This window comes from Pelodiscus sinensis, chromosome 3, assembly GCF_052426305.1.
Source record: "Pelodiscus sinensis isolate ZL-2025 chromosome 3, ASM5242630v1, whole genome shotgun sequence".
Classification (NCBI taxonomy): Eukaryota; Metazoa; Chordata; order Testudines; family Trionychidae; genus Pelodiscus; species Pelodiscus sinensis.
Window position 1 is genome coordinate 12,144,867 of NC_143054.1, and position 72,089 is coordinate 12,216,955.

A 72,089-nucleotide genomic window follows, 5' to 3' on the forward strand; every position below is an offset into this window, starting at 1 on the left:
TATATGAATCTTTTAACAGTTTTATGATGTGTTCATCTACGCCTCTTTCTTGCAGAACCCACATAATGTGATCATGGAAAACAGAGTCAAAGGCTTTGGCAATATCAATGAATACAACTCCAATGTGTTTCTTTTCTCTTTTTGCCTCTTTTACAATAGTATGTAAAATTTTAAGATTTTCCAAACATCCTGGTGCAGCTATAAATCCCCTTTGCCTCGGGTTTAGAGGACAGGTTTTTGTTAGCCTGGCTGTAATTATCCTGGAAAAAAGCCTCAATATGATGGGCCCAATGGTCAATGGTCTCCAATTTCCCAGATCTTTCAAGGCCTCAATGTCCATAGACTTAGGTATTAATAGTGAGCGGCCTTCTTTTACTCCATCTGGGATCATAACTTGTGATCAGCCATGTGTTGAAAAGTTTAGCTAATTTGTCCCCTTCTGGATCTACTTTTAATAAATCTTTTAATCTTATTTTGTCAGGGCCGGGAGCAGGGTTCTTATTCATCTCCTTCATGTTCTTCAAAACCTCTTTGTGAGATATTAACATTTTAAACGCCTCATTGTCCATCATTTTATATGAGCTGAACTGGCCCAAGTTTTGGAAGGGAGTTTCAGTCTCCCATTTGGTTTTAAATATCTCCTATACTTCTTTAAGAGGGATTTGACATTGGAGGCACTCGACCCCATCTAGTATTATTGAAGATAATTTGCATCTGTCTGTCCTGAAGAGGTATTGGTATCTTTTATAGGTACCTCTTCGAATTGCCCTTTTTTTCATCCAAGCCTTATCGTTCGTAGTTTTCTTCACTTTTGACAAGACCTTCCTTTTAAAGTTGGGCTTCTGGTGGGACTCAGGATCTTTTATAAGGAAGTGCGATAGAGTATCTGTGGTTGTTTCCTCAATTAGTTTTCTAACGCTCGGATCTCCAGTGACCCAGGCATTTATGATGGGAATTTTATAATGCCTGTGGGACTGTTTGTCTTTTTCCAAGACTTCCTTTTGGTCCTTTATCACTCTGAATATCTGAAGCTTTTAATCCCTTTGTTACAGGTAGTGCCATTATTGGACTTAGCAGATCTGTCAAATCAGAGCCAGTATTTATTTTCATGCTTTTCATGCTTTGAGAATTGATGTGACGCCTTTTATCAGCTATTTGTTTAGCAGTTTTAGTTTTTAGCTCATCAGCGATTAACTTATTAATGTTCTTCCTGCCAGAGAACATTTTCTCAAAGTCTACAAGCAGCTGTTCCTCCTGTGCTGTCCAACAGCTCTTGTGCTTGCCACGTTGCGAATTCGTCTTAGGTTGACTAGCTGTAATACGCTCAGCATTTCTCATTTCAGGGTGTTCAATTCTTTTGTGCTGAGAAAGCCCTCTTTTGGTGGAAAAGCAGGAGTGACAATCTTCACAAATCCAGTCACCTTCAGGTTTAAGTGTTCCAGCCCCTTTGCATTTTGGAACGTGGCATAATATGCTATGCACTTTTTCATTGGTTATTCCACATAGGGAACACTGGAATGCTACTGGATTACCACCGTGGGATGTTCTAAGGTGGGTGCTCAAAGCAGTTGGTTTTCCAACATGTTCTTTACAGAAGGGACATGCAGGTTTGTCATTCGGCAGTTCAACCAGCACTTTATCCAGTTCAGAGTGATGGTTCACTGGATTCTCAGGGTTAGTGGCAGAATGGGTGGCAGTGGTAACAGTGTTTAAAAAATATGACAAATTATCAAAGTCATCATATTCTTTTGAGTCATTAGCATTCAGATCTTGTTTTGTTGAGGGGTCCTCTGACTCCAGCAAGTTCTTAAAACTGCTGTTGATGATAACTCTTGTACAAATTGGTCGTGATTTCTCACGTGTTCTTACAGTCACTGTCGATTCTGTGGTCTGCAAAGTTTTCTGGTTGTTAACTTCATCTCTGATATTTTCAAGGCCTTCGATGTTGTCAAGGCCCTCTGTTTGGGTTGCCATTGATACGACTTGCACCACTGAATGCAAATGAAGGACTCTAAGACCTACAAAAAAAACCTAACAAAAAGAGAAAAAAGCTAGGGAGAGAAATCATATCTTAAGGTACATTTCCAAGGTTTGCGTTCTTCTATTTTGGGGGGGAAGGAGGGTGGCAGAGAAGAAACCGGCACATCTCTCACTTTACTTCCTAAGAGACAGTGGACTTGATTCACGAAAGTGGGATCTCAACCAGTCTTCGCTGAAAATGCTAGAAAGGACTTTAGTGAGATAAGTTTGTTTAGACAGGAGATCAACCTGTTGGTTAAGTATAGTCTCTAGAAAGTGCATTATGATTTGTTTTACATGTAATCATTTGATTCCGATATCATTCCTTCGCATTACGTGAATCTCTAGTCTGATATTAAACTTACTCTTGTTTTCACTGTAACTATATTTCAGCACTGTGGCGATAAGCAAGGTGACGATCTTATGTGAATCACACAAGCTGGTGTTTACTGTTAGTTTCACAACAACAGGCCTAGTAATTCTGAGTGTTCAGAGGATACAGGTATCTGCTGCTTACAAAGAATGAATATAAGCAAACAACACAAGTATGCAGGGGCAAGATTAGAAAGGCAAAAGCACAAAACGAGCTAAATCTAGCTAGAGGCATAAAAGGGGAACAAGAAGATGGTCTACAGGTATATTAGAAGCAAGAGGAAGACCAAAGACTGGGTAGGCCCACTGCTCAGTGAAGATGAAGAAACAATAACAAGTAAACTAGGAAATGGCAGAGATGCTTAATGACTTCTTTGTTTCGGTTTTCATCAATAAGACGGATGGTGACAAGATGCCTACACAGTGAATGCTATTGAAAATGGGGTAGGTTTAGAAGTTAAAACAAAAGAACAAGTTAAAAATTACTTAGTAAAGTTAGATGTCTGCAAGTCACCAGGGCCTGATTAAATGCATCCTAGAATACTCAAAGAGCTGACAGAGGAGATGTCGGAGTCTTTAGCTATCATCTTTCAAAAATCATGGAAGTCAAGAGAGACACCAGAAGACTGGAAAAGGGCAAATATAGTGCTCATCTATAAAAAAGGGGAATAAGAACAATCCACAAAACTATAGACCAGTCAGTTTAACTTCTGTGCCAGGAAAGATAATGGGGCAAGAAATTAAGGAATCCATGTGCAAGCATCTGGAAGATAATAAGGTGATAGGTAACAGCCAGCATGGATTTGTAAAGAACAAATCATGTCAAACCAGTCAGATAACTTACTTTCATAGGATAAGCCTTGTGGATAAGGGAGAAGCAGTGGACATGGTACACCTAAACCTTAGTTAGACATTTGACAAGGTCTCACAACACCTTCTTATCAATAAACAGGAAATACAACCTTGATGGGGCTACTATAAGGTGGGTGCATAACTGGCTGGATAAAACTACTCTCTGAGAACCGTTAACAGTTCACAGTCATGCTGGAAGGGCATAATGAGTGGGGTTCTCCAGAGGTCTATTTTGGGTCCGGTTCTGTTCAATATCTTCATCAATGATTTAGATGATGGCATAGAGAGTATGATTATTAAGTTTGCAGATCACACCAAGATGGGAGGGGTTGCAAGTGCTTTTGAGGATAGGATCAAAATTCAAAATGATCTGGACAAACTAGAGAAATGGTCTGAAGTAAACAGGATGAAGTTTAATAAGGACAAATGCAAAGTACTCCACTTAGGAACTAACAATCATTTGCACACATACAAAATGGGAACTGATTGTCTAGGAAGGAGTGCTGCTGAAAAGGATTTAGGAGTCATAGTGGACCACAAGTTAAACATGAGTCAACAGTGTGACACTGTTGCAAAAAAAAGCAAATATGATTCTGGAATGTATTAACAGGAGTGTTGTGAGCAAGACACAAGAAGTCATTCTTCCGCTCTACTCTGCGCTCATTAGGTCCCAATTGGAGTATTTTGCCCAGTTCCGGGGACCACATTTCAAGAAAGATGTGGAGAAATTGGAGAAGGTCCAGAGAAAGGCAACAAAAATTATTAAAGGTCTAGAAAGCATGACTCAGGGAAGACTGAAAGAACTGGGCTTGTTTAGTTTGGAAAACAGAAGACTTAGAGGCGACATGATAGTGGTTTTCAAGTACAGGCAGTCCCCGGGTTACGTACAAGATAGGGACTGTAGGTTTGTTCTTAAGTTGAATTTGTATGAAAGTCGGAACTGGTACATATTGTAGGGGAAACTCTAGCCAAACATTTCTCCAGAGCTCAGTTTTATTCTCCCACACCTCACTTCCCTCAGTCCTTTATTCTCCAGCTGAGGTGTCTGCTGAGAAAAGCCGCTCTGCATCTCCCTGGTCTGCTTGGGGAGGGGGCGCAGCTAGTGGGGGGTTGCCTCACCCCGTTTGTAAGTAGGGATCCGATGTAAGTCGGATCCATGTAACCCGGGGACTGCCTGTATCTAAAAGCATGTTACAAGGAGGAGGAAGAAAAATTGTTTTCCTTGTCCTATCAGCAGAGGAGAAGCAGCAATGGGCTTAAATTGCAGCAAGGGAGGTTTAGGTTGGATATTAGGAAAAACATCCTAACGGTCAAGGTGGTTAAGCTTTGGAATAAATTGCCTAGCGGGGTTGTGGAATCTCCATCACTGGAGATCTTTAAAAGCAGGTTAGACAGACATCTATCAGGGATGATCTAGACGGTGCTTGGTCCTGCCATGAGAGCAGGGGACTGGACTCGATGGCCTCTCGAGGTCCCTTCCAGTTCTCGAATTCTATGATTCTATGACTTTAGCCCGATATCGAGCTAGGGGCTCATTAGGTCGAAAACTGCACCAACCCCATGGGACAGTCTTCTTTTCCAGCCATGTCGATTCTAGCCCTCGAGACTTCCCTGCAGTGTAGACGTACTATTTCAAAATAAGCTATTTCGGAATAACTATTCTGGAATAGTTTATTTCAAAATAGCCATGCAGTGTACATGTACCCTTAGGGACTTGTGCTTTTGACGCTAAAGACTCCTCTCCCAGCTCTCTTGGTAGGAAGAATACTCTTGTGGTTAAGGCACTGGCATGTAATCTGGGGCACAGATTTCATGCGCAAGTCACAAAGGCCAAGATAATTCCAGAGTGTTACAGGCATAAATACCGTTGAAGATCTGGGCCTTCAATTCTCTGTGCTTTGGTTCCCCATTTGTAAAATGAGGATAACAATGATTCCAGTATCTGTCATTTTCGTCAGACTGTAATCTCTTCAGTGCAAGATCTGGTGCTATGGGGCTAGTGCCATGGAGTAGGCGTCTCTCCTGAAATACAAAATTCTAATGATAGAATCCATGCTGAGGACCATGTTCTCTGTGTATAAATAAGGCCAGTGTAAGTTATACGTAGAATAAAAGTGTATGTTAAAGCCCCTTTGCCTGTGACATCTGAAGCTAAACTAGAGATCTGAAGACTATCCTATAAGAAACACTCTTGTGCTGGCTGGAACAAGGAATAAATTACATAACCAGACTTTTTCAGCTCTAACTTATATGATTCTAAAAATCCAGGGAAGGTTTTTTTTTCCCCATAAGTAGCTGACATTTTCCAAATATATGCAACTCTGAGGTTCTCCATGTAATTTTTTGTTGCTCCCCCATCAATGGTGCATAGTCCACTGTCAAGTTACCCATTTTTCATTTGGAAAGCAAAGTCCTGTCCAATGTACAGCAGAAGTACCAGAAAGGATGTGAAATAGTTAACTTCTTTTGAGGTGTTGGTTGTTGTTTGTATAAAAAAATGGCTGAACAGATCCGAGATTTTCTTTTCTTTCAAATTTGGAGATATATAGATATAGATATAGATACATAGATATTTATTTCTTTTTCTGGCTCAGATCTTTCAACTAGGAGTGAATTTTTATGGTCAAATTATAAAACCGTGAAAATAGGAGTTTATAATGGAAACGCTGATACAACCGTAACTATGGTATTGCAATTGCATCACTATAAGGAAATTGGTTTAGATAATATAACCTTCTGGAATGATTGCAGTTCTAAATGATCCTGCATCTCCATAAATCTAAGTTAACTCAGTAATTCAAAATTACTAAGATTTAAGTTTAGTACCAATAAGCAATAAACTTATGGCTATTGCTATCATAACGGCTGGTCTGCGCTCCCTTATTTCACAGCAGGTGGTCTTCAGGCTAGTTGGCAGGCGGAATGAAAATGCTTCAAAACTAATTCTGAACTAATTCCTAAAGTAGAGTGGAGACAGATTTCCAAACTCCCTCAACAAAAAGGGTTTTTTTTATTTGAACCGATGGCTCCAGAATATCATCCCTTTTTACATTGTTTTATACTAATATGCTACCCAGTGACAGCTGTCACATTGCATTACTGCAATCTGTCAGGAGAAAGCCACTGTGGGATATGTCACGTTACTCTAGACAAACTACATTTCTTTGTATCGACGTAAAACTTTATTTTAGATTCCTTTAACACAGAGAGCAGTAGAAATCTCGATGCCTGATTCTCCTGCCAGTCACATCAGCGTTACTTTGCTGTTACCCCACTGAACTCGGGGGAGTTACTCCTAAGGATTCAGGTCCATTAGGCCTATGATGGCGAGTACAAACTCCACATTGAGTCTGAAAAGGTTAAAGGAAAATTCGGGGCCCAGGTAGCCCCTCTCCTCCAAACTTGCACACAATGTGCTGAGAGCATTTGGGGCTGGTAGATTAGTCCTCTGTTTTGTTTTGTTTTGTTTTGTTACCTTATATTGCACTTGACACGGTGGGGGAAGATGGATGGCAGGAAGGCCTGGGCTCCCCTAATAACAGCCCCTGCTGCAGGAAGGACATAAGCCGCATATTACACACACACACATCCTGTGTAGTTATGAGAGGGAAATAATAGTTCAAACCCTGTGGTGAAGCTAAGTTTCCTTCAAAGGCTGGGAACCAGTCTGAAAAGCCTTCCTGAAGGGAGGCAAGGCTGAGAACAGGACATATTAGTTACCAGGCTGATTGGTCCTGCAGGGTCTCAATTATAAGGCCTAATCCTCATACCACTGGAGCCCTGGGCATTGCCCATCCATAAGGTCGGCCCTGCTTCCCCCAATAAAGAGATGGCAACCTGCAATTGTGATGCTCCCTTCTGCATGGCTGTTAGCAGCAGCTCTGGCTTTAGAGCTGACTTTTTAATGCCTCCATTAGCAGCAGTGCAGAAGTAAGAGTGGCAATCCTGTGTCCCCCTACAATAGTTTTCCAGCCCAGTTTGGCCCCCTTGGGCTATAACATCATGAAATTTCAAATGTAAACCTTGAAACCATGAAACTGGCTATTTTTAAAATCCCAAGATTGTGAAATTTAACAAAATGGGCCATGATTTTATTAAAACTCTTAGGGTGTGTCCAGACTACAGGGATTTTTCGAAAAATGTGGCCTTTTTTTTGAAAAATCTTTACCTCTGTCTAGACTGCTTTTGCATTCTTTTGAAATCCAAATCGAAAGACCGCAGTTGTTTTTTCGACCGTGGAGAACCTCATTTTACCTTTCAAAAAAAGGCGCTATGTAATGTAAACTGTGCTTTTTCGAAAGAGAGCATCCAGACTGCCTGGGTGCTCTCTTTAGAAAAAGTGGCTTGCTTTTTCGAAAATACTGGTTGTAGTCTAGACGCTCTTTTTCGAAAGAGGCTACTACTTCTGGAAAAGACAGTGCTGCTGTGTGGGGTTTCAGAAGGAAAGGGGCTATTCAGCATTAGGTTAGGAACACTGTGACTAAAGAGTCATCTTTTGTGGTTGTTTACTATAGGGGGGCAGGTATCCAAATCATGAACTTAAGTATCACTAATTGTCTGAGACAGATGCAAGCTCATTCCACAAACCCTACTGCTCCAGCCTGGCAGCCACAACCTCTGCGTAGATGCAGAAGACCTCCCACGTGTAAGGAACTGCATCAGGATCAATGTAGTCAACTAGAAAACATACTTAGGATGGCCTTGATTTTGCAAATCCACCATTATCTCAGTGAATTGCCATGCCTCCCTGCCTGGCTGCTCTTTTTGTCTCATACCTACATGGTGAAAAAATAGTAGAAATAGTAGGTAAAATACCGTGTGATTTGGGTGAGCAATTCTACAACCCACATAGCAAATTACAAACAGGAAAAACTCCACACAGTAACTGCAGTGAACGTTGGACAAATCTCTAGGTTGAAATATGTTCACATGCATCATCCATGGAATAACTCTAAGTAGTGAAGACTGTCAACAGTGTATCATTTATGATGAGAAAGGTCTAAATTCTTCCCTGCAAAAGGCTAAATTCTCTGTTGGTATAAATCAATGAAGCTCCTGACTTCTGGTTAAGCAGCCTATTTATACCAAGCAAGAATTTTACCCCAATTATTCACACCACACTGGGCAACATTGCCGCAGACTGGTAGCCAATTAGTCTACATTTAAAATGGTTATCCTTAGCCATAAGTCCCTTCAGTAACACAAAAGAAAGTTTTCAAACTTCCTACAAAAAAGCCATTTTCAGCTGTATATCTTCTCTTGTCGCTTACTCTCCATTTCCCTCTGCCTAAGCAGTTTTAGACTGTATTTAAATGTTGCATTTCCAAGTGTTCGTGATTCTATGCAAAGCTCATCACACATCACTCATGCCTTATTTTGTGGGCTGAGCTGGTAATTAGCATATTTCACAATTAGCCAGTGTATTTGCTCTGCTAATTTCATTCTATGATGAAGGTGCTAAGATGGCGTGAAGCTGTAATGTACTCGTTGATTTATTAAGCCTCCTCTGATTGATGAAAATCACATGCCGTGTCTTTACTGTCGGGGACGTTAACAACATCCATTTGTAAGAGATAGTATTTGAAAAGTGATGTTGGTGTGATTGAATGTGTAATGAAGCCAGCTCATATAGCAGCTTCCCGATGAAATTGTATTAAAGTTTCACTGAAGTTTCTGCTTTAAAGTACACTCTGACTCTAAACTGTAGAGCAAAGCAACTAACACACTTCCTTCTTAACAAAGTAACATAAGATTTATAAAAAACAACAAGGAGACCTGCGGCACCTTAAAGACTAAGGGAATGTCTACACTACCCTCCTATTTCGAAATAGGAGGGTAATGTAGGCATACCGCAATTGCAAATGAAGCCCGGGATTTGAATTTCCCGGGCTTCATTTGCATAAGCGGGGCGCCGCCATTTTTAAATCCCCGCTGGTTCGAACCCCGTGCCGCGTGTAGCCTCATTCCATGAGGAGTAACGGTAGTTCGAACTAGGAAGCCTATGTCGAACTACCTAGTTCGTGCCGCGTGTAGCCGCGCGGCACGGGGTTCGAACCAGTGGGGATTTAAAAATGACGGCGCCTCGCTTATGCAAATGAAGCCTGGGAAATTCAAATCCCGGGCTTCATTTGCAATTGCGGTATGCCTACATTACCCCGCTAGTTCGAACTAGTGGGGTAGTGTAGACATACCCTAACAGATTTATTTGGGCATAAGCTTTCATGGGTAAAAACCACTCTATTAGATGCATGGAGCAGAAATCACAGAGGATGGGATAATGGGGATGGGATGGATGGCACCCTCAACACCTGAATGATGCTGAACCACGGAGTTTGCTGGACCAGGGAAGGTCAAGGCTTCCTACCTGGCTGTAGACTCTACTCAGGCTGGGGCTGCTACTTTTAAATCTGTTACTTTCAAGCATTCAAGTAGGAATAAGGGATCTTCCGGAAACGGGCTTATTTTCTGGAAAATCGCGTCTAGACTGGCGCTTTTCTTCAGCAAAACCCCGAGCCAGAAAAAAGCGGTAGCCATGTAAATGCAAATGCCGTGGGGGATATTTAAATCCCCTGCGGAATTTGCAATTCCGACTGGTCTCATTAGCATCCCTTTTCCGGAAAGGGGTGCCAATGTAGACACAGCCTTCAGGTTTCCCTGATGTGGTGGGGTTATCGCCATACCAAATAACTCCCCCACCTCAGCAAACGGCTATTCCTCAGGGTTGTATTCCAAATCCCTTTGAGACTGTTTGGAGTGCTATAGCTAGTTTCAATTCCTGTCTACAGTTCCAACTGTATTTGTCAATATTTTTCCTTAAAGGTACATTCACACAAGTACGGACTTTCAGACCACATTCATTGTATTCCCCCATGTCTGCTAGAAGATTGTCTGTGGTTTGAAGAAATCTTCTGGGTATGCCAATACATCTTTTTGATGATTGCTCCCTGACAAAAAGTGCAAGATTGAATGAAGCTCTCTCTCTTTAAAGCTACTATACTTGCATGTTTTGTACAGTTGTCCCTTATCAGTATTTTCTACTGTGCATCAAATCTGAATCCTTGACAAGTTAGCACCAATCTGTCAGTGCACCATGTTCTGGTACACAAAGGATCCAACAGTAAGGCACAGATTGTCCTGGATCAAAGTCTGTGTGAAGGATCACGACACCTTGTTTTCTTCCCACATGAGGCAAGCAGAAAAAATTGAGCTCCTGACTGAAGAGAAAGGGCCCAGGAAACAGCTAGCAAAAGAAATAAGAACCCCAGTCTATGTCTACACTGTGGGGTTCTCAGACAAACTTTGGTTTTCCTTCGGTATCCCAGAAAAACTCCACCGCATCCAGGGAACACGTTTGCTCTTTCGCCCTCCCCCCCCTTATTTTTTGCAGAAGAGCAGATGCGCTCTTTCAGAAGCCCTGTCTTGCTCCTCCTGTGAAGAAGAAGGACTCTTCCAAAGAGGGTTTTTTTTTCTGAAATATGGTCAAATGGGCCAAATTTCAGAAAAGCCTCTTTCAAAAAAACTATTGGAAAAAGGTAAGCAAATTGTGGAATGCAATTTGTGTACCTTTTTCTGATAAAGCCCCATAGTATAGACATAGTCCCAGTTTGTTAAAAAAAAGAGCACAACACCATGGTTCAGCTGCAGTCAACATGTAGTTTGCTGTTGGGTCTTTTGAGTTTATTCCAGTTTTCCCTTTTTGTCTCTCTATTATCATCTGCTCAGTCAAATAACTTTGTTTTCCAAGCATCATTCACATCAAATAATATTATTAAATAATAATAATGGCCCTGATTCAGGAAAGCAGATAAGCACAAGCCTAAATCAATCTATGCTCAGGACAGCACTTATATGTATGCACAATAGCTATTGACTTCCAAGCAACTAAAGCACATCTATTGCAGGATGGCTGTCCCCTTTAAGAGTGAGTAGTGTCCAGTGCACCTGTGACTTATTAGCTGCCTTCTGATTGGGTTTAGGAGAAGGCTTCTGGGCCACATCAAGAGGAAGATAGAAAAGGGCAGGTAAGAGCTGAAATTAATAGGCAGCAGGTTTAAAACAAACAAAAGGAAGTTTTTCTTCTCTCAGAGCACAGTCAACCTGTGGAACTCCTTGCCAGAGGATGGAGTGAAGGCTAGGACTTTAACTGGGTTCCAAAAAAGAGCTAGATAGATTCATGGAGGTTAAATCCATCAATGGCTATTAGCCAGGATGGGTAGGAATGGCATCCCTAGCCTCTGTTTCTCTGGAGGTGAGTGACAGGAGAGGGATTATGTAAGGATTACCTGTTGTGTTCCTTCCCTCTGGGGCATCTGGTATTGGCCACTGTCGGCAGACAGGATACTGGGCTGCATGGACCGTTGGTCTGACCCAGTATGGTCATTCTTATGTTCTTATGAAAGCATTAGGAACACAGGGTATGTCTACACTACAATGTTAGTTCAAACTAACGGACGTTAGTTCGAACTAACATTCATAGCTGCTACACTAGCGCTCCGCTAGTTCGAATTTGAATCGAACTAGCGGAGCGCTTAGTTCGAACTAGGAAAACCTCATTTTACGAGGATTAAGCCTAGTTCGAACTTACTAGTTCGAATTAAGGGGTGTGTAGCCCCTTAATTCGAACTAGTGGGAGGCTAGCCCTCCCCAGGTTTCCCTGGTGGCCACTCTGGCCAACACCAGGGAAACTCTATAGCCCCCCTCCCGGCCCCGGACCCCTTAAAGTGGCACGGGCTGGCTACGGTGCCCGTGCCAGGTGCAAGCCTGCCAGCACCCAGCCAGCAGACCCTGCACCTGGCACGGCACAGAACCACCCACCCGATGTCCCCCAGCCCACCCCCTCTTCCCGGGACCAGGCTGGCGGCTCCCGGGAGCTTGCCCTGGACCGCAAGAGGCGGGCACCTTCCTGGGCTAGTGCAGACATCGTGGACCTCATCCACGATCTCCGCACTAGGCACAGGAAAGTGGCCGTCTAGGGCAGGAGAGCTGCCAGCCTGGCCACCCAGGAGCAGGTGTGCATGAAAATCAAGGGGGTCCACTGAGACCCCCGACCAAGAGCCCTGAGCTTACAATGACCGTCCTGGGTCAGACCAAAGGTCCATCTAGCCCAGCAGCCTGTCTGCCGACAGCGGCCAACCCTAGGGACCCTGGAGGGGATGGACCGAAGACAGTGACCAAGCCATTTGTCTCGTGCCATCCCTCTCCAGCCTTCCACGAACTTTGGGCAGGGACACCACTCCTACCCCCTGGCTAAGACTACTCCATGGACCCAACCTCCATGACTTGATCTCACTTCCCTTTAAACTCTGTTCTAGTTGTAGCCTTCACAGCCTCCTGCAGCAAGGAGTTCCACAGGTTGACTCTTTGCTTTGTGAAGAGGAACTGTCTCTTACTAGTTTCAAGCCTGCTACCCATTCCTTTCCTTTGGTGTCCTCTAGTCCTTCTTTAGGGGAACTCAGGAAGAACTTTTATGAATGCACCCTCTCCACCCAACCCCTGCTTTTGGAGACCTCTATCCTGTCCCCGCTCCATCTCCTCTTTTCTAAACTGAACAGTCCCAGTCTCTGTAGCCTCTGTTCATCTGGGACCTGTTTCCAACCCCTGATCATGTTAGTTGCCCTCCCTTCTCCCAGCCTTTCTCTTCCCCTCTCCCACCTCCTTTTCCCAGTCTCCCCCAGTTTTGTTCAATAAAGACAGAGTCAATGTTGGAAGAAACGTTATCTTTATTTTGTACATCAATAAGAAGGGGGGCTAGGGAAGGGTAAGTGGAAGGAGGTGAGGAAGGAATGGGGTACGAGCCCCCGATGGGGAGGACTGGGCTGGCTCTGCGGGCTTCTGGGGGTGGAAGCTCTCCTGCAGCCCCCCATTTGCCCCCTCTTCCCAGATGGCAGCCTGAGGCAAGTGCAGCCGGGCTGATGACCGAGTGGTGTGATGTGCCCAGTGTGGGTACTCCGGGCACTCCAAGCCAGGACTGCTTTGCAAGCGGGGCACCCCTTAGAACTGTCTGTCCGGGGTGGGGATCGGGACCCTTTAAGCGCAGCCCTCAGCTAGCCTGAGACAGCATCTCCACGCTCTAAGTCCTCCTCTGATGCCCTGCCGGCACTGCTTCCGGCCATCCTTAAGCCCTGTTCAGGGTCCACTCAATGTGGACTTGCTAGTTCGAATTAGCGTTTTGCTAATTCGAACTAGTTTTGAGTTCTAGACGCGTTAGTTCGAATTAGCTTAGTTCGAATTAGCGCTGTAGTGTAGACGTACCCTCAGTGACCATGGGTTAGGAGACTGGGGAGCCCTGCCAAGTTGCAGGAACACTTGTGCAGAGGCCTTAGGAGCAAGGGGGAAAACAATCATGATCAGTGTAAGCCTGGTCCAAAAACAAGGGGCTGACCCTCGAGGGAGGTCTCAAGGACCAGGGGCAGGACTTGCTGGTGAGGAAGCCTGAGGTAGTGAAAAGTTGCAAGTAGCCCTCTCATGGGAGATCTGTCATGGGGCTATGGGAGAGAACTAAGCGAGGCCTAGAAACGGGGGTTAAGTAACTAGGGCAGAGTGACTCCTAGGGTTGTGACCTGGGAAAGGTGACCTTTGAATAGAACTGAAGATCTGCTTTCCTGTAACCATGTTATACTTTGGAGATTTAGTAAGAACAGTTTCTCTCATGAGAGCTCTGTGGATTTGTGGCAGTCTGTATTTGAAGGGTTGAGTTGACTGCTTAAGGAGATAATATTCCTTTGTGCATGTGGATGAAAGGGAAGGTGATGCAGGTATTGCACTGTAGGATTTAATGGTATGTTTTATCAAGTATGTTGCTCAGACTAACACTGACCAATAATTTATGAACAACTTGCCAGGAAGGGTGGTGGATTCCCCATCACTTTAAGTCTTTGATTCGAGACTGGATGTCTTGCTAAGAGAGATGCTGCCACTCAAACAAAAGTCATGGGCTTGATGAAGAAATGGCTGAGTAAGTTTATTCATCCTATCTCATGTAGCTGGTCAGACTAGAAGACCATGATGGTCCTTTCTGTCCCTAAATATTAAGAATACCTAAAACTTAGAGCAATTGTACCTTAGTATATGCTAAACAGGTTGCGTTGAAGGTAGGCTACCAGACAGCTTCAACTAAACCAAGCTAGCACATGCCTTGTCTTGCCTTGTCTTGACTAGAGTTTGAGGATATTAGACTTAGCTAGTCAGTATAAATCCTAGTTGGAATTAAGTTGAAAGGGGGGGAGGTTGTATAGAAATATAGATCTAACCTGGGTGTCGGTGAATTGTGGTTTTAAACTGAGTTTGGATGTCAACAAGGGTGATAGGTTTAAGGCACGTTATCAAAAAAATTAATGAGAAAAAGTGTTTGTGTTACACTGCCAGCATTATATAAGGTTTGGACTGAGATAATAGAAATAAAGAAAATATGGTTAGTTGGTCATCAGGTGCAGCGAATCATTGGTTATATATGGTTTGTTTAAAACACTGGTCACCAACCAGTAGATCGGGATCTACTAGTAGATCTTGGAGCCTCTGACAGGTGAGGCCTCTGACAGCCTCTGACTGGTTTGGCCACATAGCTATCAAGTGCCAGCACTTCAGCTGCTCCTCTTCCCACTGCTGCACAGCTCCTGCCCTCTGCCTTGGAGCTGTTCCCCCAGGAGCCTCCTGCTTGATGTGCAGGGCAGGGGAGGGAGAGGAGGGTGCTGATGTCAATGTGCCATCTTCTCCCACCCTGTATCCTATCTCCACAGAGCAAAGAGGGGGCACAACAGGACTTGGGGTGGAGTTTTCTGGCTGCTTTTGGAGTGGTGCAGGGCTGGGGCAGGACTGAGCCTGCCTTATCCCCACTGCACCATCACCCAGAAGCCACCTGAGGTAAGCAGTGCCCAACTGGAGTCCACATCCTGAACCCCTACCCAAGACATGAACCTCCTCCTACACCTCAAGCCCCTGCTCTAGCCCTGAGCTCTCATGCATCCAAACACCCTCCCTACAGCTAGAACCCCCTCCTGCAACCCAACTGCCTGCCCCAAGCTCAGCTCAGAGCCTCTCACACTCTTAACCCAAGACGAGAACCTGCACCCCAACCTTCTGCCCAAGCCTGGTGAAAGTGAATGAGGATGGAGGAGGGAGGGATGACGGAGTGAGCAGGGGCGGGGCCTCAGAGGGAGGCGGGACACGGAGCACCAAGGAGGTGGGGAAAGGATATTTAGGTCTGAGGTAGATCTTGGATTGCACTTAAATTCAAAAAGTGATCTTATGCTTAAAAAGGTTGGCGATCACTGGTTTAAAAGAATGCTTAATCGAGCAGTTAGGGAGAAATATGGCAAAGTGAGGAAAGAAGAAAACCCTGAAGTGGGCACAGGTCAGCCTTTAATTGTTTCATCTCTTTAGCTAAGGTCCAGTAACCAGCAGTGACATCATCTGTTTGTTCTCATGTATAAAAAGTGAGGTTTCTGGAGTCTGCACTATCGAAGCTCTTCCTTACTCCTGTGGAGTCACATCATGATGGAAAGGTGTCTACCAGGCCTGATCTTTTGCAGGTATTTTGGCCAATGCTTATATATGCATTGCTTTGATATAGAATGTATGGCTATATCTATATTATAGAGTTTTTGCAGAAAAACAGCCATTTTTCCACAAAAATTTGCAGAGCATCCACACCTCCAGCGCATTTTGTGCAAAGAAATCGAAAGATCAGAGGGGGTTTTGCATAATTGGTAATCTTCTTGCACAAAAAGGCATGTGTGGATGGAAAAGGGGGGGGAGTTTGCACAAGAAGAGAGAAGAGGAAAAAGCACAGGTGCACTGGTGGCCATTCTGTTCATAGCAATCACTGCTTACTTGCAAGAGAGCATCCAGGCAGTCTGCTCTTTTGCACAAAAGCGCATCACTTTTTCAATGTGCTTTTACAGTGTGGATGCACTCTTGTTCAAGAAGTTTTTGCAGAAGATCTCTTCCGACAAAAGCTTCTTGTACAAAAAGCTTGCAGTCTAGACATAGCCTAAGTGTGTTCATGTTCATATCCATATTTTGGAGATAGCCAATATCAAGTGGCCTTTGGACTAAGAAAGAAAAGCTAGTGTGTGGAAATTGAGTCATGCTAAACCTTAAACTTATTAGAGAAATTACAACATGAGGAGCACAATGAGAAGAGAGGAGAAACAATTTCTAAAGAGCAGGAAAAGTGCAACAATTTTGAGTGTTTGTTTTCAGCTGGCCGGGAGAGAAAACTATGATTATTTTAATATCAAGATAACTGTCCTGATGTAAAATCCTAGTGGAAACAATGCACGTCTTATTTTAAATTCTGGGTAACTGAGGTCAAACCTATATCTCCCATCTCCAGTTCCCTTTTTCTAGCTATGTTGACATAAAAACTATAGTACATTGTCTCCACTAGGCTTTTGTCTTGAGTTAACTGTCTCAATACAAAAACCACACCTTTTTTTGCAGGGATGGCATCGTGTGACAGAAATTTATGAGTGATGTTTTCCATAGAAGTCCCCCCTGAAATTCTACACCTCAAAAACAGATGCTGGGTAGTTTATTTAATCTCACCTGTCACACTGCATGAAGTACTTTTGGAATTATGTGACAATCAAGGACAAAGGGTGTTTTCATTTTAAAACTGTCTTGAGCTCTGGAGAAAGTCTTGATATTTAGCATGGAGTTGGCAGGCAAATAGGATTCCTTCTTCCTGTGTTTTCATACGCAAAAATTGAACTGATTATGTCAATGATTTGGGATTAAGATACCGCCGTTATAATTTCAAATATGATCTATATAAGATGATCCAATGTGGAGACACCACAATCAAAGTTCAGTCTGGTTTTCCTCTGAAAAAAGTATCACAAGTTTCACCATTTCCCTGCAGTCTTGCAGCTAACTGCTGAGCTCAGAATATGAGCCCATCAAGGATTCTAGAAGTAATAGTCGCATAAAGTTCTCCGTACCAGCGATCTCTGTGAGGCCTTTGCCAGCAGCATACTGAGGAAATAAAGCTCATAGGGTATGTCTACACTTGCCCCCTAACTTGAGATAGGAATACAAATGTAGCAGAACGAAATTGCTAATGAAGAGGGGATTTAAATATCCTGCACTTCATTAGCATAATCTCACCCGTGCGCTCCTCAAAAAATGAGGAGTAACGTTAGTTCGAACCAAGGGATTTGGTTCGAACTAATGCATCCCGGAGCACACTTCCTGGTTCGAATCAGCTGGCGAGCGGAGTAGCACGGGGACGAGATTATGCTAATGAAGCGCGGGATATTTAAATCCCCACTTCATTAGCAATTTTGGTCGCCTACATTTGCATCCCTATCTTGAGATAGGGAGCAAATGTAGACATATCATCCATATAAGGGCATGGATCCAATGTGGAGACACCACAATCAGTATGGTTTTCCTCTGAAAAAAGTATCAAGTTTCACCATTTCCCTGCAGTCTTGCAGCTAACTGCAGAGCTCAGAACACGAGCCCATCAAGGATTCTAGAAGTAATAGTCACATAAAGTTCTGGGTACCAGCAATCTCTGTAAGGCCTTTGCCAGCAGCACACTGAGGAAATAAAGCTCATAGGGTATGTCTACACTTGCTCCATAACTTGAGATAGGGATGCAGATGTAGCCGAACGAAATTGCTAATGAAGCAGGGATTTAAATATCCTGCACTTCATTAGCATAATCTTGCCCATGTGCTCCTCAAAAAATGAGGAGTAACATTAGTTCGAACCAAGGGATTTGGTTCGAACTAACGCGTCCCAGAGCACACTTCCTGGTTCGAATCAGCTGGCGAGCAGAGTAGCGCGGGGCGAGATTATGCTAATGAAGCGCGGGATATTTAAATCCCCGCTTTATTAGCAATTTCGGTCACCTACATTTGCATCTCTATCTTGAGATAGGGAGCAAGTGTAAATGTACCCACAGTGCGGAAGGGATGCCAACCCTTATCTGATCTTGTACATGTGCACAGGTGGGAAGGGGCCTAGGCCCACAGTGACAGAGATGACGGTATCCTGGGCAAAGCTTATTTAATTAAGTTTAAGTATTTTAGGAGTTCCCTGTGTTAAAAATGCAAAGGTTGATTTGTTTTTGAGGGATTATATGGACTTCACTGGGGTAGGGAGACAACAGCCCTCAAGGAGCTTGGATAAATGCATTCAGGTTTTAATAATATCTCCAGAGAGCTACCACCACCTGAGCAGAAGCTCACATATGCTGGTTCAGCCTGAATTCTCCAGGGAACAGCAGACAAAGAAAAGACTTTGCTAAATAGATTAATTTAAAAGTCACTCAGAGCCTTCTTTCCTGATCCAGCTAATGCGTAGGGCCCCAAGTCCATAGCATAGGATGGGAAGGACCTGGCCTATTGAGGCTCCATGAGTCTGGGTGCTTTTTGTGAGCAAAGGGTGTGATGAACTTAAACCACAAAAAAAAAAAAAAAACCCTGTGTGCGGTTTGAGGGACTCCTCACCTGACACAGCTCATGTCAGTGTTGAGGTGATCTCTGGTGACTTTATTAGAACACATGCAGATTCTTTTATTGCCTTTTTTACTGTCATCTCTGGAATGATTTCACCTTAAGAATAAAATCTTCTTGCTTAGAGCTGTGTGGTAACTCAACCGTGGCAATTATACTGTTCACCAATTCTGAGAAGAATTAGTAGCCCCATGGCACTATAGAGTACATCTCTACACAACAGAACTAAAGTCAAATTAAACTATGCAACTTCAGTGACATCAATTGCGTAGCTGAAGTCAAAATAGCTTAATTCGGGTTTTGGCTCTGTCTACCCACTAGGAAGTTGAAGGAAGAACACTCTTGACTTGACTTGACTGCTCTTACTTCTCGAGAAACGAGGGTTGCCACGAGCCAGAGTAAGAAGTCCCCCAGCCTGACATTAGGCTTACAGTGTAGACGTGCACTATGTTTTTTCAAAATAATGTCAGTTATTCTGAAATAATGAGTTTTAATTAAACAGCAGAAGAAACCTGTCAATTATAGGACCCATGTTAAAGAGGCTAATGAAGTGGGCTGGATGTGTTCCATACATAGGTTTTGATGTGGAAATGTGGATGTTAAAGGCCTGAGAAATTGGCCAAAAGGAGGAGCCATCTTGAGTGAGTAACTGAGCACACAGAGGGAGGAAGAGACTGCTGTTCTTTAAAGAGCAATGTCAGTCAGTCCACATAGAGAAGAAAGGTGAATGAGGACGGGGCCTTCCCCTTCTTTCCTCATGGAGAATCCCAGTCCAAGGACGCTCCTGGGAGTAAGAGCTGAAAGGCAGTTGAATGAGCTTGACAGATTATCATCTTGGATAGTCTCTTCCTACTTTAGCAGGGGCACGATGGACCAATTCATGAGGGCAGGGGACTGGACTGGATGACCTCTCGAGGCCCAAATCATGCCCAAATCAGTATGGTTGGTGGGTCTTCTTCCTCCTCATTCTCCTCACACCTAAGGGAGAATCATAGAATCATAGAACACTAGGACTGGAAGGGACCTCGAGAGGTCATCGAGTCCAGTCCCCAGCACCATGGCAGGACCAAAATCTGCAACAGCAGCCCTAGTCTCACCTACCCCTAGATTAAGTAGTCTGCTGCCTGTGGGATGGCACCAGCTAGGGGCAGATGACCATTTTGCGGGGCCCAGGGCAGCACAATTTCGCGGGGCCCCCCTTTGCCATGGCGCATGCACGGTGGCGCCACGGTGCATGCGTGGGGCTTCTTGAAGCACGGGACCCAAGGCAGCCGCCCCGCTCGCCCTGCCCTGCCCTGCCCTATATCCGCCCCTGGCACCAGCCATGGCCCATGGAGTCTCTGGGCAGCCAAAAACAGCAAGGATGGTGGATGGAGCATCTAAGCAGCAGGCAATTCATGGCGGAGAGCACCCAGCACCATGGCAAGAGGAAGGAGGGTCCTACCAAAGCAGGGTGAGGAAAAGGGAGGGTGAGAGGCATCTGCTGTTGAAAGATGAAGAAACCAGGAGGCAGGAATGATTCTTTGGTGTCGGAAAAGTCTCCATAGATGAGGAGCCTGCAGCCATGGGAGGTATGTATGGCCCACAGGTCTTTGGGTAAATATGCACAAGCATTTGTTGCTAAGGGCCCATTAGGTGCGGCACTCCCCAGTCCCGTTTATGGGTTGGATGGATGATGACAAGGCAGTCAGACCACCAGTATGGTGGGATGTATACAGCTGAGGGACAAGGGAGCCATTACGGGTGAGGAGCCTGCTTCCATAAAGTAAGGAATCCATGATCAGGGGAGATTTCAGCCACTGCAGGATGGGAAGATAAGTGTGGGAGCAGCAACCCTTCTGAGATGATGTGACTAGGAAGGGTATTTCCTATTATGAGTAGGGGAGACTCCAAGGCAGAGGTGTTATAGTCTGGATTTGTAAGGCCACCAGGTGTGGGAGAAGCAAGCCAATGCAGAGCCTCTAGCTTGGGAGAGGGTATAAACAATCCTTGGCTAACAAGGTAAGTGACTGATTTCTGTCATTGATGGTGCCTTTTTCTGCTAGGCTGAGCACTTCGCCTTCAGGCAATCTGATTTGCTATTTAAACAAGGCAAGGAAGCCCACATCTCCTAATATAAAGGGACACATGATCTTTTTATGGAAGAAGGGACATAATAGCATGTTTCCTTTCCAGGAACATTCTAGATGTCACTTTTGCCATGGTACCTAAGCATCTGCATAATATTAGCAGAGACACAATTGGCATAATAGATGATTTCTGGGGAATCTGAATAAAATGGGTGCAGTTTTCTTTTAAATAAGTGACGTACCTTAAATAAGATGAGCACTACTGTAGGAGAGAGAAACCAGGACACTCAAAGGTTTTGTTCCAAGGTAGCGTACCTATTGCCTTCTGTGCACCGAACGCATTTTGCAGTGAGAGAGGATGCAGAGAAATGCTAAATGACTAAACTCCCATTGACTTCAGTAGATCCAGATTTTTCACCTCGCTGTATGCAAACTCAATCAGGTGCCACTAGATGGTGCCACATCACTGCTGTTAAAACATCCATTGCTCAGAATGATATGATCCCAGGTTTTTCTAGTGGTAATTTCAACTTCTAGTGGTAATTTCATGGAGTCACTTCAAAGGGCTTTAAAACATATCCAAGAACATGTTGGGATGCAGAGTGCCTGTGAGAAGACTAACAATAGGCCCTGGGCAGATTCGGTAGGCCTTTTGCATGTGAGAACCCCGGGGCATCCGGTGGGAGTTCTGCATTATTTATTTTTTGTCTTACAGTAGAGATTGGGGTTCTTTTGACACCGTACATACTTATTCTGGGAGATAGCTCCTAGCACAAGGAGTTTGTAATCTAGATAAAGAACGCTGAGAGAGGGTGGAAGAAAGGTATTACTGCCCTCACTTTGTAGGAAAGGAGGTGAAAGATTTAAGTTTTCCAAAATTGCATAAGAAGTTTGTAATGGCAGCAGGACATGGTCCCAATAGGCCTAAGAATAAAATGAGTGGGTGCCCACTTCTTGGCACATTTTGTCAGTTCTCTATAGGCTTTCTGGTGGCTATCGGACTTCTCAGGCCTGCCGACACAGGGGCAAAAGGGGAAATTGTATAGAGGCCTGGTGGAATGAAGGGTGTTCAGGGTTGCCATGTGGCAGCGGCTGTCCTGACCCAGTCATTTTTGATAGCACTGCTCTAGCAGTGTTGCAGCAGCTGTGAGGAGCCCCAGAGCTTGGCTCCATGAGGCAGCAAGGTGAGAGCGGGGTAGGGTGCCCTGTGCTCAAATTGGCAGAGCGGCGGCAGTGGCAGCACAGGGGAGGGAGGAATGCAGAGTGACCAGAGAGGGAAGAGCCAGGTAGGATTGGAGGGGAGAGCCAGGCTGGAAAGAGTGAGCTGAGATCTGGGCGCAGAGCTGGGCACAGGACTGCAGGGAGCGAGACCTGAGGAACCGGGTTAGGGAGGCAAAAAGAGCAGAGGGTAGGCAGGGACAGCTGGGAGAAAGGTGCCAAAGGGGAACACAGGACTGTGGGAGTGGCTGAGGGGGGCAAAGAGGGGAACAAGGGTGGGAGGGGCACCTTCAGGCCGTCGGAGGATGAGGGAGTGACTGACCAGAAGGGCCTCTGACTGAGAGGTGGTACTCAGGGTTTCTCTGAGCAGAGACTGGGATGACTTGTGGCACCCACTGAGGCAGGGGGATAGTGGTCCCATTGATGTGTTGTCCTAGGGCCTGGAATTCCTGTCCACGGGTCTGGGACATCTGAGAGAAATAGTGAAAACAGAATCCCTGTAACTGTCTGTCTGCTGGAGGAGACATGGATATTTGAATACCAGGGTGTGGAGAACTGTAAGATGCAGCTGGGGTAAGAGGTCTATTACTAATCCTTTGATGGCCTGATGTAGATCACAAATTAAGCCTCTTTAATTGGAATATCTCCCTCTAACGGGCTCTGGCTAATTCATGTTTTCTACTTCAGATAGCCCTTTGTGATATCCTTCTTTAGGAGTAAATATAGCCTACAACCAAAAGGTATCCTTTGAGAAGAATTTTCCTCTCTTGCTGGTAAGTCTGGTATAGTGACAGCATTGTCTTATTTTGCAGCATTGTCCTCCTTCTAATATATAGCTCACTCAGATTACAAAGCAGAAATACTATTTCTGTAGAGATAATAAAAATAAAACACACTTATAGAATCATAGGGTTAGAAAGGATCATCCAGTCTAACTCCCTGCCAAGAACCAGGATTTGTTGTGTTTAAACTGTCCCAGACAGCTGGCTCTCCAGCCTCCTTTTGAAAACCTCCAGTGAAGGAGGTTTCACAACCCAGCAGGGAGTCTGTTCCTTTGTCTTGCTGTTTGTCCAGTTTGGAAACTTTTCCTCAGATTTAATCTAGATCTGCTATGTGGTAGTTTGAATCCATTGCCTCATCTCCTGCCAGTCCAGTGATCTCCCATTCTCACTTTGGGTGCATCTAGACTGGCAAGATTTTGCACAAAAACGGCCGTTTTTGCGCAAAAACTTGCCAACTGTCTACACTGGCCGCTTGAATTTGCGCAAGAGCGACGCTCTAATGTAAGAATTCAGTGCTTGTGCAAATACTTTGATGCTCCCACTGAGGGATAAGCCCTCTTGCGCAAGAGGGCCAGTGTAGATAGGCACCTTAATTTTTTGCGCAAGAAAGCCCGATGGCTAAAATGCTGAAGCACTTTTTGCGCAAAAGCATCCGTGCCAATCTGGACGCTCTTTTGCGGAAATACTTTTAACGGAAAAACTTTTCCGTTAAAAGTATTTCTGTAAAATCATGCCAGTCTAGATGCAGCCTTTGTGCTTTTGGTTCTTTCTTCCCTAAGTATAGCACTTTACACTTTACACTATAGCACTTTCTTCCCTAAGTATAGCTGAATTTCATTCCGTTGTCTGTAGCCCATTTCTCCAATTTATCAAGAGCCCTCTGAATTTTAGCTCTGGCCTCCAAAGTATTGGCAACACCCTGATAGCTATGTGACATCTGCCAACTTGATTAGCATGCCCTCTATTCCTACATCCAGGTTATTCATAAACACGTGAAAGAACTCCAGAGCCAGAACAGATTCCTGAGGAAGTCCATTTGAGACCACCCAGTGATCTGACATCATTCCATTAATAATTACTCTTTGTTTGAAGTTGCTTAACCAATTGTGTATTCACTTAATGGTAGTTCTACTGAGCCCACATTTCTCCATCTTACTTATGAGAATGTCATGTGAGACTGTGTCAGAAGCTTTGCTGAAGTTCAGGTATATTATGTCCGCTGCATCCCCTCATCTACCAAACCTGTTACCTGGTCAAAGAAGGAAATTAAGCTGGTTTCACAGAACATATTCTTACCAAATCCATTATGGCTGCTAGCGATCACCCACCCCTTCCTCCTCCAGGTATTCACAAATGGAATATTTTATACAGTGCCCAAGTAGCATTCCAGGTTGACTGGTCTATAGTTCCCTAGCTTCTCTTTTCCCTCTTTTTTAATCATGAGCACTATGTTAGCCCTCCTCCAGTTTTCTGGGACTTCTGTTATTGAGGTATTTCCAAATGTTATTGCCTGTGTCTCTGAGATTTCTTCAGTAAAGTCCTTCAATACCGTGGGGGGAATAGCATCAGGCCCCACTGACTTGAATTAATTGAAATTGGTCAGAAGATCTGTGCTTTTTATTTTTCCCAATCTGCATCCCTTCCCCTTTATTGTCTATGGTAACTTTGCTAGTCATCTGGTCACATGTTATTTTTTGTGTGAAGAAGTGAAACAAAATAGCAATTGAGAAACTCTGACATCCTATCTTCTTCAGTTGCCAGGACACCCACCATCCCTCAGCTTTCTTTTTTGTCTCACATCCTTGGAAAACCCCTTCTTGTTGTCTATAATATTCCTTGCCGGCTGTAACTCATTTTTTTGTCTTGGCTTTCCTGAGCTTGCACTATCCCCATATATAGTTCTTTGGTGTCGTGCCTCTCCTTCCATTTCCTGCATGTATCCCTTTTACTTTTTTAGATAGCTACAAGCCTCCTTCCCTTGGTAGCTTATTCCAATGTTTAATCCCTTGAGCTATTAAAAAAACACGTCTTGTTTCTAATTTGAGTGTCTGGCTTGAACCTCCAGTAATTGGTGCTCGTTATGACTCTCACTTTTAAAGAACCCTTAAGTATCTGATATTTTCTCCAAACGTACATACTTAGACACCATCAAGTCACCTCACACTGAAATCAAGCTATCTTTTTCACAGGAGCCAGACTGAGCCCTTTAATGTGATGTTTGACTTCCAAAATAACAAAAAAAGGACTGTGTTGTTGCTCTTTCCAAATTACAGCTGCAGCTATAGCATTTCCTGGCTCCAGCTATGAATCAGAAGCAGACAGATGTCTCCAGCTGGATGCAATATCTTGGCAACTGGAAGCATAGGCTTTGTTTCAATTCCTGATGTCAACAACAACCCTTAAGGCATGTTAGGGAGGTATGGCAACATTCTAGAAGTGCCAAGAGTAGGCAGGTCTAGTTACTGGATTGGCAGCACAAAAGGAATATAATCTGTGATGAGTACAGAACAAGTCCTGAAAAACAAACCATTGTCATTTAGTTGGCTAGTCACTTTTGTCTTGCTAATGTTTAAGTAATACCAGTTTGTGTTCCTCATAAGATTATAGAACCTAGGATTACATGGGTTGGTGCAGCTAAGATATCCCAAGTATCAGAGGGGTAGCCGTGTTAGTCTGAATCTGCAAAAGCGGCGAGGGTTCCTGTGGCACCTTAGTTCTAACAGCCGTTAGTTCGAATTAACTTTGATAGGCGCTACACATACAAACCGCTAGTTCGAACTTAATTCGAACTAGCGGAGCGCTTAATTCGAACTAGGTAAACCTCATTCTATGAGGACTAACGCCTAGTTCGAATTAACTAGTTCGAATTAAGGGCTGTGTAGCCACTTAATTCAAACTAGTGGGAGGCTAGCCCTCCCCAGCTTTCCCTGGTGGCCACTCTGGGCACCACCAGGGAAACTCGTCTGCCCCCCTCCCGGCCCCGGAGCCCTTAAAGGGGCACGGTCTGGCTACGGTGCCCGTGCCAGGTGCAAGCCTGCCAGCACCCAGCCAGCAGACCCAGCACGAGCCAGCCATCCTCTGCCACCCAGCCCTCCGCCTCTTCCCGGGACGAGGCTGGCATCTCCCAGGAGCCTGCCCGGGGCACAAGAGGCGGGCGCCTGCCTGGTCTAGTGCGGACATCATTGACCTCATCGAGGTTTGGGGGGAAGCCTCCAACGTCCACGACCTCCGCACTAGGCACAGGAAAGTGGCCGTCTAGGGCAGGATAGCTGCCAGCCTGGCCACCCAGAGGCAGGTTTGCATGAAAATCAAGGTGGTCCAGTGAGACCCTGACCCTGAGCCCTGAGCTTAGAACATAAAAACATAAGAATGGCCGTACTGGGTCAGACCAAAGGTCCATCTAGCCCAGTAGCCTGTCTGCCGACAGTGGCCAACACTAGGTACCCTGGAGGGGATGGACCGAAGACAATGACCAAGCCATTTGTCTCGTGCCATCCATCTCCAGCCTTCCACAAACAGAGGCCAGGGACACCATTTCTACCCCCTGGCTAATACCACTCCATGGACCCAGCCTCCATGAATTTATCTAACTTCTCTTTAAACTCTGTTCCAGTTCTAGCCTTCACAGCCTCCAGCAGCAAGGAGTTCCACAGCTTGACTATTTGCTTTGTGAAGAAGAACTTTCTGTTATTAGTTTGAAGCCTGCTACCCATTCATTTCATTTAGTGTCCTCTAGTCCTTCTATTATGGGAACTAATGAAGAACTTTTCTTTATGCATCCTCTCCACACCACTCATACTTTTATAGACCTCTATCATATCCCCCCTCCGTCTCCTCTTTTCTAAGCTGAAAAGTCCCAGTGTCTTTAGCCTCTCTTCATATGGGACCTGTTCCAAACCCCTGATCATTTTAGTTGCCCTTTTCTGAACCCTTTCCAAGGCCAAAATATCTTTTCTGGGGTGAGGAGATCACATCTGTACACAGTACTGAAGATATGGCGTACCATAGTTTGATACTTCCCCTCCTCCTTCTTCCCCTGGCTACCCCTTCCAGCTCCATCCTCCCAGGTTTCCTCCTCCCCTTTCCACCCTCTCTCTCCCCCTCTCCCACCTCCTTTTCCCAGTCTCCCTGAGTTTTGTTCAATAAAGAGAGTTTCTATTTTTGAACACACATGTCCTTTATTTTGTACATCAGGAAGGGGGGCTAGGGAGGCATAAGTGGAAGGAGGTGAGGGAGGAATGGGGTATGAGCCCCCGATGGGGAGGACTGGGGTGGCTCTGTGGGCTCCTCGGGGTGGAAGCTCTCCTGCAGCCCCCCGATTGACTCCCCCGGATGGCAGCCTGCGGCAAGTGCAGCTGGGCTGATGGCCGAATGCTGTGATGTGCCGAGTGTGGGCATTCAGGGCACTCCAAGCCAGGACTGCTTTGCTGTCCCTCATCGAGGTAGACAAGCAAGCGGGGAACCCTGAGAACTGTCTGTCCGCGGTGGGGGTCGGGTCCCTTTAAGCGCAGCCCTCGGCTAGCCTGAGACAGCAGCTCCACGTTCTAAATCCTAATCTGATGCCCTGCCAGCACTGCTTCTGGCCATCCTTAACCTCAGTTCAGGGTCCACTCAATGTGGACATGCTAGTTCGAATTAGCAAAATGCTAATTCGGACTAGTTTTTAGATCTAGATGCACTAGTTTGAATTAGCTTAGTTCGAATTAACTAATTCGAATTAAGTTAGTTCAAATTAGTGCTGTAGTGTAGACATACCCTTATAGACTAACTGAAGTGTAGGAGCATAAGCTTTCGTGGGCAAAGACCCACTTCGTCAGATGCAAGATATCCCAGTGCCTATTCTGCAATCTCAAGTCCAATACTCGATAACAATTATCTTATTCCTTTGCCTTTTCATACACTGTATATGTCTACACTGCACCCTTAGCTTGAAATATGCTACGTAAATTGCGTAGCTTATTTCAAGTTAATTTTGAAATATCTTATTTTGTAACTTGGTGCTGTCTACACATGACGCTGTCTACACATCCTCATGGAACGAGGTTTACAGGGATGTCGGAATAGTGCTCCCATTATTTCGAAAGATATTTCAGAATAACGGGCATGTTCAAAAGACACTGAATAGCTATTTCGGGAAATCGGAAGTATCCCAAAATAGGGCCACAGTGTAGACATAACCTATGTGTGCTAGTCCTCAAACTGAGACTCTATTGAGAGACTTATGTTACAAGGCTTCATATAAACATGCTGTTCTTTGCCCAGTGCATGCATATTGTAAGGCAAAGTGTTTTCTGTGAAAGGAGAGATGTGAATTATTTTTTATTGTGGTGCTATAGGCTCTGGGAGTCTTATTCATGGACTAGGACCCCCATTGTGTGAGGTGCTGTAGAAATGCAGCACAAAAATACAGCCCATACCCCCTAAAACACTTTCAATGTAAACCAAAAAAAAAGTCCACGGATGGATGGAGAGAGACAGACACAGGAGTGCAAGACAGTCATGAGACAGTATGGGGAAGCATGCCAGGCAGTGGACTCGGTGTAACCCACATTCCTTCTGGGCATCTGATAATCCACTAGCAGGCACCTAAACGCATTAGCATTAGCTGCAAAAAACTCAGCCATCCCCCTACCAACATTTGCCCTTTGTACCTGGACTCCTCGTAAGAGGAATGTTCAGTCAGAAGAGGATTTAGACTAAAACATACCATGCTCTGGCACGGGGTTGCTGCAATGACATGGGGCCCCCAGGGGCCAGGCAGTCCAGCACTGGGTCCGACACCTCCCTGCATGGGGAGAAGGAAGAACAGTCCCTCTATAGAGAGGGTTGTGGGGGGAGGACAGGAAAGCAAGGAGGCTCACCTGCAGCCTCAGGTGATCCGTCAGGAGGCAGTGAGCAGCGCAAACATGGGTTGGAAGTCCTCAAAGGAGCACGGGGCAACCGTACAATTGGGCAGAGAAAAGTGGTGCTTGGAGGAGGGAAAGTGCCTCTTCTCTCCAGTCGTTAGCTGTGCAGCTACCCAGTGCTCCTCTGAAGCCTCCCAGCCCATGTTTGTACTGCTGGCCACCACTTGGTGAGGGATGGCTGCCTACAGGCAAGGGGGAGAGCAGACGGGGGATGGAGAGCTCGGGGTGCGGGGAGCAATCCAATGGTCAATGGAACTGTGTGTCTCCCCTCACCTTTAGGTAGAGTACATGTGAGTGTCTGTCCACTTCTCCAAGCCAGCCAGAACAGGGCCACTGGAGCACCAGAAGTCGTCCTTTGTAGTCATGGAGATTTTTTTTTTTTTAAATCTCTTATCCAAAGCACTTCACAGTAGTTATCTAATGGTACAAACAAGATTTGGAAAGTTCATTAAGTGGGCCCACCCAAGACCTTCAGCAATTTTCAAGTGGTCTGTGGAAAAAAAGAAAGTTAGACTACAAAAACAATCAAGGCACCTCACTTTATTTTCATTTACTTCTTATTACTTATAATCAGGGCTGAACAAATAATACAATCTACTCGCCCGGGTTCAGGCGATCTGCGCATGTGCAGAACGCTGGACAGCGGGGCTGGCAAGCGGGGCTCGCTGCGGTTCAGCGAGCCCTGCTTATAATATAGAAGGAGGATGAAGAAAAAAGAATGAAAAATGGATGCGACGGGAAGAGTGAATGTTCTTTTGCTGGGCTGGTTCCCCAGGGAGGGCCCCAAAAAGAAACCTGAGCACATGGCTCCACTAACTCTAAATGTGCCACTGTGCTCAGTGGTTTGTGAAATAAACATGAGCTCTTTAAGCATTTTTTTTCCACTAGCCTTTCAATACAAAAGAAGATAAACCAGAGCAAACAGAAGGCCGGATGTGGACTCCTTTCTATATAATTTGTGTATCTCTTTAAACTCATGGAGTCACTCATGCCTTTAAGGTTAGATTTTGAAAACTGCCTCCTCCTTTGTGTTCTTTATTTGTGAACATAACTGATGTCACTTGGATACGTACATACAGCTGATTTACAGATGCAGCCAGGTACATGGATATCTGGATAACATTAATGGTGGCATTACATAACAGAGGTATGTACCAAACAAATAAGAATTCCTGGTTTGGAAATGAGCATCATCCCAGCTTTACTCTTTTGCTCCTACAAACTGCAGGTGCAAAATTGTGGGTGAAAAATGAGAGTATGATGTCCCGTTCAACGATCAGGATTTTAGACTTTAAGTTCTTCCATGTGTTTGTGCTACACTCCCATGTAATAAGAATCATTTTGCTTTAGTTCAAATGATTTCAACAGAACAGCTTGATTAATAGTATGTGAATTATTCATAAGGTACTTTCAGCAAGACACCTGTTATCTAGACTTACTAAACTGGTTTTTCACTAGACAAGCTTGGTTGGTTGCTTGCCATGGATCTAGCTAAGAAAAGGGGGAAACCCACTTTGTTTTTGTTGATTGTAATTTGTTCTAGAGCAGCGGTTCTTAAGCAGTGGGTTGTGACCCCATTTTAATTTGTTCTAGAGAAGTGTTAAACTCAGTGGATTCCCAGGTTGAAGCCAAAACATGGGGCAGAGAGGGCTTTACCCTCCCTTCCTGGACTGAGGCTCTCAGACTTTGGTTTCAGTCCCCTGAACCCAGGGAAGAGGACTCAGGCTATGATGTTGGCCTAGGTGGGGTCTTGTAGGAATTTTTGTGGTCAGAAAGGGGTCACGGTAGAATGAAGTTCAAGAACTGCTGTTCCAGAGATTGATGTTGATCTTATTTGTTGAGACAAGATGGTGACACTTCAGTTACCCTGCAAGATTTACTAACAGAGCTTTCTTTTACTGATTATAATTACAGGAAAAGACAAAAATCCGTGGATCAAAACACACATTGAAGAGTAAAACTACATCACTAAGGGTTGGGGGAGGAGGATGGGTTTTTTTTTTTACTAAGGCACTGGCCAGGGATGCAGGCGGTCTAGCTCTGCTCTAGACTCAGTGTGATACCGTGAGCAAGTTACTAAGGGCTGGATTTTTAAAGGTGTTTAGATGCCAGAGATGCAAATAGGCCCCCAGCTGCTTTGTGTGATTTTCAAAAGCACCTGTCTGCACCACTGTGCATCTCAATTCCTTTAAAAATCTAGCTGTTTGTTCCTCAGCCCCTGATTTAAATGTTTAAATTCTTTAAGGCTGCTGTGAGACTAAATTAATGGATACAAGTCAATTGATCCATTATAATAGGGACAGATACCACAGAAGACATTGATCACCAGCTCTGGATTCTTCATTGAATTGCATCTTAAAAGGATATCCCTGAATTTCTGTTATGGAGGAGGAGTTGTCATGATGCATGGAGCTCTTCCAAATCAACACGAGCAAAGGAAACGCCTCCAGACTGGTACGTGGCAGGTGACAATTGAAGAAGTTCATTCAGCTGCTACTATTGTATCCACATTATACGTGGCTGACAACAAGCTTCTCTGAAAGTCTGGGTGGAGCCCTCAGTAAATAAAACTAAAACTCTTAGGCCGGAGGAAAGGTTAAGCAAATACCATAATCCCAATAAAGAAGCAGCATGGTTAGTTCAATCATAAACAATTATATAAGGAAAACCTCCACAAAAATCCTTCAAGTAAGCACATTACAACCAAAACTAACCGTGTGCTCTTGTAACCCTGGCAGTCCTATCCACTCCCCAGTATTAACTTCCCTTCAAGCTATACCTTTACTTAAATTTGTAATATCTTCAAAGCAGGAACATTGTTCTCAGTTCATGCCTATGGTGGAGAGATTACAAATGGCACAAAATTTACAGGGGCTCTACTAGAGTCTAAATCAACATTTCCCCAAAACTAGTCACTTGGGGGCTTTACAAGTTGGCTATTGCTGTCTATCACTACAGATGGTGCTCCACTCTCCCGAGCCAGACTTATTACTGGTGCATTGTGGGGAGCTGTACACTGCCACTGGTAATGGCAATGTCAGTGTGTGATACTTAATGGCAGTGTCAAGACTCAATGTTTTCAGTCTCTTACAATATGCTGGTACTATATTAACAGCAGTAAAGCTCCGTAGCTACATGGGTGAGAAATACCCTTTGAAGACTACTCAGAAGTGACAACTGGTGCAGAATGTCGCACCCTATTTACTTAGCATGACTGGCCTTAGGGTGCATCTACGCAGCACCCTAAACTCGAAATAAAATACACAATTTGCATTACACAAATTGCGTAACTTATCTCAAATCTATTTCAAAATAGCTTATTTTGAAATTTGGCGTGTCAGCACATTATTTTGAAATTTGGTGCTGTGTAATTTTGAGCTATCCCTTATCTCTCGTATAACGAGGTTTACCAGGATGATGAAATAGCGTGCCCGTTATTTCAAAAAAATATTCCAAAGTAATGGGTGGCTTATGTAGACATGGGGTAGCTATTTTGGGATACTGGAGGTATCCTGAAATAGCAATGTAGACGTACCCTCAGAGAATATTATGCTGGTGTTCCACTCAACGCACAAATTTCAAAGGCTTGGGTCCCAGATAGCTGGGAAATCTCCTCTTTCTCTGTACGAAAGAGAGCTTTTTGCATTTCAGCCCGACGGGGATGGAGGCTTTTCACCTTAGGGAGGTGATATAAAGTCATTCTGCCCCCTGACTTTTGCCTGAGTTTATAAGACAGCTGAGGGAATTTCTTAATAAAACATGAATGTTGGCTAATATTATGAATGCTTCCATATAAATGTAGATTCCACCATGAAGTGATGGGACCTATGTCATGTACCTCCCAGCTCAGGTACAATGAGAGTGCAGAGGAATTCAGTAAATGTCTGGTCAATGAATTAGCTGAGGCCAGATTGGCTGAAACTAGTTTTGCCCTATTTGTCTGCAGGGGGCTGCACTTGACAGAAATTTTATTCTGAAATAACGCTGCTGTGTAGACATGTCCTTAGAATTCAAAAACATTTTTTTAAAAAGCTCCTTCTGGAGAGAGATTTTTATCACAACTGGGGTCCACTGTGATAAGATATAATTTAAACTCTTCCTGGGTGGATGGAGTGAAAAATTGACAGTATTTGGCCCACAATTTGTTGACCATGCCGCATCTAGACTGCCATGCTGTGCCGGATCAGCTGATCATCGGCACAGCGCTGTGGCCATTTTTATTTTGATGAAGCAGGGATTATTTAAATTCCTGGTTCTTTGACTATGCCGAATAAACTGTTTTACATGGCTCTGTCGATGGAGCCATGTAGTCTAGATGTAGCCTCAGGGGAAGGGGCAGAGCAAGAAAAGGTGGAGTGGAGGCAGGGCCTCAGGGGCGGGTGTGGAGCCAGTGTGGGACACCCATTAGCAAAACCAAGAGTGAGCTCCTGTGGACACAGATAAGTAGGACTAAGAGATGCCACATCCTACCAGTATGCCATAAAGTCTAAACTAATTCTCATTGCTCTAATATCTATGTGGACTATGCTAGCACACAGCTGAGCCACACTGTTTTCCAGCTATGAATCTGTCCATCTGCAATGCGTCCCAGGGCCTTAGGATAAGTTGGTACAGGGTCTGCCAGCATTGCAGCCATAGGCACAGGTCTGTTGCTCCAGGTGAAAGTACAAAAAACATTTTGTGTGATGGAGGCAAGACAAATGGGCTCAGATAATTTGTTTGTATAAGCAGCACACGATGGGCAGCCGCCGTACAATAATTATACAACATGGGGCCACGTCATTCCTGAAGCTGAAACCATATTTGCTGACTTAGTTGGAAAGAACAAACAGTTGGTTTGCCCGAGGAGTGTGAAAAAGCCAAGCTTAAACTCAAGACCAGGAGCGGGTACCCTTGCTCACTATGAGTCACATTTTTCTCCATAGGTGGATCTGCAAATATGAATTTGAAAGGTGCTGTTTGGTGGGAGTAAGGGTATCAGCATTTGGACTTAGGTCAGGCTGAACTATTCTAAGTCTATATTTTTTAGGGTTCAGTATGGTTCACCAAGCACAGCAAGCACAGTTTCCATCCAAGCGTAAAATGATTCTATTAGAAAGGAAAGTCCAGTGCTTAAGGTATTAGCCTAGGCCTTAGTATACAGGGGTTCAGTTCCTGCCATGTGTCACATAGGCCCAGATTTTAAAGTTATTTAGCCATTGCTGCTAACAGTGCTGCTACATTTCCCTGAGCTAGAAGGCTGAGTTTCATTTTCAAACAATAAACACTTAGAAGCCAAAATCCCAATGACTGTGAATGGGCTTTAGAGTTCTAAGAGCCTAAACCACTTTTGACAATGAGACTTATACATTGGTTTGGAGTTGCAATGTTGAGTGCAGCAATGCCTAACAACCTTTAAAATCTGGACTTTGCCCCCTCTGTGTCTCCGTCCCCCATCTCTAAAATGGGGAAAATAGCACGTCCCCAACCACGCATCTATTGTGAGGATAAAAATACTGTGAGGTGTTCCAGTGGAATGGTAATGAGGTCCAGATGAGTTCCACAGGTAGCGATAAAAGGATGATGAGCCCAGTCCTGTGTTAGTAGAAGGAATAATACAATTCCAAATGTCTTCAAAAGGATCTAGGTAGACTCATGATGCTCATAGACAAGAGAGAGGGTTTCCTTAGCCACTGCTGAAAGCTGCCATACAACCCTTGGCGTAAATTCTTTTCCTCTCAAGGAATCTCTTGACACGGAAGGATGCTTATTATGTAGACAAGGCAAAATAAGGGAAACTTCAGCATTTGAGAACACGTAAAGCTCAGTTTGGTGCTGGGGCCAATCCATGTTCAGTCGTGGTACTGACCAGGGACCAGTTTGTTCCACGATATAAAAGAGCAATAAGCTTGCTGGGCAAAGAGGGCAACTGTTATGGGGTCCAGAATTCAAAAGAGCCTGGTGTTCCTGAGCACCATGGCTGTTACTGGAGCAGTAGTGGCCGCCGGTCCCCCGGGCCCTTTAAACTGTTGCTGGGCGATGCACATTAGATGGCATTCAAGGGCTAACTGGGGAGCTTATCCCATAGCTCCACCTCTTCTTCCCAAAGCCCCACCCCTTTTAGAAGCATGGATCTGGGCTCCTTCCTCCTTATTCAGGTCCCTAGTAATTCTGTTGACCCCCCCCCCCCCGCCCAAGATGCTGATTTGGTCTCCTAAAATCACTCAATATTTTGTGTCATTTATTCACCTAAATCAGCCCTGCAGTAGCAAGCCATTGATTGAGATGCCTAACTTTTAGAATTCAAGTTGAAAATCAGGTTTTATAGCTATAGAAATGAATTATATTGGCATTGGAAAAGGTTCAGAAAAGGGCAACAAAAATTATTAGAGTTTGGAACAGATCCCATATGAGAAGAGATTAAAAAGACTTGGAATTTTCATCTTAGAAAAGAGGAGACTAAGGAGGGATACGATAGAAGTCTATAAAATCATGACCGGTATGGAAAAAGTGAATAAGGAAAACTTATTTACTTATTTCCCTAATATCAGAACTAGGGGTCACCAAATGAAATTAATAGGCTGCAGGTGTAAAACAAACAAAAAGAAGTTTTTCTTCACTCAGCGCAAAGTCAACCTATGGAACTCCTTGCCAGAGGATGTGGTGAAAGCTAGAACTTTAACAGGGTTCAAAAAAGAGCTAGATTGATTCATGGAGGTTAGGTCCATTAACAGCTATTAGCCAGGATGAGTAGGAATGGTGTTTCTAGCCTCTGTTTCTCTGGAAGTGGGTAACAGGGGAGGAATCACGTGAGGATTACCTATTGTGATCCATCCCTCTAGGGAAGCTGGTATTGGTCACTGTCCGCAGACAGGATACTGGGCTATATGGACCATTGCTCTGACCCAGTCTGGACATTCGTATGTTCTTATGTAATGTGCTATGACTTGGAACTTCATATCTTTAAATAAGATAATCTAATGCGGGACAACTTAAGCAGGAAAACAAAGTTATCATCTAATACTTGTTCATATTCGTACATGATCTGAGTTGATCTCTCTGTCTTCTTGTTCCAAAACCACTCCACCACTTTTGTCATCGGTAGAGTCAGAGAGGTCAAAGATTGCCTCCCTGTCAGTGTAATACCAATCCTTTGGTACACTTTCCAGAACAGGATTGAAGAATGTCGGTGGAGCAGTGGGAAGAAATCATATTGTATAATCATGAGTCAGCAGTGCCAGCTATTGTAAATTCATGATGAATCATCATGGTGTTTTTTCACTACTGGGAGCAGTCTGACAATTATATCTAATTCAGGGGATTAAAAGAGATTATAGGGGATGATCACCTGATGATTACCTGTTCTCTTCATTCCCTCTGAAGCACCTGCATTGACCACTGTTGGAAGGTAGGATACTGAGCAAGACAGACCTTTGGTCTGACCTAGTCTGGACATTTTTATTTTAGTATCTTCTTATGTTAGCTGGTAACCCCTTCTCAAATACCTCTCAAAGAAGAGGAAACTGAACAATAGGAACAAATTGTGCAAGTGGACTATCAGGTCGCGTGATATCAATGTGACAGCAGATTTAGAAACAACAGAAACAAAACACACTTAGTGTAACTCAAGTTGCATAGCTTATTTCACATTTAGCCCTGGTGTGTAGACAAACCCTAAATGACGATAAGGCTCAATCTGAGAGAGAACCACCCACTCTCTTGGTCATCTATGTTAGTGGATCTACAAAATAATTATATCTTACCTTTCTGTTAAAAAAATAATTATACCTTAATAGAGCAATTAACCATTGAAACAATTTACCATGAAGCTTGGTGGATTCTCAATCTACAAATCTGAACTGGATCAGGAATCTAAGAGACCTCCTGCAGGAATTATTTTGGGGATGTTTTTGATAAACTTAACAGTAAGAGGTCACTGGAACACAATAGCATTCACCTGAGTTCTGAAAAAAACCTCATATATGAAATTGCGGAATTATTTACAGTGGTTTATAACCTTACCTTTAAATCAGCTTCCATACCTAATGGCTGGAAGATAGCTAATGTGACGCCACTGTTTAAAAGGGGCTGTAGAGGAGAACCTGAAAATTACAGACTGGTAAGTTTAACATCAGTTCTGGGTAAATTAGTTGAAACTATAGTTAAAAATAGAATTGTCATACACATAGAAGAACATAATTTGTTGGGGAAAAATCAACATGGATTCTGTAAAGGGAAATCATGCCTTACTAATCTACTAGAGTTATTTTGAGGGGGTCAACAAGCATGTGGACAAGAAGGGTTCAATACATACAGTGTACTTAGATTTCCAGAAAGCCTTTGACAAGGTCCCTCACCAAAGGTTCTTAAGTAAAGTTAGTTGTCATGGGATAATAGGGAAGGTTCTTTTATAGATTGATAACTGGTTAAAAGACAGGAAACAAAGGGTAGGAATAAATGGTCAGTTTTCAGAATGGAGAGAGGTGGTGTTCCTCAAAGATCTGGACTGGAACCAATCCTATTTAATCTATTTGTAAATTATCTGAAGAAAGGGGTAAACAGTGAGGTGGCAGATGATACTGAACTGCTCAAGATAGTTAAGACCAAAGCAGCCTGTAAAGGGGTTCAAATTGATCTCACAAAACTAAGACATTTTGGACAACAAAATGGCAAATAAATTTTAATGTTGATAAAGTAATGCACATTGGAAAAAATAATCCCAACTATACGTACAAAATGATGGGGACTAATTTAGTTACAACTACTCAAGAGAGAGATCTTGGAGTCATTGTAGATAGTTCTCTGAAAACATCCACTCAGTGTTCAGCAGCAGTCAAAAAAGCAAACAGAATGTTAGAAATCATTAAAAAAGGGATAGAGAATAAGACAGAAAATATCTTATTGCCTCTATATAAAACTATGGTACACCCATGTCTTAGGTGTGTTTAGGCTACATGGCTCTGTCGATGGAACCATGTAGATTTGTTTACTCGGCAAAGGGAAATTAAGTGGTGATTTAAATAATCGCCACTTCATTTAAATTTAAATGGCTGCCGTGCTGTGCCAATCAGCTGTTTGGTGGCACAGCGCTGTAGTCTAGACACTCCACTGTCGACATCAAAGGCATTTGTTGACCTCCCCGTTATGCCTCGTGGGAAGAGGTTTACCGGGGAGGTCGACAAATGACTTTGATGTCGACCACGGAGCACTCATACTACAGCGCTGTGCCACCAAACAGCTGATCTGCACAGCGCGGCAGCCATTTTAATTTAAATGAAGCGGCAATTATTTAAATCGCTGCTTCATTACCCTTTACCTACAACCCTAATCTACATGGCTCCATAGACAGAGCCATGTAGTCTAGACGTGCCCTTTAATATTGTGTACAGATGTGGTCGCCTCATCTCAAGAAAGATATATTGGCATTGGAAAGTGTTCAGAAAAGGGCAACAAAAATGATTACGGGTTTGGAATTGGTGCCATATGAAGAGAGATTAAAAAGACTGGGACTTTTCAATTTAGGAAAGTGGAGACTAAGGGAGGATATGGCAGAGGCCATATGACAGAGGGGATATGACAGAGGTTATCTGTCAGATCATGATAGATAAAAAGGAAGTGAATAAGGAAAAGTTATTTACTTTTCCCCATAACATAAGAACTAGGGGGTCACCAAATCAAATTAATAGGTAGCAGATTTAAACCAACAAAGGGAAGTTTTTTCTTCACACAGTGTGGTCAACCTGTGGAACTCCTAATACAGGATGTGGTGAAGGCTAGGACTTTAACGGGTTTCATAAAAGAACTAGATAAATTTATGGAAGTTAGGTCCATCAATACTTATTAGCCAGAATGGGTAGGAATGGTGTCCCTAGCTTCTGTTCATCAGAGGCTGGGAACTGATGACAGGAGAGGGATCACTTGATGATTACCTATTTCAGTTCATTCCCCCTATGGCATCTGGTATTGGCTGCTGTCAGAAGACAGGATACTGAACTAGATGGACCTTTGGTCTGATCCAGTCTGGCCATTCTGTGAGCTGTGTACAGAACATTAGACTAGATGAAGGCAATGTTCTCTTCTAGCCGTGGACTCCACAGATCTACAGTCTGTCTCATGTAACTCACTCTGTGGATTGTTTACAGGGTACTAGGGAGCAGTCCAAAATGCTATGCACGTAGTAATTTCAATTCCATATTTTCAGAACTTTGAGAGATGCTCTGTTTTTACCTGATATTTTCATTTATAAGATGGTTTATTTTTATCCGGAGCAACCGGATAAACAGTTATGTAACAGCCCTAAAAACTTACTATTATTAATTGTTGATTCTCTAGCCCCTCACAAAAATATATTCACTTGCCTCGTAAAGATATAGGACAAGTACTGTAAATACAAACTTGTATCAACATCTGGCTTAAAACAAAACCTCATCCCACCCTGCAAAAATGAGAGCTTTCTTATTTGCCTTGGGGTCAAGGTCCACAAATTGAGGCTCTGATAGATCAAAGAGGGAAGTTAAATTGTATTAGATCCAGAGATAGCACTGTATTTAGAGCAAAATATAGTATTGTCTCTGGAGGACTCTTTATGGTGTCTCTGGGTGTTTCCAAACAGATCCCTTGCTTTGACTTGCCAGTGGTCAGGTTTGTCAGGATGTTCCATGCATTACCCCTTTTCTTGTTGTTTATCTTAATCAGCAGACTTAGTGCAGCTATGCACAAAATACATAAATGTAAGCCAATGCCAGCCACACAAATGAACAACCACCTTATTGTATTAAAGAGTGCACTGTATACACTCAAGTATAGTGCGCTTTTCAGTTCAGTTGTTCGACCCTTCAAATCATATTCTATGATTCTATGATTTGACTTTTCATTCCTGGGGTCAAATTTGCTTGTCCTTTTCAATCTTTCCCCAGAAGTCTTTTCTGCTGACTTTGCCTCCCTATAAGGTACAGTATCTTCCCAATACCGGGTATGCATGTTTTGGCTGGCTAGGGAGTTAAAGTTCTGTCAGCCGACGGTCAGGGCAGGGTGTGTTCCTATACCTGAGAGAATGGTGCAAAATTTAGCTAATATTCAAGTGACAATCTGCTATCTATTTGAACAGATTATCTCAACCTGGAATTGCAAAAGGATGCAATGGATAAACAATCCCACCAATCTTACAACAAATTGGTGTCTAACAAACTGCCAAAGGACAATCTGTAGCAGAATTCCTTCAGAAACGTATCCTTCAGACGTAGTTTAAAAACCAGGGAAAATTCAGCATGTACAGAGGTTTTCAATTTGCTAGGCTTGTAGAGGAGCTCTCTGTGTCTCTTTCACTATCTGAAGTTGGTCCAGTAAGTTATAATCTTACCCACTTTGTTTTTCAAAAAGAAATAAAATAAACATATTTTTGATTATCTGATTAAAGGGGTAGTGTCTTGTCAGGTTTTACAGAGGATGGAGGCTGCAGGTACTTAGAACAGGAAACTGATAGGAATCCTTTGTCCTTTTCTAAGTACTTCACCTCTGACTTGGTCAGCTCAAGTCAATTTGGTCAAAATTTGGTGGTTAAAGACAGGCCATATTTAGGTGCCTTTTAGTTAAGTCCTCAGTGTAAATATAGGCACCTAGTTTTATGATAATTGAATATTTTGGACTTAAATATTATTTATGACACATTTGTAAGATAGGAAACAGCGATCTCAGGGAAGCGTCCAGACTGCCCTGATCTGCCGACAAACAGCTGATCGGCAGAGCGGGGCTGCCATTTAAATTTAAATGAAGTCGCGATTATTTAAATCGCGGCTTCATTTCCCTTTGCCGAACAAACAAATCTACATGGCTCCATCGACGGAGCCATGTAGTCTAGACGTACCCTCTGACAGCATATAGCTGGCTGTAGCAACTCAAAAGGCTCAAATGACCTCTCTACTTGACTGGATCTCTTGGAGGTAGAGTCCTGAACCAGTCCCAGTGTGTGCTCTGAGAACAGGCTTTGACACTCAGTCCTTTAGATTTTTATCCTTCAGTGAGCTGAGTTCTTCTGGGATGACCCTCAACTACCTCTGCTGCCACTGAAACCAGTGGGAACTGCATCTGGTAAGGGATGAATTTGTCCCAGAGAGTTAAAACGAAGGTTTCTTTGTAGTAGTGTATGGTACATAGTTGAATTGGAAGCTGAGGACTTTCTCCCATGCTACCTTGAGTGTTGAATTGATCTATCATCTATTTGAACAAGACAGCTTGCATGTGTTCAGAACTGAATCAGGTATTAGTGACAGAATGCACCTATTCTCCTTCTGGGTTTATCACTGACTTGTGGGCCACATTCTCTTCTTTGCTCCAACTGTTTTAATCTCCTGTGGTAACACATGAAAGCAATGGGTCTTCCTATGTTGGAAGACACCCCAGTGGGTGAACAGTCTGTAGAGCCACCAACCCCTGCAGCCCATAGCATAATGGTAGAATGGTAAGAGAATATGGGGATAGAAGGAATACTGCTTACCCCTTAATCCCAGCACCTGGAGCCCATAGCCAGTTGATGTCCTTTAAGGCCTCCCAAGGTCAGGATAGTGCTAGCACAGAACTTGCCCCAGGGATCCTACTGGTGTCCATTGGAGACCTCTTGTTAGAAGCACATAGTGGAATTTGATTGCAAATAAGAATATAAGCCTCTATCGTCCCCTCGTTTCCTTTAATTCTAAAAGAAATACAGGCAAATCCTTTCTTAATCCTTTATATTTGTCTATTACAAACACTTCACGCATGATAGAAATTTAGATGTGTCCCTCCCTTGGGAAGGCATGGGAGCCCTTCTAAACTGCTTGAGCGTGGCTTAATTATGAAAGTTGTTTCTAATTTAAAAACATACATTTCTGGATACGGCAAAGATTTTGTGGAATATACAACAAATGTTGTACAAAAAAAATCCATATCTGCCACTAAAAGTTGTTTAAAGCCTTTTAGGAAAATCCATTACAAATGCCATGCCAGAGTAACTCACCTGAGTTACATAAGAGTTTGCACAAGCAGACAACACCAAATCCGGAACTAGGTGGGCTATATATACAGTATCACTCCATGTAAAAATATTGCTAATTTCTACCATCTTCCTAAGGAGCCAGAAGGGACAGTCCAACATATCTGCCTGCAAGTTGATAAGGTACCAAGCATTGATTTTAACATAAAATATTATAACATAAAAAGCAAAATATTTTGGCTTTTTTTTACAGAATATTACATTGATCATTTCATTATATAACTACATTATCACTGAAATGTAATTATATGAATTGTTTTTAACCAAAATAATACCAGTTTTAGTCATTCAGTTCAGTGATTGAATATTGGAAATAGAGTTTATTGGAATTTTTTAACAAAAAAAGTCCCTTTTTTTCAATAATGAAAATATTTCCCAAAACATTTATTGATTTTCCATTTTTTGAATATTTTCATTAGAGATTTTAAACAGTAGAAAGCAGCCTGGTAGCTGTTATGCAAGATGTTTTCCCCTCATAACCCACATCTTTTTAGAAAAGGTGCAAGGTTTTTATGGGACTCATTTCTCATTTTAACATACTTTATACATTTTCAGCTTTGCTTGATCATATTCATCAAATGATTGAATGTTTTTTCAAAATCCTACCAATTCCTGTTTGATAATTCCCAAATTTCAAAAATGTATTTTTCTTCTTCAAAACAGGGAGTTGTCAGAAAACAGAACTTTTTAAATACAATTACGAAAAACATAGAATCAAAGTGCTTTCACAGAAATGTTGGGCATTTCTCTTTTTCAACCAACTCTAATTATAAATATCACTAATCAAAATGCAGTTTTGTGTATTCAGAGCTTTCTTTGTGTGGAAAACCCAAGAATGCATCTTTTTAAATACCAGTCTAGAAAATGTATGGCCTGACAAATTTGAAATAGGTATATATCATGTGATTGCAGAATTTATGTTCATTAAAATTAAGGGAATATTCATGTTTGTAAATAATGGATCTTAAAGGAAAGCAAGATGGCTAGCTTTGAATGATCATCAGCAAACTTACAGCTCTTCATATCGTGGACCCTCCTAATGATTGTCTTAATTATAAAGATGCTAAGTGTACACATTTCTTGATATACAGTCACAAGGTCTAATTCAGTGCTACAGTGAATGGGCCGTCCGTAGAACTGCCACATTTAAAACTGCATGGAATTTGGTCCCCAGAGTCTCAAACTTCAGCAACAATAAGGGTATGTCTAGACTACAGGTTTCTGTCGACAGAGGCTTTGTCAACAGATACTGTCAACAAAGCTTCTGTCGACAAAGAGCATCTAGACTACATCCAGCTCTGTTGACAAAGCAAGCTGCTTTGTCGACATGAGAGTGTAGACGCAAAGGACAGTGTAGATGCAATAACACCTTCTGTCAATAGAACTCTGTCGACAAAAGGTGTTATTCCTCGTAGAATGAGGTTTACCACCATCGACAAAACTGCGGAGTTCTGTTGACGTTATGTCGACAGAACTCGGCGGTAGTGTAGACACAGGTATAGTTTTGTGGACAAAAGTCCACTTTTGTCGACAAAACCCTGTATTCTAGACACACCCCTAAGTTATAAAAGTATTTATCAAATAACAGCTCCATCTAAAATTGTGATTTAAGCCTCAGAACTGGATGGTTGATTGTTGTTATATGTCATGCAACTGGTTGATTACAAAATCTCCTTTGGGAGAATCTGAAACATACAAGAGCATTCATGCATGGCATGATATACACTCTAAAGAATGCTAAGAATGGGATGGACTTGAATTTACAATATACTGATGGAGTCCCATACAATACTTTTGTGTAATATACGGAAAGAACATTCTCCTCTTCCATCATTGAATGTTAAACTATGAGGCACTTGTGGAATCAGAAGTATTTTTAAAAAATAGATTATTTTCTGTATCCCAAATAATCTGCTTCGTATGTCTGTCATCCACATGGGACAGCTGAGGTTGATTGGAGGAGCACAGGTCTGGTGGTTAGGAAACCTGGCTTTATTGACCTCAGTGAATTACACTGATTTAGACAGTAATTTAGACAGACCCCTTTCAAAGACTCAAACCTGGATCTGGTGTGTGGTCTTGGGAAAGTTACATCACCTCACAGGTCCTTACTTTCTCCCCATATGAAAAAAGGGCTATGTCTAGACTGCAAGCCTCTTTCAAAAGAGGCTTTTTCGAAAGATACTTTCGAAAAAGCCTCTTTCAAAAGAGAGCATCTAGACTGCACGCGGAACTTTCGAAAAAGCAAGCCGCTTTTTCGAAAGAAAGCAGCAAGTGAGTCTGGATGCTCTCTTTTGAAAAAGCCTTGTTTGCTTTCAAGAACACCTTTTTTGAAAAGAGCACTTTCGAAAAAAGGCGTTCTTCCTCGTGAAATGAGGTTTACCGCCGTCGAAAGAAAAGCCGCGTTCTTTCAATTTAATTTCGAAAGAACGCGGCTGCAGTCTAGACACAGGTGAAGTTTTTTCGAAAAAAACCCTGAGTCTGGACACAGCCATGGGGATAATGTTGCCTCCTCCCCTTTGCACAGCACTTTGAGATGTGTAGACAAAAGGTGTGACATAATGCAAAATAGTGTTTTATTATACTTTATAGAATATTTTAGTTAGCATATGTTCAAGTGTAAAACATGCTAGTATATTTCAAAATATACAGACTGTCAATGATGTATTTATACCCACAAATGTGCACATGCACACACACACACACTGCAATCACCTTTAAAGTCAGAGAGTACATATAATTCTGTAGTAATGCTAATTACACCCAAATGGCAAATACTGTATAGCATTTCAGTTGACACCACTGTTTCAATGTGACGGATGTCATCATCAAACAAAGGGCCTTTAAAGAACAAGAACATGGGATCCCATATCCTTCTAGAAGCCTTTCTCTATTGTTACTATCCTCCCCATTATACACAAGTTTGACAAAAATCAGTTTCGTAAATCATTCAGTTCAACTGCTGTAAGCCCTGGTGTGGACACACTTTTAGCGGGGGAAGCAATGGAGCCTAGTGGGTAGCACAGTGGATTAGGATTCTGGAGATGTGGATACTGGTCTAAACTCATTTAAAATGGTCTCAATCTACTTTCTCAGGGGAAAAACCAGCCCCTCTTGCTGCACAGATCCCAAAGGCAATGAAACTAGTTTGGTTCTACTGCACAGGAAAGGGTGGGAGGCTCCAGGCAGGCAGGTTAGACCCTATGTGCACTGTGGAGCTCAGCTCTGCTGAGACTCTGGGGTAAGCTGGACAAGGCACGGGGAGCAGGGTTGTATGATCCAACACAGCTGTATCCTCCCATCCGGCCCACCACAGCAGAGTTGAGTTATGAGTCCACAGCACTACTTCTGCTACAGGATCCTCCATAGAGTGATGTTCCAACTATTCCCCCAGATGTGGGTAAGGAAGCTTCCCTGCTTCGTTCCATCCCTCCTAGTCTAGGCAGGCACCAGCTGAGTTGTTTATGCCCTGATTCAGCATGGGTATGTCTACACTACCCCGCTAGTTCGAACTAGCGGGGTAATGTATGCATACCGAACTTGCTAATGAAGCCCGTGATTTGAATTTCCCGGGCTTCATTAGCATAAAGCCGGCGCCGCCATTTTTAAAAGCCGGCTAGTGCGAACCCCGTGCCGCGTGGCTACACGCGGCACGGGCTAGATAGTTCGAACTACGTTCCACGAGGAGTACAGATAGTTCGGAATGGCTACGTAGTTCAAATGGCTACGGGGTTCGCACTAGCCGGCTTTTAAAAATGGCGGCGCCGGCTTTATGCTAATGAAGCCTGGGAAATTCAAATCCCGGGCTTCATTAGCAAGTTCGGTATGCATACATTACCCCGCTAGTTCGAACTAGCGGGGTAGTGTAGACATACCCAAAGATATCAGTATTCAGCCAGCACTTAAACACATGCTTATATCTACTAACATCTCAAAGACATTTGATTTACACATGCGCTTAAATCTGAGCCCATGCTTGATTGTGGTGCTGAATCAGGATGAGCTAAAGCATGTCATTAAATGGTTTGTCAAAATGGGGCCTTGGCACTCGGTTATTTGGCAAAATCAAAGAATCGAATTAAAAGAATCTAGAAGTAAAAGATCAAAATGGCAGCCAGCAATTGAGAGCAAGAAGTTGTCAGATCAGTTCAGCTCAGCCATCTCTTTTCAGCCCCCTGCCCTTCAGATGGGTGGAGGACAGCTGGACACGATTCGTTAGATTACTGAGATGGATGTCAGGGAATTGTTGCTCCTCTCAACCAATCACTACCCAATGTGGTATCAGATCAGACAGTATCTTTATTTGGGTAGAGGTTTGCTATTCAAATCTAAATATCAGAACATCAGATGTCCATTCCCCTTCTTCATTCTTGTTTCATAGAGATGTGACCTCTGCCCCATAAACTTTGTATGTCTTGTGAGATGTCTTGGGGAAGATTCCCTTGTAATGGCCAAGCAGATTATCAATTGTTCTTTCCTTTTTCAGAAATGGTTCTGCTAACTGCACTTGTGTGTTTGGCCATTTGGCTACCTCAGTCTGTTGGACAGGTATGAGCCTTACACTTTATGTACCTCCAAATGCTTTGGTTCTTAGATGTCTACAGGCAAAAACAATACTTGGCCAGCAGCACGATTAACTATAATCCTTCTGGGGTTTTTTCCTGATTATTTTGGAAGAATCTGTTCCAAGTTTTCACCAAGAACAAATTTCTTTCTGTTCTCATTCTTGCCAGCAGTTGGTCTCAACCATTTCTTCCTCTGACATAAAATGCTTGAGCACCCAAGCATATTGATGGTCTGGAAGAGGGTCTACCATCATACTATCCGAGTACTTCACTATCGTTAATATTGGAATCCCCAGCACACTTTTGAGGCAGGGAAATATTATCCTCACCATTTGACTGCTAATACTTCAGCATTTCTGTTCTCACCTTTTAAATACAAATAATTAATTGCATGCAAACTATTTTCTTTGCATTTCCTCCTAAAAATGTTTCCATTGATCTTAGGGTTTTGTGTCTTCAGAAGCTTACCTCTACAATACCTTAAATTCTGGTCCAGAGTTGTTGTTTTTTTCCTGAAATAGAAACTTACAAATCACACTTGTAAAATCTGCATAATCAGTCACTGAGGGCAGGTTGACACAGCAGGGTGAAAGTCAAATTAAGCTATGCAACATGAGTTACATCAATTAAGTCGAAATAGCTTAATTCGGTTTTTGACACTGTCTACGCAGCAGGAAGTTGAAGGAAGAACACTCTTCCTTTGATTTCCCTTGCTCTTTGTGAAATGAGAGTTACAGGAGTTGGAGTAAGAAGTCCTCCAGCTCACCATTATTTCAAAATAGTGGCTTGAAGTATAGACACATTCTTTATTATTTCAGAATAATGTGAGTTATTCCAAAATAATGCTGCTGTGTCGACATAGCCTGACACAGAGAATATTTTGTGAACAGGTACATGATGCATTATTTCATTTTAGGGTCCAGCTCCAGCAAATACTGCTATGTCTACTGACTTCCCAGAAATACAAAGAGAGATCACCGACAAGCACAATGAACTTAGGAGATCAGTAAATCCAATGGCTGGCAACATGCTGAAGATGGTAAGATTTTATACAGAACCTATTATGTTACTATAGAACAGTTGTTTTCAAACATCTCCATAATTGGACCCACCCAGAAGTCACTCCTTATTTGCTAAGCTCTAGCTGGGGCCTCCAGGCCATACAACACATTTGGTTGTTATTTCCAGAGTCCTTCCTGTGAGCTGGTTGGAAACTACTACATTCAGAATGAGAACTCAGGGTACGTCTACACTGCATCCCTAGTTCGAACTAGGGATGCAAATGGAGACAACCGAAGTAGTTAATGAAGCGGGGATTTAAATATCCCGCGCTCCATTAACATGATCTCGCTGGCGCGCTAGTTCGAATCATAACTGATTCAAACCAGGAAGTGCGCGCCGGGACGCGTTAGTTCGGACTAAAGCCCTTAGTCCGAACTAATGTTACTCCTCATTTTTTGTAACATTAGTTCGGACTAAGGGCTTTAGTCCGAACTACCGCGTCCCGGCGCGCACTTCCTGGTTCAAATCAGCTGTGATTCGAACTAGCGCGCCGGCGAGATCATGTTAATGGAGCGCGGGATATTTAAATCCCCGCTTCATTAACTACTTCGGTTGTCTCCATTTGCATCCCTTAGTTCGAACTAGGAATGCAGTGTAGACGTACCCTCAGGTATTAGCGATTGAGAAGCAGCTCTTTGCTGCCATAATGAGAACATAAGAATGGCCAGACTGGGTCGGACCATAGGTCCATCTAGCCCAGTATCTTGTCTGCCGACAGTGGCTAATACCGGATGCCCCAGAGGGAGGGATCACAATCCCCATGTGATCTTCCCCTATCACCCATCTCCAGAGAAACAGAGGTTAGGGATACCATTCCTACCTATCTGGAGGGTAGGAAAATGGTCTTCCTTTTGGTTCAATACAGAAATATCTTACTTGTTCAGCTAGTTGCATCATGATTCTCTATATTCCATGCAAGATAGTGCCCTGGATACTCAGTCTATTTGATTGCAATATGTTCTGCATCTGTAAACTTGTGGAGAACTGAAGAATCAGATTGTTTTAAAGTACTTGTGAAAACTAAAAAATGAGAACATTGCAATGGAAACTGAAGTACTCTGGCCACAAAAGAAAAGTGCATCACTTAAACAATGTACCAATCCTGCAAGTCAGTATGGCTCCATTTTGGAGAACCAGTCTAAGGAGTGCAAAGCTCTGTCCTCATGAAAATGCACTTAGTTTATCTAGTTTTTGTCCTCAATCAAGGTGATAAGGATGAAAATTTGCACCACCATAACTGATGCTTTTTTTGGATCACATACTTATCCAATAGGTTCATAGCTGAGACCAACAATCTAATTAGCATAGATCAGTAAAGAGTCACATTAATGTCCACCTCAGCCATTCTGGATACTAATTATACTGACAAGCCTAGATGTGTGGGCCAATTTTCAGAAATTCTGAGACCTAAACAGATCCCACTGGAATAAAATTAAGCATATACACTCATAACCTCTGAAAAAAATCAAGCCACCTTTCTTTTTTATGCCTATCTACAGATTATGGTTTGATTAGAAAATTTAGGCACACAATTTCCATTTGTCAGCTTTGAAAATCTCAATTGGGGTTTCTAACTTCAGGCAAATCAAATTCACATTTGTTGTTTGTTTTACCCTTTAAGTTGCTTAAGTATGCCCAATATCTTTAATTTCGTTAAGGCCTGGAGTGCTGAAGCTGCAAAGAATGCAAAAAGTTGGGCAGATCAATGTACTTATTTCCATAGTCCCGAATCCAGAAGAAAAGTCAGAAGTAAGTAAAATATCACTTTTAGCAAGCAGGCTGGACTACAGGAGAGAAAATAAAGGGAGCACTTTCCCCATTAGGACATAAGGGATGCATATAAGATAGTTCCCAGAACTGGGGAGACCATCATAGTGGAGAAAAAAAAAGGAAAGTGAGTCTGTATCCCACTGTAAAGGCCAGTCCATAAAGGAGAGGAATCTATTATGTCTCCTAACAAGAGTAGTTTGACTCTCCACAACTGAGAAAGGTGGGAATCACATATTATAGTGATGGATGCTATCTAGGTATTATCTCTCTGCAAACATAGGAGAGGTGGCCGGGGAAGAGGTGGAAGTAGAGATGGGACTTGAAGACTAGAGAGGCTACAGTTAGCTCTGAGAATTTGGAACCTAGAATTTCCAATACAGCTTAAAAGAGCCTTCATCTAAATGAGGATGAGCCCCCAGGTGTTTAGTGTGCACTTACCTTAGATGTGCAAGCACACACAGAGCATTGTTCATGAGGGTGTTTTTGGAGCCTGGTACAATTTCAAAGCCATCCGTCTTTCTTCAAAGTTGATTTTTCTCCTGAACTATGAAGGTTTTACAATAATTCCAGCAGTTCTTCATTATATTATTAGTGAACTGTCTTTCCATTATTTAGATATCACCTGTGGTGAAAATCTCTGTACTTCAAGTTTTCCCGGATCATGGTCAACAGTACTCCAGTGGTGGTTCAATGAGAAAGATAATTTCATATTTAATATTGGACCAGCATCATCAAATGTAGAGGTTGGACACTATACTCAGGTATGGACAGTGTCTATTATACAACATTCCATATTTATTAGAGGCCTCTAAACTTGTGTCAGAAGTCTTATGTGGGCAAAGGCTGGCATGAGAACATGCAAACAATTGCATATCTAACTAACTGCTTTTTCTCATGTGAATCCAGATTAGGGGCATACCACTAATTTCCTTGATCACAATTAGATGCTTAACAGTTTGCATGCACAAAATTGATGACACACCTTTAGGAGCCATACTAAGGTAATCTGGAATTGTGTTTAATTTGGATCATTCTTAAATTCATAATTTAAGAAAGAAACAGATGCAGCCCTTGACATGAGGTACATTAACTTTCCCACAATGGATTCTCCAACATCACTCCTTGAATAGTGATATTTAGCCTACTATATTTCAGCAAGAAGGCACCCCTTTCTAGTCCTTGTCATAACAGATATGATCCATGGAAGGGCAGTAGATCCCAAGTAGTCCTTATTTGACAGACAAAGATTCAAAGAAGTGTCTCATCAATAAGATCAACTGGATACTTTTCTAGTGTTTTCCCTTCAAAATGCAGCATCCTCTTGCACTTCTGGAGGAATAGAATTTGTAGGCGGGGGTAGGATGCTGCTCTAGATGTGAGCTGGGAAGTGGGAGCAAGTAGCAACACTATCTTCCCTAGAATCTCATCTCTAACGCCATCTAACTATCTCAGGATTTTCGTTTAGATTTAACATCTGGATTGCAGTGAAGTTCTGCTTACCTTCCAGACATGAGGCCATCTGTGGTGCCTTTATAACATAGAGGACACAGCCTAGACATGAATCTCCCATATAAGTCTAGCTCCCAGTCCTTCGCTCCAAATAGCAGAGCACATAATTTCTTTAAATACTGATTGAAACTAATTTGAAATGTGCTTCTGTGCTAATGACCCTTTTTCTGGTGAGATCACAGATACACTTGTCAAATATACTTGCTTTTAGAAGCCCTCACTTAATCAATGTTATGGTATATGCACAAAATGAAGAAAACAAGAGGCAGCTCCTAAACTGATGTAAATCAGGGGAGGATGAGTGAAGCCAATGGTATGATTTGATTTATAGCAGCTAAGGAATTAGCCTATGAAATTCACATATTTTAAAAAATTCTACCCTCTTTCCTGCTGTCCATGGATTACACTCATTCTCATAAAAGTGATATCTAGTGATTAAAGCAAGGATTAGCTAGATGAGGAACTGTGCCACTGGCTACATCTAGACTGCATTGCTTTTCCGGGATACCTTCGGTGTCCCGGAAAAGCAATGCTACATCCAAGGAATGCATCTGCCTTTTCAATTTTTTTTTCGAAAAACTGGATGCACTCTTTCGCCATTCCTGAAAACCTCATTGTACAAGCCATAAGGAATGTGTCAAAAGAGCACCTCTTTCAAAAATAAATCGGAAAAAGATACACAATTTGTGTACCTTTCTCTGATTTAACTCTGCAGTCTAGTAGCCATGGCTACATCCATACCGCAGTGCTATTTTGAGATAACTTCGGTATCCCGAAATAGCTATCCCATGTCTTAACAGTAAGCCCGTTATTTCAAAATATAACAGGTTCTCTAGTCTGATGTTCCTGTAAATCTCATTCCACAAGAAGTGAGGGACATTTTGGAATAGTGGGTTATTTTGAAATTTGGCACTGTGTAGACAGCACTAAATTACAAAATAAGCTATTTTGAAATAAGATTGAAATAAGATACGCAATTTGTGTAGCTCAAGTTGCGTATCTTATTTCAAGCTATGGTGCAGAGTAGACGCACCCCATGTGTTTGTAGGCAGAGTGTTTCAACCTCGTGCCTCAGGATCAATATTTGTAAACGATAGAGAATGGACTATGAACATATTTCTTTGAGAGCCTTAATATTACGTCTGCATCATACAATGATTCTGTGCAAAAAAATCTGTTACAAAGTTAAATATCACTGTTAAAAATGTGGATATTATCATTATTGTTCTTTAAGACAATAGCTCACATTATTTAATACTTTTATTTTCATATTTACAGATGGCTTGGTATAAATCTTTTGAGATTGGATGTGCAGCTGCTTTCTGTGCAAACACGTACTATTATGTTTGCCATTACTGCCCTGCGTATGTATTAACTGTGGAGTTTTGTCATTTTCAAAACCCCTTTTGTCATTTCATTTTTTAAATAACTCAGCAATCCTTCAGCATGCATGATAATTACCATGTATGCTTATGCATGAATTTAGTGTGATAAGGATCAGATATGTGATTCTCTTGAAAAAAACATACAGGGATACTCAAGCAAAAATTAACTCCTTCACTTTTAAAATCCCCAGCAGAATATCATGAAGACTATCTTTCAGTTCCATAATTTTTCTGCATTAGAGAAGTAAGGCCCTCCTGGGCTACGTCTACACTGGCCCCAAATTCCAGAAAAGGGATGCAAAGCAGGTAAGTCAGCATAGGGAAATCCGCGGGGGATTTAAATATCCCCCGTGGATTTAAATAAACATGTCCGCCGCTATTTTTCCGGCTTGGGGAAAAGCCGGAAAAAAGCATCTAGACTGGTGCGATCCTCCGGAATAAAGCCCTTTTCCTTCAGGTAGGAATAAGAGATCCTCCGGAAAAGGACTTTATTCTGGAGGATCGCGCCAGTCTAGACACTTTTTTCCGGCTTTTCCCCAAGCCGGAAAAAAAGCGGCGGACATGTTTATTTAAATCCGCGGGGGATATTTAAATCCCCCACGGATTTCCCTATGCTGACTTACCTGCTTTGCATCCCTTTTCCGGAATTTGGGGCCAGTGTAGATGTAGCCCTGGTGTGTAACCCTCTCAAACTAAGCCTGATATTGCTGATGCAGAGCAGGGGCGGGCAATAATTTTCACAGGGAGACCACTAAATTAATTTTGGTACAGGGCAATGGTCCAGCTTCACCCCCAGAAGGGGTGGGGCCTGAGGTGGAAGGGGAGGGGCTGGGAGCTAGCTACCCCCCAGAGTTGTTTGGTGCCAGAGGCTTCTAAATAAAAGCACAGCAAAGGGTTCCCAGGCCTCAACCCCACCACTACAATGTTGCCTGTCAGCCACTTGAGGTTTCTGAGACTATTAAAAAGGCTTACAGTTCTGGAGCCTGCCAGGGAAGCACTGTAATTAGAAGCCACGGATTTCAGGAAGGAAGATTTTGGTAAACTCAGGAAGCTGGTAGGTAAGGTCCCATAGGAAGCAAGAATAAGAGGAAAAACAACTGACGAGAGCTGGCAGTTTTTCAAAGGGACATTATTAAGGGCCCAGAAAAGCTATTTCGCTGTGTAGAAAAGATAGAAAGCATGGCAGAAAACCACCTTGGCTTAACCAAGAGATCTTGCATGATCTAAAAATCAAAAAAGAAGTAATATGAAAAGTGGAAACTAGGTCAAATTACAAAGGATGAATATAAGCAAACAATACAGGTATGCAGGGGCAAGATTAGAAAGGCAAAGGTACAAAATGAGCTAAATCTAGCTAGAGACATAAAGAGTAACAAGAAGACTTTCTATAAATATATTAGAAGCAAGAGGAAGACCGAGGACAGGGTAGGCCCATTACTCTGTGAAGAGGGAGAAACAACAACAGGAAATTTGGAAATGGCAGAGGTGCTTAATGACTTCTTTCTTTTGGTTTTCATCCAGAAGTCTGAAGAAATGCCTAACTGAATGCTAGTGAGAATGGTGTAGGTTTAGAAGATAAAATGAAAAAAAGAATAAGTTAAAAATTACTTAGAAAAGTTGGATGTCTGCAAGTAACCAGGGCCTGATTAAATGCATCATAGAATACTCAAGGAGCTGATAGAGGAGATATCTGAGCCTTTAGCTATCATCTTTGAAAAATTATGGAAGACAGGAGAGATTCCAGAAGACTGGAAAAGGGCAAATATAGTGCCCATCTATAAAAAGGGAAATAAGAACAACCCAGGAAACTAGTGATGAGTCAATTTAACTTCTGTGCCAGGCAAGATGGAGCAAGTAATTAAGGAATTCATCTACAAACTTCTCAGAGAAAATAAGGTGATACGTAACAGTCCGCATGGATTTAGAAAGAACAAATCATATCAAACCAATCTGATACCTTTCTTTGATAATATAACAAGATTTGTGGATAAGGGAGAAGCAGTGGACGTGTTATACCTAGATTTTATTGATAAGAAGATCATGCGAGACAATATCAAAAGCCTTACTAAACTAGGCAAATACAACTTAAAGGGGACTACTATAAAGTGGGTGCATAACTAGCTGTATAACCATTCTCAGAGAGTATTTATTAACGGTTCACAATCATGCTGGAAGGGCATAACAAGTGGGGTTCCGCAGGGGGTCTCTTTTGGGACCAGTTCTGCTCAATATCTTCATCAATAGTTTAGATATTCACATAGGGTATGTCTACACTACCACCCTAGTTCGAACTAGGGTGGTAATGTAGTTAACCGGAGTTGCAAATGAAGCCTGGGATTTGAATTTCCCGGGCTTCATTTGCATGTTGCCGGGCGCCGCCATTTTTAAATGTCCGCTAGTTCGGACTTCGTGCCCCGTGGCTACATGCGGCACGAACCAGGTAGTTCGGACTAGGCTTCCTAGTGGAAAGAGGAGTACAGGTAGTTCGGACTAGGAAACCTAGTCCGAACTACCTGGTTCGTGCCGCGTGTAGCCATGGGGCACGGAGTCCGAACTAGCGGACATTTAAAAATGGCGGCGCCTGGCAACATGCAAATTCTCTGTGGAGTAAAGAATGGTGATTGGTTGAGTTGCGTCTGATATCACAATGGTCTGGGATTCTTCGCATGACATAGATACATGCTTTAGTGTAGCTATACACTGCATGGGTGTAATTTGTAAATGCAAAATGACTGAGAATTTATCGGACTGTGAAATCCAGTGATGTCTCAGCCTCCTGATACTGTGAACAAATGAGCCATTAATCGAGTTTGTATCTATTGCCACCACTTTTCACTGACTCAACAGGCATTTTAGTTTTCAGAGTACTAGAGAGGTAGCCGTGTTAGTCTGATCTTGGTAAAACAAAAGGAAAAAATATGTAGCACTTTAAAGACTAACAAGCTAGTTTATTAGCTAATGAGCTTTCTTGGGGCAGACCCACTTCTTCAGATCATATTCTGAAAGTGAATTGGCATGACTCTATATAATAAAGGAATATAATGAAGAAAGTAAACAAATGATGTGCTGACAAATCAGATATTAGAACAGAAGGTGGGGGTGTTTTAGTTTTCAGAGTGACATAGAGTGAAATTCATGGAATAGATTACATTTATTTGAAATTATAAAATCAAAATAAAATCTTTTGATCTTAGTGATCCAGTTCATTGATTTTCCATTAAAAATATTGTTAAACTTGATATGCAGTGTTTAAATTTCAATGAAAATGCAGTGTGGTCACATAAAACATTAACGAGTTATGCTTACATAAACATGCATGCATACAGCAAGTGATAAATTTATGAACATGCACAATTGTACTCACCTAATTTGAATAATGGTGTCAGAATCAACACCTTTTTATGTATTCTGGATTGAACTTTAAAGTATGAATGAAAAATAAGATTTGTCATACATTTTATAAAATAATGAGTTGTCCTGTAGCACCTAAGCACCTAGCAACTAACCCAACTAACTCTCTCTCTATGTGTATATATATATATATATATAAATTACCTTCATATGCAAATTTAACATTATCTCTAATGGCTTGAACAAAGACCTGAACAGGAGGGGCCATTATAAAACTTGCTTTCCTTACATTCAATACCCATTTGACATCAAAAGCTAGGTATGGGACACTTCCAGCCTGCTCAATGAGCCTCATTAGCACCAGCACTAAAATTGACAGGTACTTCCCCCCCCCTTCCCCTCTTTTTCTGTTATAAATTGTGAGGGTCCCCCCCTTTTCTCTCCATTCTGTTCATCTGAGGAAGTTGGTTTTGCCCACGAAAGGTCATGATGCTATATTGTCACTAAGGAGCTATAGGACTACTCGATTTTTTAAAGTTAGTCTAAGACGGCTACCTCTTTGAGACATTTATACATTTTATGTTATTTTAAAATTTTAGGGGAAATATGAAAGGAGCGATTTACACACCTTACAAAATGGGAGACCCGTGTAGTGACTGTCCTGATGCTTGTGACAACGGACTGTGCAGTAAGTTAAAATATTATTGTATCCCCTATATGTTTGTGGTGTGTTTCATGAAATGCTGAATTTCCTAATCCAGTTCAAGTAGAGCATGGGGATTTTGCTCCTCTTCTGTTTGCAATGTGCAGTGAGATATACAGACTCCACATTCTCTGGTTCAGGGCATTACAACCAGTGTTCCAGATCTAGCAGACGGCTCTTCCTCTTTCACCTGCAGGATTGTTATTTTTGCTGTATTCTTGCTGTCACTCTAAAGCAGCCGCTGCATAATGTGAATGTAGTTAAACTCCCTCCCATCCATTTCCTCAGTGTGATAGGTTCACTGGATACTGATGACATGAACTGTGGACCTTACCCTTCATAAGGGTAAAATTCACCCCTGTATCATCAAAAAGCTTGTATCAGAGGGGTAGCCGTGTTAGTCTGAATCTCCAATCAGGGAGGATGAGGCCCACTTCTGGTAGCTGATCTGGAGGTGTGAATACCAAGAGAGGAGAAGCTGCTTTTGTAGTTACAAATGTGAATGGCTAGCTCCCTGATTGGATCCACCTCGTCATCTCTAGCCTGATTCTGGCCTGCATATTTATATCTGCCTCTGGAAATTTCCACTACATGCATCTGACGAAGTGGGTCTTTGCCCACGAAAGCTTATGCTCCAACACTTTGATTAGTCTATAAGGTGCCACAGGACTCCTCGCTGCTTTTGCAAAAAGCTTGTGTAACACAAATTCCAGTTAATCACCACAGGTCTTGCACACAGGTGTAAATTTCACCTAAATGATTGGTGAAAAAATTGCAAGCTAGAATTGCTCTGCTGATGAAAGAGGCTATATCAGTGCTGTTAAGAGCAAATAAAAAATTGCAGCCCGAATGACCTTCAAGGTAGATTACTGTAAGCAATACAAAATAACAAAAGTAAAGTCTCCATAGAGAGCACTGTAGGTGTGTGCCTCAGAGCCAGTGCTAGCCATTGGGGGCCCTCAGCAGGAATATTCCCCCCTTCCTAAAGCAGGCAAGTTCTTAGAATAAGAAGCTAGTTGGGTAGGGGCAGGGCTTAGAACAGCTTGGAGCCCTGAGCAATGCTTAACCAACTGAGACCTAGAACTGGTGCTGCTGTGTCTCCTCTAAAACACGATGCAGAAGCTCTCCTGCTCAGATTGGTTGTTTGTCTTGGCAGGCAAGAGAGTTCTTAGAGACTGAAACACAACAAATGGGTCATATAGCAAAATAACTCCTGTTAACTATGTGCTTCCTTTTCTTTCAGCCAATCCATGCCTGTATGAAGATACATACTCCCTCTGTCCTCAATTAAAAGAGCAATATACCTGTAATAACAGATTTGTCCTAAAATATTGTGTTGCTTCCTGTCAGTGCACCACTAAAATACAATAATACCTTGACTTATTTAACGTTAGCCCCTGCAGTACAATGAAAATAAATAAAGTCAGATATTTCCAAAATAGATACAATTCTAAATGATTATAACAATGTATTCTGCATTGTATGCTATGATTGTGCTCTGGTATAAGTTTCATGCCCTGTTAAATTTCACTTAATTACTAACTAGATCTATTCTCTCTTTTCAATCTGCCTGTTGAATTATTTCCATGTCAATCAAATGCCCCCAATGAAATAAAATTGTACCCTCTTATTGGTGTTGTTCTTGGACTTCAGACAGTTGTATTTGGAAAATTTTAAAACTTTTGATAAAATTAGTCCACAGGTTTTCATTTAATACTCATTCAGGCACTGATGGCTTTTATTTTTGTTTTAAATTCTGCACTTGTTGTAGGAGCTGATCAAATTTAAACAGGAGTAAAATCCCATGTAACTCCATTGGATTCAGTAGAGTTATTCCAGATTTATTCCAGTATAAATAAGATCAGAATCTAGCCCAGAGACTCAGCTCCCAATTCTCTGTGATCTTTGTTTTATGTAAGACTCCAGTTTAATTCCTGAAGGAGCTGATTGAAGGCATTTATTTGAAAAAATAAGTATTTTTAAGTTCTTATGAAAGCAAAACAATCATTGGCTTGAAGCTCACTGAAGAAAGAAACCTGAAACTTAAGTATACTAATTTCACTTGATAACTTGATTTTGGGATTGTGACCTTTCTCTTTGCCAGCAACCTGCAAATTAAAAGTATTTTTAATTATTGTAATTGGAGCATAATCCGTACTTTCCACTGTATCTGGCAATGCAAATAATGTTGCAACTACCTGGGAAATATTATAGCAGGCTCACAAAAGCCATTTGTTACCTTTGTGCATGTGAAATGCTATTGTTGACAAAAGCAAATAACCTAGATTACAAACAAAAAGTGACTAATTCCTTTTAATTCCACAGAGACACCAATTCAGGGCATTTGCCTAATTTAAAGCATCTGAGCTGTCCCACTGTTTTCACCACCTCTGCTCATATGCTTAGAATTAGGTGTGTGTTTAGGTGTGTGTTCAATTACCTCAGCTTGCTGAACTGAGGCCAGAGTTTGTAGCTGGTTAGTCCAGGGAATGAAGAACTGGGTTGTGTTGATCCACTTGGGGAAAATAACGTGGTAGGAGAGCTGGACACACAAGGGAAATGCCATGAGCTTATGCTTGGGGTGTTTCAGATGTATCAGAAAGCCAGGAGAAGCAAGGTTTGCCACTCTGTCTAGTAACCAGGGGACTTGGACCTCCAACCCTATGAGCCTCATCAAGTCTGCAAGTAAATCTATTGCACCTCAAGAGGACACTGGAGGGCTGATGAATCCATGCAAGGAGACAAACTTTCTCTGCCACTCCCTGGGCTTTATGTTTCCATGGTGGCATGACTTACTCAGAACCCTTATTAGCAAAGTGTTGTCCATTCTGGACATTCCTCCTCTCTTCATCATGAATATCATTCTGCAATGTATTGACTGGAGAGTCTTATGTAACACGGGGAGGTAAATGTCCCACTCTCCTGGGCACTGGTGAACCCTCAGATGCCAATTCTGGGTATCACATTTTAGGATAAATGTGGACAGATTGGTGAGATCCAGAGGGGAGCAGCAAAAATTTAAAACAGTTTAAAATCCTTAACCTATGGGGGAAACTTTAAAAAACTGAATATATTTAGGTTTGAGAGAAGACGGCAATGAGGGATCTGTTAACAGTGTCCACTTAAGGCAGGACAAGAAGTAACGACTTTAATCTGCAGCAGGGGAAATTTAAGAGAGATATTAGGAAAACAGTTCTAACTTAAAGGGTAAAAAATTGAATAGTCCTGTAGCACCTTAGAGACGAACTAACTAAACCATCTATACATATACAGGTTATACCTCCCTTAAACAGGATTCCCTGGTTGGGTAACATCCGTGGTCTGGCATGGACCAGGGATGTTCCTAGACCACAGAGCCCAAGAACAGGGAAGTCTGGTCTCCAGACGTGGTGCTCCATCCTGCCAGCAGTGGGTCCAGCGGCATCTAGATAGCCCCAGGGGGAGAGGGGCTGGGGTAGCAGTGGGGGAAGGCTACAGCCCTAACCTGGTGGCAGCATGGGCCAGGATGGGGGGGGGGGGCCTTCCCTGGTCCAGCAAATCTCCTTATTCAGGACCCAAGCTTATGCTTGTTAAGCTCTGGACTAGCATTTCATGGGAGTCTGTGGAATCCCATCACTGGAGTTTTTAAGAAAAGTTTGAACTAATATTCCTCAGGGATAGTCTGGGTGTACTTGGTTCTGCCTCATTCCAGGCAGCTGGACCTCATGACTTCTTGAGGTCTCTTCCAGATCTATAATTACCCATCTCGTACAGACAGTTGTAACATGTAGACTCCACAGTTACTAACTCTGCCAAAATCAGCATTACTCTCTATTGCACACCCTTGTGGCCTTGCAAGGAAATCAAGCCAACTAGAAAGAATTGCTTTCTTAGCTTCACATCTTCTCCACCTACTCACATTACGTTAGCATTGATTCAAAAGGATGCATGCCACTGCTGATTCTACACGATCGTTTCATGCAGCTCACACAGGCTTTTCTATGTTTCTCACCTTAGTACTGACCTTGCTTACCCCCTGCTGAATATTTGGAGATTTCAGGTGGAGAGATCAATATTGGACAATAGTTTAACAAGGGTCAAAATTAAAGTTCTTTGTGAAACCTGAACTATGACTTTCTTGACATGCCAACATTTTGTCATAACTACATAATTTTAATAATATCATTTTAATATAACTGTTACATTTAGAATTGTCACAGAATTGTAATGAAGGATAGGGAATTATAACTACTTGGAGGAGCTAATAAACTAACAAGCACCTCTGCTGATTCTTCCAAATTTGGCACACTTATAGTGCAAAAGATGTCCCAGCTATCTATGCTGCACCATAAAGTATTGGTCACTGCCAAGAGAGAGATGAAGGTGTTAAGGAGAGGATGGCTGTAGATATACATGTAGTCACAGTTCTCTTGGCCAGTGTGAAGGTGATACAGGGAGCATCAGCAGTCTAAATCAAGAGGTTGAATTCTTCCGGAAGGACATGATTACTAGTCTCACTAATTAATGAGCTGCCTCTCATCACAAAATAAAGAAATTTCTATTCATATCCTCAGACTCCTGGATAATTTGGCTTTGACTATGTCTAAATGGTTGGAAAGCCAAGAATGCTATTCATTGTGAATAACTGGTTTGTATAAACACCAAGGCCCAGATCCAAAAAAAGGTACTTAGGAACGGTGACACACCACACTCAACATTACAATAACAATGCTTTCAGGCATCTACACAACATTACTATGCAATGCTTTCAGACATCTACACAATCACAGGAACAAAACCACAATTCCTGTGTCTGAGTTGCAGGGTGATGCCTATCTCAGCTTGTGATTCACAAACCAGGGCAAACAGCAGTATGTCTGTCTAAATCACTGGACCCTGAACTAGTACACGTTCTCAGTGTTTTGTTTTGTTAAATGATGTTAGATGTACCCTTGCAGGGATTTAAATATCCCACGCTTCATTAGCATAATCTCACCCGCACGCTATTCTGATCGCCAGCTGATTCGAACCAGGAAGTGTGCTCCAGGCCATGTTAATTTGAATCAAACCGCTTGGTTTGAACTAACGTTACTTCTCAAACCAAGGGGTTTGATTTGAACTAACACAGTCCAGAGCTCACTTCCTGGTTCGAATCAGCTGGCGATCGGAATAGCACGCTGGTGAGATTATGCTAATGAAGCACGGGATATTTAAATTTCCATTTCATTAGCAATTATGGTTGGCTGCATTTACATGCCTATCTCGAGATAGGGTATGTCTATACTTGCTCCCTAAAACTTGTATAATAAAGTCATAGAATCTTAGAATACTAGAACTAGAAGGAACCTTGTGAGATCATCAAGTCCAGTCCCCTGCACTCATGGCAGGATCAAGCACCTTGTGGATCAACCATGCCAGGTGTTTCTTTAACCAGCTCTTAAAAATCTTACTAGGCAAATTATTCCAGTTCTTAACCACCCTGACAGGAAGTTTTTCATAATATCCAACCTAAACCTCCCTTGCTGCAATTTAAGCCCATTGCTTCTTGTCCTATCATCAGGAGTTAAGGAGAATATTTTTTGTCTCCCCTCCTTGTAACACCCTTTTAGATACTTGAAAGCTGTTATCATGTTCCCTCTCAGGCTATGTCTAGACTGCAGGCTTCTTTCGAAAGAGGCTCTTTCGAAAGCATCTTTCGAAAGAGCCTCTTTCGAAAGATCGCGTCTAGACTGCAGGCGGATCTTTCGAAAGAGCAATCCGCTTTTTCGAAAGAGAGCACCCAGCGAGTCTGGATGCTCTCTTTCGAGGAAGCCCTATTTACATTGAAGAACACCTTCTTTCGAAAGAGGAACTTTCGAAAGAAGGCGTTCTTCCTCGTGAAACGAGGTTTACCGCCATCGAAAGAAAAGCCGCGTTCTTTCGAAATTATTTCGAAAGAATGCGGCTTGAGTCTGGACGCAGGGGAAGTTTTTTCGGGAAAAGGCTACTTTTCCCGAAAAAACCCCTGAGTCTGGACACAGCCTCAGTCTTCTCTTTTTCAGACTAAACAAACCCAATTATTTCAGTATTCCCTCATAGATGATATTTTAGAACATAAGAACGGCTATACTGGGTCAGACCAAAGGTCCATCCAGCCCAGTATCCTGTCTGCCAACAGTGGCCAGTGCCAGGTGTCCCAGAGGGAGTGAATTGAACAGGTAATGATCAAGCAATCTCTCTCCTGCCATCCATCTCCACCCTCTGACAAACAGAATCTAGGGACATCATTCCTTACCCATACTGGCTAATAGCCATTAAAGGACTTAACCTCCATGAATTTATCTAGTTCTCTTTTATACCCTATTACAATCCTAGCCTTCACAACCTCCTCAGGCAAGGAGTTCCGCAGATTGACTATGTGCTGTGTGAAGAACTTCCTTTTATTTGTTTTAAACCTACTACCCATTAGTTTCATTTGGTGGCCCCTATTTCTTATATTATGGGAACAAGTAAATAGCTTTTCCTTATTCACTTTCTCCACACCACTCATGATTTTATATACCTCTATCATATCCCCCCTTAATCTCCTCTTTTCCAAGCTGAAAAGTCCCAGTCTCTTCAATCTCTCCTCATATGGGACCTGTTCCAAACCCCTAATCATTTTAGTTGTCCTTCTCTGAACCTTTTCTAATGCTGGTATATCTTTTTTGAGATGAGGAGACCACATCTGTACTCAGTATTCAAGATGTGGACATACCATGGATTTATATAAGGGCAATAAGATATTCTCCATCTTATTCTCTGTCCCTTTTTAAATGATTCCTAACATCCTGTTTGCTTTTTTGACTGCCGCTGCACACTACATGGATGTCTTCAGAGAACTATCCATGATGACTAAGTTGACGACTTAGTTGTAGCTAAATTAGCCCCCATCATATTATATGTGTAGTCGGGGTTAGTTTTTTCCAATGTGCATTACTTTACACTTATCCACATTTAATTTCATTTGCCATTTTGTTGCCCAATCACTTAGTTTTGTGAGATCTTTTTGAAGTTCTTCACAGTCTGCTTTGGTCTTAACTATCTTGAGCAGTTCAGTATCATCTGCAAACTTTGCCACCTCACTGTTTACCCCTTTCTCCAGATCACTTATGAATAAGTTGAATAGGATTAGTCCTAGGACTGACCTTTGGGGAACACCACTAGTTACCCCTCTCCATTCTGAAAATTTACCATTTATTCCTACCCTTTGTTTCCTTTTCTAGATCTTTTTCTTCAACATGATTATTAAAAGTAAATTAAAGCCTGCATCTGACGAAGTGGGTCTTTGCCCACGAAAGCTTATACTCCAACCCGCCAGTAAGTCTATAAGGTGCCACAGGACTCCTTGCCGCTTTTGCAATTCAGACTAACACGGCTACCCCTCTGATACTTAAAGCCTGCTTGTTACTTTGAGTGCATCAGTTTGCAATAGATTTAGTCCCCCAGAAAAATATTATATTGCTTTCTGATCAAATAAACAAACACATGTTATCTACCAAATCCACCAGCAGACAAAAGTAGTTGATTAATTATGATGATTTTGAGGTGAAAGTCATGTGCACTTGGAGAGTACATATTTTTAATTTTCTGCATATGTATTTAATTTCTCAGCAATTATAGGATTAGCTGTGCATATTGAAGGTCACTGAATAATTTGATTATTTCTAATAATTACCTTCAGATAAAGGATGCCTGTTAAATATGGGTTGTTCTGGAGATTGAATGTGGGAGAAGGGGCCTACCAGGTTCCTGAGCATTGGTCCCATTATTTTTTTCCATTTGTGTGCAGAATACATTTTATTATGTGCACAAAGGCAAGTGCAGATATGTACCACCAGCAGAAATACTTGCTGCTGTCTGTGGGTTGCTGTGCACACTCTCTTAATCAGCTGGGAGGCACCTGAATCTTTCCTGGGTGGCTGCCAAAGCACGCAACTTACAGGGAACACTGCCCTTCAAGTAACCCCCAGGCTGCCCTGAGCCTTGCCCATAGGGCAGTTGACGGAATGGCTCTGTGTTCACCTAGCACTTGATGTTCTAAGTTACTTCATTAATTTTTTCATGTAGTTTCCTAAAGACCATTGAGCAGGACATTAATGCCTACTCTGATCCTACCTTCTATATTGGTTATACCTCTTGGGCTCTTTCGTTTTAAAAATAAACATGGAGGAGCACGGCTCTGTTATATTAAGCAAACTATGTCCAAATGACAGAACCCAATCTAACCAAGAGTTGAATGCTTTCAAAGTTTGGTTGATCAATGCCCACATATTTTCAAAGCATGGCCTCCACCTTCAACATTATCTGATATTTGCTAGTTGATCTAATGGATCTTTTCCACCTCTATTGTACTACTGAGTGAATTTCAGTCATGCTTGCAGCCCAACAAACTCATCAGCAGATGGGTACTATTGTAGATGTAAAAGCGACGAGGAGTCCTGTGGCACCTTATAGACTAACTGAAGTGTAGGAGCATAAGCTTTCGTGGGCAAAGACCCACTTCGTCAGATGCATGTAGTGGAAATTTCCAGAGGCAGGTATAAATATGCAGGCCAGAATCAGGCTGGAGATGACGAGGTGGATCCAATCAAGGAGGATGAGGCCCACTTCTAGTAGCTGATCTGGAGGTGTGAATTCCAAGAGAGCTTGTAGATGTGAGTGTGAATGTTCAGCTATAATGCAGGACACGATCTAGGAATGGGCCAACGTATAGTTACTCAGCTATACTGCAGGGTTTTTTGGAAAAACTGCCGGTTTTCTGAAAAAAACTTCACTTACATCCACACTGCTATTGCATTCTTTCAAAAGAAAATCGAAAGAATGCAGGGGGGTTTCTGACATTGGTAAACCTCATTCTATGAGGAAGAACACCTTTTCCAAAGGAGCTCTTTCAGAAAAAGGCGTGTGTGGATGCAGAAGAGATAATTTTTTCGAAAAAAGAGACCTCCAGGAAAAGTCACAGGAGCACTGGTGGTCACTCAGTCCATAGTAATCACAGCTTACATGTGAGAGAGCTTCCAATGAGTGTGGATGCTCTCTTTCGAAAAAGCAGATCACTTTTTCAATGCGCTTTTGAAGTCTGGATGCTCTCTTTTGGAAGATCTCTTCCGAAAATAATTATTTTGAAAGAAGCTTGCAGTCTAGACGTACCCAGACTGGAACTAAAGTTCAAGATGAGTGAAAGAAGATATAGGCACTTTTCCTAAGTCTACACTAGACCAGGCAGCTTGGCTTAAGTTATTCCATCTAGCTAGTTTTCAAATGCACCTTATAAGACATGCTTTGTACAAAGATCATTAAAAGAGTGGACACTGGGGTATAATTGCTCCCTTACAAAGCTGCAGACATGTCAGTCACTCACTGAACTGGAAATAGCAAGTCAGAGCCATCTTTTCCACACGGGATATCTGCCACCACATTTTCTTTCCCTTTATAGGCATAATTTTCATATCAAATTATTACAGTATAACATTCCATTTGAATATTTAGTTTTATATAGCCAGATTAATGGTGAAATGATTTGATAAGACACTGGACTTTCTGCAAAAAAAAAAAAAAAAAAAAAAAAAAGAAGGATCTTAATTACTTGACTGTCTACATGATAGCATAGCATTCCTTTTCTATGACAGTTGGCATCAGCAATTTGTTGAAAAAAACAACTGTGAGCTTCCTGGTGTTCTCCTCTGTTTGCATCAGCACAGCACCTAGACCAATGCCTGATACATCTGTACATAGTTCAACCATTTTGCCCAAATCTGGAGTAGGTAGTACAATCTTTTAAGACAAGAGTCCTTCTCAAACCCACCTGACACCTCCAACCATACAACTTTGTTTGCCTTATTATTTTTTCATAGGTCTGGGATTACAGATACTGTATCACACAACTCAGTGTTCCAAATAAGGAATTCAAGTTGCTCCACTGTTACATTTAGAATAGTGATAGAAATGTAGCCGTGTTAGTCTGGGTAGCTGAAGCAAAATGCAGGACAATGTAGCACTTTAAAGACTAACAAGATGGTTTATTAGATGATGAGCTTTCGTGGGCCAGACCCACTTCCTCAGATCAAATAGTGGAAGAAAATAGTCACAACCCATGAATCTATCCCCTGGAGGCAACATGATCCAAATGCCCAGCTCTGCCTGCATCTACTCCCTATGACCAGCTGGAGTTCTTTTAAATTGTGCTTGGTTCTGTTACAGCAGCTGAAGGAGTCAGGTTAAAGCTTAAATAGTTACAGGTTTATTAAAAGGCTTATAAAAAGCATGTAATTACAATGGCTATTGTTCTATTTCTTAACTGCAAGCAAATAGAGATCTTAAAAATGGTTGCAAAGGAAAAGAAAGATAGGAAATAATGGTGCCAAGTGACAGCTTAATCTTTAAAGAGCTCTGATTCTATGTATATACTTAGAAGCAAAGGACACATACAGGTACAATTTTTACCCCCTTCTACGCCTCTCAACTCCAGCATGTCAGGCCAGGGCCGGTCCTTCAATTCCTCAGAAAGATGAATACGAGGTGGGCGTCCCCGTGGAACCTCGGGAAGCTAATCACCTAAGATGGCCAGCAGGTAGATGGCAGATTGACACTCAGAGTGAGCGTGCTGCTGGACCCATCTATATACCCATAGGGGCCCGTATCTTCTTTCTTATCTAGGATGCCAGATTGTACTGGTCCGTCTTTGTGACGCCAGTTCTTACAAGGGAGTTTCAAATAATTTACACTTGTAAGAGAGAGATAACTAAATTAGGAGTACTGGACATTCTTTGCTGGGTGGGAGATTCCTCCTCCTCCCCTCCCCCGGACGAGTGTGTGATCGTATCAATATGGGTTTCAGTCAAGGGCACTCCTCGGCAGCCTCTTGGTCAACGATTAGCTTGACCACCCTCTTATCTCTGCTTACAGTTGTCCAGGGTCACTGTGAGCTAGCATATCCAGGCCTCCTGTCAAGGCTTCAAAGACTATGCTGGTTTTACTGCTCTGTGTGACCTGTATGCTTCCAGGCAAGCAAGATGGATGTTATGGGGGGTTCCTGTCTGGCTACACTCCTATCTGAGTCACCGCCCCCCTGCCACACTCTTGCCCCCATAGCCAGACCTCACTATATCTGGACTCTGTGGTCCAGGAACATCCATGGTCCTGCAAGACCATAGGTGTTGCCAGACCAAAAAGTCCCTGTTAAGGGAGGTACAACCTGTACAAGAAATATGGAGAATAGATAAGAAGAAATTGAAATGCTAGTTAATATACAACTATGACACAGCTGGCATCACAGAAACTTGGTGGGATAATACTCGTGACTGGAATACTGATATAGAAAGGTACAGGTTGCTCGGGAAGGACCAGAAAGAAAAAAGGGAAGTATTACCTTATATATACTTGGACTGAGGTTGAGATGGACATAGGAGATACACATTTTGAAAGTCTTTGGGAAAAGATAAAATGTACAAAAAACAAGGATAATGTCATTGTAGGGGGCTACAGATCACTTAACAGAAAAAGAGGAGGATGAAGCTATTTTTTTTAAATAACTAACAAAACTGTCCAATACACAGAACTTGGTGGTAATGGGGGACTTCAAGTACCAAGACATCAGATTATCTTGGAACGTACTGTAATAATTTATTTTTATTTCAGAAAGTAGAAAAGCTACTGGGCAAGAGGCTGGTTTAGGTTTGATTAAAACGGGGAGGAACTGGTTGAGAATTTGAACATGGAAGACAGGTTAGGGTAAAGGGATCACAAAATGGTAGAGTTCATGATTCTAAGTAATGATAGGTGGGAAAAGAGTGCAATAAAAATAATGAATTTCAATCAGGCAAACTTTAGCAAACTCAGGGAGTTTGTAGGTCAGAATCCTTGGGAAGCAAGTCTAAGAGGAAAACAAAAGACATTATTTCAAAAAGACATTATTAAGAGCACAAGATCAAACTACTCCTTATATACCAGACATATGTTGGGAAACGAACACAGCGGGCCACAGGCTATCCAATACGTTTCTGGACTGCATTGGAGACAACTTTCTGTTTCAGAAGGTTGAAAAAGCTACCAGAGGAGAAGCTGTTCTGGATTTGGTTTTAACAAATAGGGAGGAACTAGTTGAGAACTTGAAAGTGGAAGACAATATAGGGGACAGTGATCACGAAATTATAGAGTTCATGATCTTAAGGAAAGGTAGAAGGGAGACCAGCACAATTGAGGTAATGGATTTCAGGAAGGCAGATTTTGATAAGCTCAGAGAACTTGTAGGTAAGGTCCCATGGGAAGCAAGACTGAAGGGAAAAACAACTGAGGAGAGTTGGAAGTATTTCAAAGGGACATTGTTAAGGGCCCAAAAGCAAACAATTCCGCTGTGTAGGAAAGATAGAAAATATGGCAAAAGACCAGCTTGGCTTAACAAGGAGTCCTATAAAAAATGGAAACTAGGACAAATAAAAAAGGAGTCCTATAAAAAATGGAAACTAGGACAAATAACAAAGGATGATTATAGGCAAGCAACACGGGAATGCAGGGGCAAGATTAGAAAGGCAAAGGCACAAAATGAGATCAAACTAGCTACAGGCATAAAGGGAAACAAGAAGATCTTTTATAAATACATTAAAAGCAAGAGGAAGACCAAGGACAGGGTAGGCCCACTGCTTAGTGAGGAGGGAGAAGCAGTATCAGGAAACTTGGAAATGGCAGAATAGCTCAATGACTTCTTTGTTTCGGTCTTCACCAAGAAGTCTGGAGGTGTGCCTAACGTAGTGAATACAAGCAGAGAGAGGGTAAGTTTAGAAGATAGGATACACAAAGAACAAGTTAAAAATCACTTAGGAAAGTTAGATGTCAGCAAGTCACCAGGTCCTCATGAAATGCATCCCAGGAGCTGACAGAGGAGGTATCTGAGCCTTTAGCTATGATCTTTGAAAAATCATGGCAGACAGGGGAGATTCCAGAAGACTGGAAAAGGGCAAATATTGTGCCCATCTATAAAAAGGGGAATAAGAACAACCCAGGAAACTACAGACCGGTCAGTTTAACGTCTGTCCCAGGGAAGATAATGGAGCAGGTAATTAAGGAAATCCTATGCAAACACTTGGAAAGTAATAAAGTGATAGCGAATAGCCAGCATGGGTTTGTGAAGAACAAGTCATGCCAAACTAATCTGATAGCTTTCTTTGATAAGATAACGAGCCTTGTGGATAAGGGAGAAGTGGTGGATGTCATATACCTAGACTTTAGTAAGGCATTTGATACGGTCTTGCATGATATTCTTATTGATAAACTAGGCAAATATAACTTAGATAGGGCCACAATAAGGTGGGTGCATAATTGGCTGGATAACCGTAGTCAGAGAGTTGTTGTTAACGGTTCTAAATCCTACTGGAAAGGGATAACAAGTGGAGTTCCTCAAGGGTCTGTTTTGGGACCCGTACTGTTCAATATCTTCATCAATGATGTAGATATTGGGATAGAGAGTACACTTATTAAGTTTGCAGATGATACCAAACTGGGTGGGGTTGCAACTTCTTTGGAGGATAGGGACATAATTCAAAATGACCTTAGCAAGTTAGAGAAATGGTCAGAGGTTTTGTTAATTGTTTAAAAAAGGCCTCATCCATCTCTTCCACCTGGGTAGGTGGCCTGTAGTGGACTCCTAGCATGACATCACCCTCATTTTTTACCTCTTTTAGCTTAACCCAGAGACTCTCTACACAACTATCTCCTACGTTCATCTCCACTTCAGTCCAAGTGTGTACATTTTTAATATACAAGGCAACCCCTCCTCCCTTTTTTCCCTGTCTGTCCTTCCTGAGCAAGCCGTACCCTTCCATACCAACATTCCAATCGTGCGTCCCATCCCACCAGGTTTCTGTAATACCAATGATATCATAGTTGTATTTATTTGTTAGCAATTCCAGTTCTTCCTGCTTATTACCCATATTTCTCGCATTTGTATATAGGCATCTAAGATACTAATCAATGCAGAGTAGAGAAGAAGAATTACTTAGAGTGTCATGCTTACAACACACCTGTTAATACATCCCAGAATGATACTTGCTCATACTGTTGGTTGACTCATATTTAGTTTGTGATCCATTATGACACCTAGATTTCTTTGTGCAGTACTCCTTCCTAAGCAGTAATCTCCCATGCTGAATGTGTGCAATTGACTGCTGTTTCTTAAATGGAGTAATTTGCATTTGCCATTATTGAATTTCATCCAATTTACCTCAGACCAATTCTCCAGTTTGTCCAGATCATTTGAATGATAACCCTATCCTCCAAGCTTGGTATCAACCATAAACTGTACAAGTGCACTCTCTATGCAATTGTCTAAATCATTGATGAAGATATTGAATGGAACCAGTCTCCAATCTGATGCCTGAGGAACCCCACCTCAAGCTTCACTGTGAATCATTGATAACTGTTCCGTGGGGCTACGTCTAGACTGCAAGCTTCTTTCGAAAAAGAGCATCTAGACTACAACCAGTACTTTCGAAAAAGCAAGTTGCTTTTTTAAAAGAGAGCACCCAGGCAGTCTGGATGCTCTCTCTGGAAAAAGCACAGTTTGCATTACATAGCACCTTTTTTTTGAATGAGAACTTTAAAAAAAAAGGCGTTCTTCCTCATAAAATGAGGTTTTCTGTGGTCGAAAAAACTGCCGCGTTCTTTTGATTTACTTTCGAAAGAACGCTGCAGCAGTCTAGACGCAGGGGAAGTTTTTTCGAAAAAAGGCCACTTTAAAAAAAACCCTGTAGTCTAGACATACCATGGAAATGGTTATACAACCAGTTATATACCCATCTTATAATAGCCCCATCTCGGTTGTGTTTCCCTGGTTTATTAATTTCTTATACTGAAGAAATGTTCTTGAGCAAAGAGAGCAAACAATTGTCATAATCCTCAACTTCTTTCCCCATTTTCTCATTGGGTCACATGTCATAGAATCATAGAGCTGGAAGAGACCTCACGAGGTCATCAAGTCCAGCTCCCTGCCCAAGTCAGGACCAATCCCAACTAAGTCAATCCAACCGGGGCTTTGTCAAGCCGAGACATATGTCTTATAGGCATATTCAGCATGACTCATGCCATCATCTTTCCTGAGATCTCTGAATGTTGTCTTATGCAGTTTGGGATATTAAATTCAGTAAATATCAATGGTGTTTATGGCTCTTCTCTCAATGAAATGTTGATCCCGCTCCTAGATCCTTAGACTCCAACCTATCACCATAATCTGATTACCCTGAAGTATTCCTTCTGAGGTTGATACTGACACATGACTTGAAGCAAGGAGTGGCAAGTGATCCCTCTAAGACCTCCTCCAACCATGCTCTACCAATCGGAGTGGGGTTTAGCCCATAGGTACTCCCCTAGAACAGGTTTGAACAATTCAGACAAGTTCCAAAGATGTGATTTGCCCGCTCTGGAAATGTGTTATGTGAGCTTCTCTAAGAGCACCTCCCACCATCTTCTACGAATCAGGGAAGATTTTACCTTCTTAAACCCACACACAAGGGAAACATGTGCCAATCAGAATAGGTATAAGATCAGGGTCTAAATCAGAACCCTTCATCTCTGGAGATGGAGGGTTGGGAGACCACTATCACCCCCTCTGGAAACCCTGGTGATGAAGGAAAGCGGTCATCTCATTTCAAGAACATATTTCTCATTTGAGAAAATGCTGAGGGGAACCATGACATCCTTCATCACCTCTGTAAAACGAGGTGTAGAGGGGGCTTCTGAAAGAGGATTTTTTCCAACATTTGGCCCTGTGTAGACAGCCAAATATCGGAAAATCCTCTTCCAGAAAAAAAATGGAAGAAGATATGCAAATGTGAGTGCAATTTGCATACCTTCTTCTTGAACCCCACCCCCCACCCCCACAGTGTAACCATATCCTCAGTCTCAAAATATAATGTGTCCCATATCCTTAGCCCTCCGATTACATTTTTTTCCTGATGAATGCTGAAAGCTTTGTGTCCTCCCCTACAAACCCCATCCCTCGCCAAAGACAAAGAGCTTTTTCTGTCATTTTCTGATCATTATCATTGCTCCTGTCTCAGAGTTGGC

At 42.4% G+C, this 72,089-nt stretch overlaps 1 protein-coding gene across 5 annotated transcripts; it reads left to right on the forward strand.

Moving 5' to 3' along the window:
- Positions 1–14,577: 14,577 nt before the first annotated feature.
- LOC102443713 (cysteine-rich venom protein helothermine-like) lies at positions 14,578–59,757 on the forward strand. 5 transcript variants are annotated; one of them, XM_089777009.1, is made up of 9 exons: positions 14,578–15,102; positions 15,622–15,770; positions 46,175–46,236; positions 47,170–47,292; positions 48,974–49,064; positions 49,701–49,846; positions 51,873–51,958; positions 55,930–56,018; positions 57,277–59,757. In XM_089777009.1, exons 3-9 carry the CDS (start codon positions 46,177–46,179, stop codon positions 57,402–57,404), a joined length of 723 nt encoding a protein of 240 aa, XP_089633135.1. In that variant the 5' UTR covers positions 14,578–15,102; positions 15,622–15,770; positions 46,175–46,176; the 3' UTR covers positions 57,405–59,757. The 5 variants fall into 5 exon arrangements, with proteins under 5 accessions (XP_089633135.1, XP_089633133.1, XP_089633136.1 ...); XM_089777007.1 differs by lacking the exons at positions 14,578–15,102; positions 15,622–15,770 and adding an exon at positions 15,470–15,592; XM_089777010.1 differs by lacking the exon at positions 14,578–15,102 and having other exon boundaries at positions 15,607–15,770.
- The last annotated feature ends 12,332 nt before the right edge of the window (positions 59,758–72,089 follow it).

Bases quoted from the DNA above. Each gene is read 5' to 3' on its own strand.
- LOC102443713 (XM_089777007.1), top strand. From the start codon at position 15,487: ATGCTTAAAAAGGTTGGCGATCACTGGTTTAAAAGAATGCTTAATCGA. The intron at 15,593-46,174 runs GTCAGCCTTTAA...TTCCTTTTTCAG, and splicing joins AAACCCTGAAGTGGGCACAG to AAATGGTTCTGCTAACTGCA. The intron at 49,847-51,872 runs GTATGGACAGTG...TCATATTTACAG, and splicing joins AGGTTGGACACTATACTCAG to ATGGCTTGGTATAAATCTTT.